Here is a 59,169-nt window from a genome sequence, read left to right as displayed (position 1 = left end):
CCATCCGAGGCCCAAGAGCGTTCTAGGCAGTTCACAGCTTTTTTTTTGTTTTAATGAAAGTAGAAGAAAAGGCTGGTTTAAGTGATCTTGGAAAGCACCTGAGCAAGGACAACACAGCTGCTCGCTCTAAGGGAATGCTCATGGTGACAGTGGCGTGACAAACCTAGCAAGCCGTCACATGGCACTTCCTTGAGCTTGCCGACCCTTCGTGTGGGGGTCTCCCTCTGACGTCATTTTCACCTTGGCTGCCACTCCGGTCCCTCAGGGAGGCTGCTTGCAGGCTTGCAGCACCTGGACACAGCATTCCTCCAGGAGCTCACGAGACCCATCTAGTGGTGTGCACACAAGGCCTGAGCTCGGCACAGGGCCCCCCGCCCCCCCGCCCCCCCACTGGCTGTGCTCAAATCAGAGCTCATGCGCCCCCTCTGCAGCAGCGGTCACTTAGAACTTTGTCACCACCATCAGAGCCAGAAAACGGCCAAGGCCTTGTCTGGAGCAACAGTGGACCAGGGTCAAACTGATCCATTCTGGCCCAAGCTGCCTCCTGACTCTGACCCTCATAACTGAGTAGACAGTAAATGGTGCACTAGGGACTAGGAGAGGCTTCCGGGGACACTTTGGGGCCACCTCCAGGAAGCCCCCTGGGCGGTGCTGTCTGCCTGCTTCCTCTTCCCACACCGGCTGCCGACCTCCAGGCCAGGTGCTTGCTCTTCCCTCCCCTGATGCTCGCCCCCTCCCAGGCTGTGCCTACCCATCTGGCTGGAGCTGGGAGGCAGCAAGGAGTCCACTTGGCCCCCATGAGATTGGGGAGCCCAGGGCCACCAAATCTGTTGAGGCCTGATCCCGTAGGGGAGGCAGAGCTAGGGAAAGGGCGCATCCCAGGTCTGCTGGTCTGTGGAGGGGCCCCAGCACCCTCACCTGCCCAGATGGGCCCCCACAGGGCTAGTACTGCCACTGCGAGGCTGCCGTTAGGGTGGGGAGCTCCCAGCCTGGGCCTGGGGGCTGGAGCCAGCAGGGTGGCTTTTCCATTGACCTGCTGTCTGACCTTGGGCAACTTACCACTGGGTTCCCAGTCTCAGTATTACTTGCAAAACAGGGAACATGGTCTCAGGCTTCCAGAGCTGGTGTCAAGCGTGGTTGAGGACATTCATCTTTCTGTTACTTCAATACCTATGGACTGAGCTGGTGGCAGGCGGGGGATGAGCAGGGCCAGACCGCCTGCCGGGTCTGATGGGTCAGGCAGCCCTGGAGCTAGGACAACACCCGGTGTGAACAGGACTGGAGGCCTGGCTTCCACATGGGGCCTGGCCCCTCAGAAGGGCTCCGGAGAGCACAGCCGTAACTTACAGAAGCCCATTTAGCCCGTTGCCAGCATCTTCCTTCTCTGCCACCAGCACCCACCAACACACTCACTAAAAGACCCAGGGGCCACCTGGGACCCCTTCTCCACCCCGTGCCCAGCTCAGCTCTCAGGGAGGCCCTTCTGGGAACATGGTGGGCTCCCCCACACAGAGGCCAACTGTCAGAAGCAGGCGGGAGCTGGGCAGTGAGCAGGGGCGGACCGCTCCCCTCCTGGTTCCAGCGGGACCTGGTTCTGGCTCTGAGTTGTGCCCACCCTCTTCCTGGGTACCCCCAACCCCGTCAAGTTCCAGGGCCCGTACCCAGCAGTTAATAGCCTGTTCTGTGTTTCCTGTTGTGGGGGAAGGTCTGTCAAGCCCACAGGACCAGAACCTGCCCCCTTCCGGATCCAGCAGAGTCCCTACTTTTCTCCCTGCCCCCTCCAAAGGGGTGCTGGCTGAACTTGGAAGCCTTCACCCTGGGGCTTCACTTCCTACCCTGGGGGCTCAGGCAGGGTATCCCATGCAATAGGAAAGAGGTGCCCCTCTGGACTGTGCCCAGACTGGAGCAGGTGGGCTGAATTCTTACCTGTCTGCCCCCGAGGTGCTGAACCCACAACTGTCCCCTGGAGCCCGCACCCCACCTGTCTCCACTGGCGTCCTCAGGTGGGGCTTGGCTCGGGCTGCTGAAGGAGGCTGGCTCTGCACTCTCAAGCCTCTGGGGTTTCAATGTCAAGGACCCAGAAGGGACTGTTTACCAGAGGAGGGGGTGTGTGGCGGCAAGAGCATTCAAATTCTCCTTCTGTCCTTGGTGACGGGTCAGTCTCCTGGTGTGTTTCCTAACCCCACCGAGCCCCTGCTCCTCAGCTCCCAGATGGAGAGAGAAGCTCCCACTTCAGATTTCCCAAGTTTTGCCAGTGGGAGCCCCTGGAAGCTTTTTGACGCATTCATCATTTTTTTTAAACATTTTATTTATTTAACAGAACACACAAGCAGGGGGAGCAGCAGAGGAAAAGAGAGACGCAGACTCCCCGCAGAGCAGGGAGCCTGAAGTGGGGCTCCATCCCAGGACCCTGGGATCATGACCTGAGCCAAAGGCAGATGCTTACCGAATGAGCCCCCCCAGGCGCCCCTGATGTGTCCATCATTCTTTAATGCTCCAAGGTTTGGCTGCACTCACTCTGCCCTCCACCTGGAATGGGCCATTTCCCCAGAGCACCCGATTCCTTTTGGTGAAGGCAGTATTAAAACCCAAGGTCTGGGTGTTGTGTGTGCTCACTGCTAGGAGGTGTCCCCGCTCTCAAGCCCTCTCAGTGATGGAGCTAAGAAACCAACAGATCACCCTTCCATCTGTATTCATTTCTTTGTACCTGCGGGTATTGAAAATGGTGATTGCTCCAATTCCAGTCCAACACCAACAGGGCTCATTCTGTGCTGCTTCTTTTCACATCTAATGCCCTTCTCTGATAATGGGGAGCCTGCCTCCCTTTCTCTTCAAGATACTGACTTCTTGGATCAGTTTCCAGTATGTATCTAGTCTCCTGGCCATCATCCACTTCTTCCCACTTCACCCATTTTCCAGTGCTCCTTGGCTGGGCCATTGATGCCACCTCTGCCCCCAGTGCAGATGTCTTCCTCCCTCCACCCCCACAACGCCCCTCACTGCCTTCAGGCTCCCCTTGCCCCCACTGGCTACCACCCCCAGCCCTCCAGGCCCCCAGGCTGCTCAGACCTCACCCCCACTGATAGGCAGGGATGCCTTCCTCACTCTGCTTGGGCTGCAGCACCCACTCCCCACCCAGCAGAGGCTTCTCTGGCCTGGCTCCACCTAAAGGCTTTCAGTCTCAGAAGACATCGTTTTTTTTTAGAGTCCAGTTGTTTTTTGTACAAAGGAGTATATGTTCCCTGTAAAATTCTAAGAGCAAAAGCTTGAAGAATCGAGACTGCTAAAGCTACACAGACCTCTGAACTTTTGAGTGAGCAAAGGGAGGGAGTATTAATATATTCAAATAATCTCATCTAAAAGAAACAATGGAAGAAAAAATAAGTGGAGACATGGAAGAAGTCTGCTCTTCTCTGATGTGTCTTGTTTTTTAATTTTAACTTTGAAACCAGGTAAATATTTTACATTATTTCTATTTACTTATCTTTTAAAGATTTTATTTGAGAGAGTGTGTGAGAGAGAGAGAGCATAAGCAGGTAGGAGGGGTAGAGGGAGAAGCACACTCCCGGCTGAGCAGGGAGCTCCATGCTATGCATAACTCCATCCCAGGACCCTGGGATCATGACCTGAGCCAAAGGCAGTCGCTTTACTCACTGAGCCACGCAGGCACCCCTTTACATTATTTTTAAAAAATATTTTATTTATTTATTCACGAGAGACACACAGAGAGCGAGGCAGAGACACAGGCAGAGGGAGAAGCAGGCTCCATGCAGGGAGCCTGACCTGGGACTCGGTCCTGGGTCTCCAGGATCACACCCTGGGCTGAAGGTGGCGCTAAACTGCTGAGCCACCTGGGCTGCCCCACATTATTTTTTTAAAGTTAATAAAGCAGTCCCTAAAAGTGTAAATAAACAAATGAACCCAATTTTATATCAAGTGATTGCATAAACAACACAGCATAACAAATAATTATTTTGAATGATTTCGTTTTTAAAGCAATGAGATTTTCACAGCTGATCCTGAGGGAGACGCTTTCTTTCTTTTTTCTTTTTTTTCTTTTTTTTTTTTTTTTTGGTTTTATTTTGGAGGGAGTGCTTGGGTGGCTCAATATGTTAAGTGGCTGGCCCTTGATTTTGGCATAGGTCATGATCTCAGGGTCCTGGGATGGAGCCCCATGTGGGGCTCCACACTCAGCAGGCAGTCTACTTCCGGATTCTCTCTCTCTGCCTCTTCCTTCTCTTTCCCTCTCAAATAAATAAATCTTTTTTTTTTTTTTTTAAAGAGCCTTTATTTATTCATGAGAGACACAGAGGCAGAGAAATAGGCAGAGGGAGAAACAGGCTCCTTTCAGGAGAGCCTAATGTGGGACTTGATCCCAGAACTCTGGGATCACAGCCTGAGCCAAAGGGAGACGCTCAACCACTGAGCCACCCAGGTATTCCTCAAATAAGTAAATCTTAAAAAAAAAACTTTTAAAGATTTTATTTTTTAAAGTAATCTCTACCCTCAGTGTGGGATTTGAACTTACGACCCCAAGATCAAGAGTTGCGTACTCCACCAACTGAGCTAGCTAGGAGCCCCTTGAATGATTTTAAAATACATCATTTTGACCTTGCACCCTTACTGGGATATCTACTGAGGAAAAAAGAACCATTAAGAAATTAATTAAATTTAAGAAATCTTAAATGTGTTTAATAGTTTATTAAATAATGTGTTTATTGTTAGTACTGATAGTGGTGTAGCTATTTTAACACATATGTTTACATAGCTAATAAATAATAATGTTAATATTATTAGGAGCCAAATATTTTGCATAACAGATGTAAGTTTTAAATTTATATACAATCTTGTAATCTTACTTTTGAATTATAAATATCAGTATGAAGTCATAATTTGTGGTTTTTGCCTGCTTAAGTAGGCTCTACACTGAATATGGGGCTTGAACTCATGACCCTGAGATGAAGAGTGGCATACTTTTTAGACTTCCCAGCCAGGCACCCCCGTAATTCATTTTTTGTTTCAAAAGAAATACATTCTTCTTAGCTCTGTCCACTGCAGAGACCTCCAAGCAAAGACAACTCAGTGAGCAACACTCTTCAAATGACACCCACCACTAAAAGGAACCAGGGCTCTTCGGAGAAAGGCTGACTCTGGGTCTGGGGCAGGAAATATGCAAGAAAAGTCTGACATATCTCATCACGCTAGATAGCAAGGAAGCTATGAAATACTATTGGGGTCTTGTCAAATTGACACAGGAGCCACCTGAAGGGACCGCCACTAGCCAGAGATGGGACGATTTAAGCATCAAAAGTATTAATGACTGCATGGGTTCAAACACACTCAAATACATTTTTTAAAAATCATGAGTTCATAATAAGACTTAAAATTCAGCCACTTTGAGAGGTTGCTTGGGCACAATGCTGGTAATGAAGGTGTCAAGGTATCGTGTCCGTCCCCACCCCCCCACCCCCGCCCCCTGCCCGCCAGGTCTCCTCTACAACTAGGACAAGGATGAGAAGTGCTGGGGGTTTGCGGCTCAGCTGAGCAGTGCTCCGGGGCTGTTGGTCCCCCAGCAATGTGGGGCCCCTCCCTCCTGCCCGCTTCTGAGGTCTAATCATCCCCAACTCTTCCCTTTTCTTCCCCAGGTCTAGGGGAGCTCGCTCTCCCTCTAGTTGTTCTGTGATACCTCCCTGTTCACTGTTCTGCCTTCTTAATTCCTAAAGACCTCGTTTAACATTTCTTTAGATGATATTTTCACCATTGAAGTAGTTGGTATAGTTAGTTTCTGTCTCCTGACTGGGCTCTGGCTAGTATAGGCACCAAATATTTATGTTGAAATTGGTGCTAAAAAAAAAAAGAAAAAAGAAAAAAATCAAGACTTCTTGCCTATCTTGTACTTGATTATATTTCAGGGTAACCAAATAGCTGATAATGAAAAGCTTTTCCTTTTAGAAAAATTTCAGCTAAGACTACAGAACTAATGATCTAATTAGAAAAATCACCATTTCATAATGCCTAGTTAATGAAGGATGTAGGTGAGCATGATCAACAGCTGCTAAAACCATCACATGAAGGTTGATAGGGGACTTTATAACTGGTGCATTTTGCCAACAACTCCTGAACCCATGAGTCAATTGTCACATCATTAAAATCAGAACACTCTGGGGGACGGGGTAACTGGGGGATGGGCATGAAGGAGGACACGTGATGTGATGAGCACTGGGTGTTATATAAGACTGATGCATCACTGACCTCGACCTCTGAAACCAATAAGACATTATTTGTTAATTCATTGAATTTAAATAAAATTTAAAAATAAAGATATATTAATTTAAAAGCAAAAACAAAACAAAAAGCAGAACACGCCTCCTGATGTGATGCACAAGCATCGCCTGTGAAGTGTTCTTTCCAAAATAATAGCTTCTAGGGATCCCTGGGTGGCGCAGCGGTTTAGCGCCTGCCTTCGGCCCAGGGCGCGATCCTGGAGACCCGGGATCGAATCCCACGTCGGGTTCCCAGTGCATGGAGCCTGCTTCTCCATCTGCCTGTGTCTCTGCCTCTCTCTCTCTCTCTCTCTCTCTGTGTGTGACTATCATAAATAAATAAAAGATTAAAAAAAACAAAATAATAGCTTCTAAATGTACCTGCCAGTCTACATGAAAAACGGTCAGCAGAACACATTAGACATCACCACGAGGATGCAATCAGCCAAATCATGCGTGGGCAGTCCGCAAGCAAGTGAACTCATTTCACCAAAAATAAAAGTCATGAGAAATGGTGAGAGGGGACTGTGATAGATGAAAGAGACATAGAGACATCCACAGGAATGAACAATGCAGACAGACCCTGTTTGGACCCTCACACAAACAGGATAGAGAAACATTTTTAAGATTATCAGAGCAATCTGAACACAGACTATAAAATCAGGAAATGTGATTGAGTATGATACGGGCATGATGGTTATGTTAAGAAAAAAATCCTCTGCTAGAGAAACATTTTTGTGTACATATATTATGCATATGATATGTACATTACAATGTGTACAACCAGGAGGATGGAATGAGATCTGGAATTTGCTTTAAGTTCCTCTGACATTGAAAAAGAAAGAAAGAAAAGAAAAACATGGGGACATATGAGTCTGGGCTCCCAAGATGATGTTTATCAAAGCTGGGTTATGGGTTTCATGGGTTTGCTATTCCATTTCATCTACTTTTGAGGATATTTGAAAATTCCTATTATAAAACTTTAAAAAGAAGAGAGCAAAAAATATGTTGGCTTAGCAACAGAAAAATGTATGTTCAGCCAAAAGCATGAACAAGAATGTTCAGAACAGCTCTATTTATTACCATCCCAAACTGGAAACAACCCAAATGTCCATTAATAGTAGAATGGGGGCAGCCTGGGTGGCTCAGCAGTTTCGTGCCGCCTTCAGCCCAGGGCGTGATTCTGGAGACCTTGGATCAAGTCCCACGTCAGGCTCCTTGCATGGAGCCTACTTCTCCCTTTGCCTGTGTCTCTGCCTCTCTGTTTCTCTCTGTGTCTCTCAAGAATAAATAAATAAAATCTTAAAAAAAAAAGTAGAACGGATAAATGGTGGATATTCATATAATAGAATTAAAGCCATGGGTGACTCTCATAGACACAGTACACTATAAGCCACATATAAAATCGTACACATTGTTTCCATGACTATAAAGACAGACAAAAGTAATTTACACTGCTAGAAGTAAGTATATTGTCTTTGGGGATAGAGATTGAAATGGAGCAATGAGGAGCAAGTAGGAAGCCGGGGTGGACATGTTTCATTTCTTCATCTGGATGCTGGATACATGAGTGTTTGCTCACTTTGTGAAAATATATTGAGCTGTATACTTATTGTTTGTGTACTTTACTGTATGCCTATTCTTCAATAAGAATTTTTATTTTATTTTATTTCTTATATATTCATGAGAGACACACACGGAGAGAGAGGCAGACACAGACAGGGAGAAACAGGCTGCATGCAGGGAGTCCGATGCAGGACTCAATCCCAGGACCAGGACTGCGCCCTGAGCCAAAGACAGAAGTTCAACTGCTGAGCTACCCAGGCGTCCCTTCAATAAGAAACTTAAAGTGCAGGTGCCTGGGTGGTGCAGTTGGCTGAGCGTCTGACTCTTGATTTCAGCTTGGGCTGTGGTGCTCGCTTCGGCAGCACATATACTAAAATCAGCTTGGGCTGTGATCTCAGGGTGGTGAGATGGAGCCTCACATTAGGCTCCATGCTTGGAGCAGAGTCTGCTTAAGATTCTCTCTCTCGGGATCCCTGGGTGGCGCAGCGGTTTGGCGCCTGCCTTTGGCCCGGGGCGCGATCCTGGAGACCCAGGATCGAATCCCACGTCGGCCTCCCGGTGCACGGAGCCTGCTTCTCCCTTTGCCTGTGTCTCTGCCTCTCTCTCTCTCTGTGACTATCATAAATAAATAAAAATAAATCTTTAAAAAAAAAAAAAGATTCTCTCTCTCTTCCTCTCCCTCAGCCCCTTCCCCCTCTAAAAAAAACAAATAAATCTTAAAAAGAAAAAGAAAAAAGAAACTTAAAGTCTTCACTTCAGCAGGACATGTGCTAAAACTGGAACAATAGAGAAGATTTAGCATGGCTCCTGCACAAGGATGACACAGTACATTGGTGAGTTGTTCCATATTTTTGTAAACAAAAATGCTCAAATAAAACACTCACAGTAAAAAACAAAACAGAACTTTAAAGATACATAGGCTTGAGAAAGAGGACTGGTGCAGGTTCATTATCACAGATCCAGGAGAAATAGAAATAATCACTAGAGAATGTCCTGAGAAAAAGTACAACAACCAGCTGGATAATTCAGAGGAAATGAATAACTCCCTAGGATAATATAAAATACCAAGATTGACCTTGACACAATTGGAGTTCCTGAATAATTACCAAATAACAGTTTGGAAAGATGATTAAAGATGGTGAAGGCAAAAAAATATAAGTCCCCTTATTATGAAGGAGCAAAACGTATCAGAAACATTGGCTCCTTTTATAAGATTGTAAATCGCTTCATTAAAAAAATGTTAAGCTAAAACAAGTTCCTATTGCTCATTGTATTATTCTATAAGCTGGTTCTAACATTTCAGGGAGTTTGTCTTATGAAATAAATACTAAGTTCATGTTAAGATATGTCAAGCATTGTTTTGAATAATTACATAAGTCACCAAATATCCAGCGTGAGAATGGAGGAAAGTCCATAAACTCTTCTGTTCACTTGAAGTGTAAGGAACTAGTAAGAAGCTCACTTTTCTTCTTTCTATCTTTAAGGGTCTGTCATTTTCCAGGCTTGTAACCTGTGTCTTCCTGCTACAGTTGCTTCAAACAGAGATTTCCAGTGGGGTTCTAGCACTATATGTTGAATTTTTCAAATTTGCCCTACAGGTATGAAATCCTTTTTTTTTTTTTTTTAAGATTTTATTTATTTATTCATGAGAGACACAGAGAGAGAGAGGCAGAGACACAGGCAGAGGGAGAAGCAGGCTCCATGCACCGGGAGCCTGATGTGGGATTCGATCCCGGGTCTCCAGGATCGCGCCCTGGGCCAAAGGCAGGCGCCAAACCGCTGCGCCACCCAGGGATCCCCAACTACCCCTGTTCTTAAGGGGTTGTGTTCTCCAGTACTTTGACTTTTTAAGAGCCGCCTCCCCCCCACCACCCCTTACCCAAATTCGACATCACCACTATTCCTTCTTGCCTCTCAGGTCTCTTCTCTAGAGTCATTTTCCTTCTTTCTGAAGTTCACCTTCTGGAAATTCCTTCTGTCTGTTGGTGATAAACTCCTATATTCTTTTGGTCTGCAAGCCCTCGCCTTGGTATAGGATAGGATGGCCGTCCTTGCTCACCGGGCTGGGGTGAGTCCAAGTTTCCATGGCCATTCTCTGAAGCTCCAACACCTTGGGAAGACAGAGTCAGCCCTGCTCAGGGGCTGCACTAGGGCTAGGCTGGGCCACAGCCCTTTCTGCCACACCTGTCTCCCTTTTCCAGACCTGATGGATCAGATCCTGCCATCTCAAGAGATTCTGCACATTGGGGGGGCCTGGGTGGCTCAGTTGATTAAGTGTCTCACTTCGCCTCAAGTCATGATCTCAGCGTCCTGGGATTGAGCCCCGCGTGGGGGCTCCACATTCAACATGTAGTCTTCTTGAGATTCTTTTTCCCTCTCCTTCTGCCCCTTCTGCTTGTGCTCTCCCTCCCTAAAATAAATGAAATGAATCTTTTATTATTATTATTTTAAAATATTTTATTTATTTATTCATGAGAGACACAGAAAGAGAGGCAGAGACACAGGCAGAGGGAGAAGCAGGCTCCATGCAGGGAGCCTGATGTGGGACTCGATCCCGGGACTCCAGGATCATGCTCTGAGCCAAAGGCAGACGCTTAACTGCTGAGCCACCCAGGTGTCCCTAAAATGAATCTTTTAAAAGAAAGAGAGAGAGGTTCTCATCAAAATCCTTTAGCCTGGCATTCTAGCCTTGTACCTTCCAAACTTCACATACCCCTGCCCAGTGTGGGTGCACCACCTTACCCACCCTTCCTCAGACCCCTGGCCTTTCCTGTCTCTGTCCTTCTGTTCTGAGAGACACTAAGAGAAGTAAAATTTTCACTGTGCCACTACATGCTCTGCCCTAGGGAATGAGGAGGGTTGGGGTGGGGTTTCCCAAAAGTGTTTGGACAGAAAGAACCAAGAAAGCAGAGGCCCTCCCTGCAAAAGCCCCTCTCATATGTATGGCCACAGATGGTTTGGTAAGGCAGACCTTGATTACCAAAATGCTAAATTATGGAATAGGAAAGCACTCAGAGGCTTTGGAGACAAGCCAAGGGAGGGGAGGCAAGGGAAGTCAGCGTCTGAAAGCTTCAGCAATATCTAGACGGGAACACTTGAAAGAGTGGGCTGAGGCTTCTGGGGAAGACATCCCTTTAGAGTTCTGAGGTCTCGTCCCCTCCCCCTTGTTCCATCCGGTCCTGTATGGCCGCCTGACCATACCATTTTCTGAAACTGGGTTTCTAGGGGGACAGGTACTGCTGAATCCCCAGCACCCTGATTGGGGACTTGAAAACTGAAAGATAAGGGCAGCTCCCACCTCTCTCCATTTTGTATCTTTCAGAGGGGAGGGGACTGCTAGTGCCTACGTAAGTGAGTTCCGTGGGGTGCTGCTGCCCTTCTGGGATTATACAGTCAGTCTAAAGGGACGGTTTGGGTGCTACAGAGCTGGGGCAGGTGCTGCCTCGCCAGTTGGACGTGCCAATGGTGTCCTCTGCTGGTTGCTTCTAGAAATCCTGACAGAATGTGGAGCCAGCAGCCTCCTGTGGGCCCTGGGCCCAGGTCCCAGGATTGCAACCATGGCTCAAATCAGGAGGAGGAAAAGGGAGTGCTGTTCGCATTCCAGAATGAATGAGAACAGAGTGACACCTGGGACCATCTCCCTGTTGAACAACTGGTACTGGTTAGGAACAAAGGTTTCTGGTGCTTGGCACCTCACTCTGAGTGACCAAGGTTTACATACCAGACACATTTTAGCAACAGCAGACTCTATCATAACAACTGGAAAAAACTGTTGCCACTATTGGCACTCAAGAGACAGCCTAGGACATCACTAGTGCTTCGTTCCTCTGGGTAACCAGGCAAGGTATGCAAAGTGCCTTAATGCCTTCCGTTGGGATGGTGGCGTCTCTTGCAGTGTGTCATCCATGCATCATACTGGAGCACAGTGTGAGCTACGGCTGCTGTCCTGCCTTTCCACTACCTTGATCATTCGGACCCTGGTTCCTACTAAGTAAACTGCCCAGCTAGGCTTGCATGCTCCTCAGATACGGGGAGGAAGAGATGGTTGGGCTTTGAGTGAAGGCAAAATCTAGGGTTACGCAAGCCTGGTAACTTCCCTGGGGGACATCTGGGCAACTATTAAGGATAAATTGCTGGCAAAGTAATAAGTCCTATACCAGTTTAGCTTCTTTTTTTTTTAAATTATTTATTTACAATAGTCACAGAGAGAGAGAGAGAGAGAGGCAGAGACACAGGCAGAGGGAGAAGCAGGCTCCATGCACCTGGAGCCTGACGTGGGATTCGATCCCGGGTCTCCAGGATCGCGCCCTGAGCCAAAGGTAGGCGCCAAACCGCTGCGCCACCCAGGGATCCCACCAGTTTAGCTTCTTTGTATATTGAAGGCAGCAGACTCTATATTTAAGAATTTTACTAAAACCTTCTAGTAAAGGGGCCAGCAGACAAGAGACCATGCCTGAAGGGCCTTTGCAGCAAGGAGCTCTGGAAGATGGGGAAGCTGTGAACCAAGTGCTGCCACTGAGCCTTGTCTCCTTCAGACCCCATGGAACTAGTCTCTGCTTTGGAAATTTTATTCCGCCAGTACTCAGGGGTTTGCCTTCATGGTCTTCTTCCTGTAGCTAAGAACCCTGCACATACCCCTTGGCACAAAATCTATGCATGCTGGCCAGATTTCCATGGCTGCCATCTGCAACTCTCAGTCTGAGGACTTTGCTTTGTCACCATGGCCTGGTCTACCCATGCATGGGCAGGCTGAAAGCTAACGCCCCCAGGAGCAGCTGTCCAACCATGATGATTAGTGTGTGTTGATGGGAAAATACCCTCGTTGCCTTGTACCTCGGGGCTATTGCTGAAGTGTTAGCCACTGGCTTCCAGAGTCCTCTATGAAGGACATTTAGTATGGTCAGCTGCAGTTTTAGCCTGCTAGAAAAGCCAGCCTGAGTGGAAGTAACGAACACAACAGATGGGATGTCCGACAGAAGGGATACATTTCAGGCATAAAACAGAGAAATCCCAAGACCAGACTAAGAAAGTCTAAGAGGAAGGATTGAAGAAAAAAAATGACTGTACAGGGCAGCCCTGGTGGCTCAGCGGTTTAGCGCCACCTTCAGCCCAGGGCGTGATCCTAGAGACTCAGGATCGAGTCCCACATTGGGCTGAGAGCCTGCTTCTCCCTCTGCCTGTGTCTCTGCCTCTCTCTGTGTGTCTCTCATGAATATATAAATAAATAATCTTTTAAAAAATGACTGTAGAATAAAAGCAAATAAAAGCAAAGAGATATGGAAGGTAGAAGGAGCTAAAATCTGAGTAACAGGGATTCTAGAGAGAAATATAAACACGGAAGGGAAAAATATTTGAAGAAATAATGGAGACAGTTTCCTGGAATAATATAAAATAAAGCATCTTGCATCAAAAAATGCCCAGAGAATGCCAAAAGAAGAAAAAGGAGGATGTGAGGGCAATCTGGCTGTGACATCCATCACCCCATTGATTGCCAGGGTTGATTCAGCTGATCTGGTTGGCTAGGTGTGTGTCCCCTTCCTCCCTACTGCTCCACGTGTCCCTAAACTCAGTTGAAGAGGACAACCTTCCCTGATAGAGGAGGCTTCCTCTTCAGTCAAAGATATATAGTAGCTGTGCTCCCCTGCTAGAACCTCCAAACAAGCCCTTGAGGTCCATTTGTAGGAGAACATAGGGCAGTAAGTCAAGCTCCCAAGACTCTAGACACATCCAAACGAGGCACTGCATGTGGCAGTCTGCCTTTCTTTAAAACAAAACAAAACAAAACAAAACAAAACAAAACCTCACATCTATATACACCATCTAGAACTTTAAGAATATCAGAGATAACACGGAGAGGAAAGAGCATATGACATACAAAGCAACGAGAATCAGACCAACATCAGATTTTTCAATAGCAACATTGAAAGCAAGAAGAAAATGGAGTAATATTTTCAAAGTATTAAAGGAAAAGAATTTAGAATCCTGAAATTTATATCCATCTAAACTGTCATCCAAATATGACATATGGGCCCCACACACCAATTATTACAGTAAGTTAAAGGAGCTAAGTCTTTCAGTTAAAACAAAAAGAGTGATTCTGTTTTTAAGGATCCAGATACATGTTCTAGAGACAGGTAAAGCCTGGGGACATGAACAGATTGAAAGTAACAGGATGGAAGATAACCTCTCAGACAAAAATAAAAATACTAAGCAGAAGAGATCTAAGGGAGTTATACCACCATCAGATAAACTAAGATAAAAAGCATCTGTAGGAAGGGAAAGCGTCACTCCATAAAGAAGGGTTCGATTCACAAAGGGAGGTAGCAATTTTAAATACATTGTACTAAATAACATAAACTCAAAATACATTAAGCAAAAACTGAGAGGCTACAGGGAGAAATCATTAAATCCACCTCAGGGGTCCATTGTTGGTGAATGTCAACTAATGTAGCCACTTTGGAAAACATTTGGCAGCATAACCTAAAATTCTGACTGAGGAATCCCATGCCTAAGAACTGTCCCAGGAAGAAATTTTATACTCAGACATATCTACAAGAATGTTTACAATTGGGATCCCTGGGTGGCGCAGCGGTTTGGCGCCTGCCTTTGGCCCAGGGCGCGATCCTGGAGACCCGGGATCGAATCCCACATCGGGCTTCCGGTGCATGGAGCCTGCTTCTCCCTCTGCCTGTGTCTCTGCCTCTCTCTCTCTCTCTCTCCCTGTGTGACTATCATAAATAAAAAAAATAAATAAAAAAAAAAGAATGTTTACAATTGGGAAAAAAAAAAAGAGCCCAAGGGCCACCAGCAGAAGAGCGAATGGATAAATTGTGATACAGTCCCACGAAATATTATTGACAGTCAAATCAAATGAACAATGGCAATATACAGCAATTAGGAAAATCAAAGTAATGTGATAGTAAATAAAATGTCAGCCTCTAAATAGGATATTCAGCATATTATCCTTTTCACAAGGTTAAAAAAACTTTTAAAAAGCACATGTAGGGACACCGGGGTGGCTCAGTTGGTTAGGCATTTGCCTTGGGCTCAGGTCATGATCCTGGGGTCCTGAGATCGAGTCCCACAGGCTCGGCAGGGAGTGTGCTTCTCCCTCTACCCCCCCCCCCCACTTGTGCTCTCTCTCATATAAATAAAATATTTAAAAAACAACAACAGGGATCCCTGGGTGGCGCAGCGGTTTGGCGCCTGCCTTTGGCCCAGGGCGCGATCCTGGAGACCCGGGATCGAATCCCACGTCAGGCTCCCGGTGCATGGAGCCTGCTTCTCCCTCTGCCTGTGTCTCTGCCTCTCTCTCTCTCTCTGTGACTATCATAAATAAATAAAAATTAAAAAAAAATAAAAATAAAAAAAAAAATAAATAAAAAACAACAACAAAAAACATAGATACAAGAAAACCACAAAGAAAGAAGACAAAAAAAGCATATTTGAAGTTCAAGCTGGTTGCCTCGGGTGGGGGAATGAAAGTGGGATGAGCAGAGTTTAGGGCAGGAGGTGGAAGCAAATGGTTGCTTGGGTCATTGTATAGTCCTAGCCTTTGTTTTGTAGTAGTAGGTTTGAAGGTGCTTACATTATGAAAAATAATCAACTAAATATTTAATATTTTATGGACCAAAAATGGAATCATAATGGAAATTAGAAAACACTCAAAACTAGACTATAATTAAAACAATAGATACTTCATACCTATCAGGATAGCTACTATTAGAAAAAATAACCTAATGTGTTGGTGAAAATGTGGAGAAACTGGAACCTTGTGTGCTGTTAGTGGGAATGTACAATGGTGCCACCACTACGGAAAACAGCATGGTGGTGGTTCTTTAAAAAATTAAAAATAGATTTGCCATATTATCCAGTAATTCCACTTCCAGGTGTATCTCCAAAAGAAATGAAAGCAGGTCTCAAAGAAATATTTATATACCTATGTCATAGCAGCATTATTCACAATAGCTTAAAGGTAGAAGGAATTCAAGAGTCCATCGATGGAATGGATAAGCAAAATGTAGTTTATACATAAAATAGGATATGGTTCAGCCTTAAAAAGGGAGGAAACTCTAACATGAGCTACAATTTGGATGAACCTTGAAGACATTATGCTGAGTGAAACAAGCCAGTCACAAAAGGAGACTGCACAAAAATGTGAATGTATTTAACACTATTCAACTGTATACTAAAAAATGGTTATGGTGGGAAATTTTGTCTTTAACTCAATTAAAAAAAACTGAGAACAAATACATATAGAGCTGCATCAAAGGACACTTTGGCCTTAAAGGATAAGACTGTTCCACAATGGAAAAATAGTACCTTTGTAGGAAAATGATCCAGAAGCCATCTCTTTAACCAAGTGACAAAAATTAGCATCACCAATAATTGGATATTCTCCATCATGTGCTTTATGATATGCACACATCACTTCTAGGCTATTTTTGCTAAAATTGTTTAACCTAAATTTAAGTATGCAAAACAATCACACAAATCCGAATGTAGGACGTTTTCATAAGAAATCAGCCTGAGGGGAATCCCTGGGTGGCTCAGAGGTTTAGCGCCTGCCTTTGGTCCAGGGCGCGATTCTGGAGTCCTGGGATCGAGTCCCGCATCAGGCTCCCAGCATGGAGCCTGCTTCTCCCTCCTCCTGTGTCTCTGCCTCTCTCTCTCTCTGTCTGTCATAAATAAATAAATAAATAAATCTTAAAAAAGAAAAGAAATCAGCCTGAGTTATCAAAAAAAGCTCATTTAATGAAAAAAAAAAAAAAGAAAGAAAAACCATTAAGGCATCTGTTCTAAATTAAGAGGTTAAAGAGACCTAACAACTCCATGTGAAAACCACATGTGTTGTATGTAGAGAGAAATAGAGGTTGGCAAATGTGACAAAGTGGTGGCCCCACCAAAGGGCACATAATTCTTCCCTTTTCTTCAGGCTGGGGTTGGGAAGGAGGTAAAGCTGAAGCATCCAACCTCAATCATTAGAATAAGAGCCAGAGAATAACCCCAAGGGAGGGTGAGGAAAGGGGAAATACGTAAGAGCAGAAATCCATAATACATAAACAAGCTCAGTGAAGAGAAATGACAACAAAGAGCTGGCGCTCTGAAGACTAATAAAGAAATGTTTTTCAAGAGTGATAGGACAAAAAAAGGAAAAAGTGCAATAATATTAGATATAGTAAGAGGACATATTGTAGATACAATCAAGATTACAAACAAGGCAATTCTGCAAATAACTGAGCAATAAACTTGAAACCATAAATGAGGAAATAGGAAAATGCTTTTTTCCTTGGAAGTATCACTGACTCAAGAACAGAAAACCCAAGCAATCAATCTATTATCAACAAAAATCTAGAGTTAAAAATCTTTCCACCTAGGGCACCTGGGTGGTTCAGTTGGTTAAGCGTCTGACTCTCGATTTTGGTTCAGGTCATATTCTCAGGGTCAGGAGATCGAGCCCCGTGTCAGCTCTAAGCAGAGTGTGGAATCTGCTTAGGATTCTCTCGGGGATCCCTGGGTGCTCAGTGGTTTAGCGCCTGCCTTTGGCCCAGGGTGTGATCCTGGAGTCCCCGGATCGAGTCCCACATCGGGCTCTCTGCATGGAGCCTGCTTCTCCCTCTGCCTGTGTCTGTGCCTCTCTTTCTGTGTCTCTCATAAATAAATAAATAAAATCTTAAAAAAAAGCAAAAAACAAACGGATTCTCTCTCTCCCTCTGTCCCTACCCTGCTCATACTCTCTCTCAGGTGGAAAAAAAAAAAGATTAAAAAAAAATCTTCCCACCCACCCTAAAAATACCAGGCATAATGGGTTTTACAAGTTTTACCATGAATTACAGAAATGCAAAATTCCAGTCTGATACAAACACTTGTAATGAAAATAAAGAGAGAGAATACTAACTCATTTTATAAGGTTGGCATAACCTTGATATAAAGACACAAGGGTAGCACAGGAAAGAAAAAACTTAAACCATCTTACTTGAACCTGAATGTCAAAATGCCCCCAAATATCAGACAATCAAATCCAGCAATATGTTGAAAAATATATCATGACTGTTTTTATTCTAGAAAGCAAGGATGTTTTGAGGTGAGAACTGTCAAGGTCTCTTACCACACTTACAGGTTAAAGGAGAAAAAAAAACATGACTAGCTCAGATCGCCATGTGTGCTTCCTGGCACATATATATGGGTGGCTGGATGAGTGAAGTGGGTGGGGAAACTTTCGTGGAAATGATCTGCTCTTAGGTTGGTGCTAACATGATACAGATGCTGAGCCTGAAGGGCCACAAGTCCTAAACCTAACTGCAGGATGTGTCAGTATTGTTAGGTGACCAATCACATGGACTCACCACAACATGGGGAAGAAGGGGCTCTCAGAACACTCAGCTCACTCTGGGAGATCTATTCACTCAACTCATGGTTACGATCTGCCACTAAGTTGGGAGAACAGAAGGGGAATTCAGCTTCAGAGAATAAGTACTATGCAGAACATAAGGACTCTACCTCCAACAGGATCCTGCCTCCACCTACATGGAGCCTGCTTCTCCCTCTGCCTATGTCTCTTATTATGGATTTCTTAGCTCCAACCCACAGGAGCTAAATGGCCAATAAGAGACGGAGAAGTGGAGGGACACCTGGGTGGCTCAGTCGTAATCCAGAGTTTCAGGATCGAGTCCCACATCAGGCTCCCCCTGGGGAGCCTGTTTCTCCCTCTACCTATGTCTCTGCCTCTCTCTGTCTCTCATGAATAAATAAAATATTTATTTATTTATTTATTTATTTATTATTACTTATTTATTTATTAAATTTTTAAAGGATTTTATTTATTTATTCATGAGAGACAGAGAGAGAGAGAGAGAGAGAGAGAGAGAGAGGCAGAGACACAGGCAGAGGGAGAAGCAGGCCCCATGCAGGGAACCCGACGTGGGACTCAATCCCAGGTCTCCAGGATCAGGCCCTGGGCTGAAGGTGGCACTAAACCGCTGAGCCACCGGCGCTGCCCCTAAATAAAATCTTTTTTTTTTTTTTAATTTTTTTTTTTTTTTAATTTACTTATGATAGTCACAGAGAGAGGGAGAGAGAGAGGCAGAGACACAGGCAGAGGGAGAAGCAGGCTCCATGCACCGGGAGCCTGACGTGGGATTCGATCCCGGGTCTCCAGGATCGCGCCCTGGGCCAAAGGCAGGCGCTAAACCGCTGCGCCACCCAGGGATCCCCTAAAATCTTTAAAAGAGAGAGAGAGAGAGAGATGGAGAAGTGGAGATGAAAAGGTTTTAGGGGGAAAACAGGGGCTATTAGGTAAACCACACAATCACTGAGGGCTAAAGAAAAATCTAAGGCCAGGCTTACAGATACAGTGCCAAAAAAAAAAAAAAAAAATCACACAATCACATGACCAAGTGGGTAACAGTCAAAGGAGCACTTAGAGGAAAACTTGTAGCCATAAAAATGTTAGAAAACAAGACTGAAATTAAGCATATGGCTCAATAAGGTAGAAATGAGCAAAGAAGTAGAAGGAAACATCTAATAATGTAGAGAAACATCTTGCAAAATTAGTCAAAGAAAATACACAGAATAAAGGACAAATGTCTGTTGGTTTTATCAAAAGGTTGTCCCTGGGGGATCCCGGGGTGGCTCAGAGGTTTAGTGTCTGCCTTTGGCCCAGGGCGTGATCCTGGAGTCCCGGGATCGAGTCCCACATCGGGCTCCCTGCATGGAGCCTGCTTCTCCCTCTGCCTGTGTGTCTCTGCCTCTCTCTCTCTCTCTGTCTTTCATGAATGAATGAATAAATAAATAAAATCTTAAAAAAAAAAAAAAAAGAAGAAGCTGTCCCCTTATTCTGGTTAAAGAACTGCTCTATTCCATGGGAAGCACATGTTGTATGTACAGATTAGGCTTGGGTCATCTTGCCTCTCACCCATCCTCCCTATTCAAGTCCTGGTCACAGTACTCGCTCAGAAGGGGGTCAGTGACCCAAGATGACCAAATGGTCTTCCGTGATATACACAGACGCTCACAAAGGAACTCTTTGCTTATAAGGACTGAATGTAAACTGGAGCTTCCTGCAGAATACAATGGTAGGGAGAGATTGGTCCACCTACAGAAGCATAGATAATCCAAGGAACAAATGAGAGGAGCCCTGACGAAATCATGCTGGCCCTGGATCAGCATTTCTTACAGCTGTTCTCTTAGACTTATGGTCAATGAGCCCTGGTTTGCTTCTGCTAGGTGGAGTTAGATTTTGACGCTTACAAATTAAGAAAGTCCTGGGACACCTGGGTGGCTCAGTTCAGGGTGTGATCCTGGAGTCCTGGGATCGGGTCCCGCATCGGGCTACCTACATGGAGCCTGCTTCTCCCTCTGCCTATGTCTCTACCTCTCTGTCTCTCATGAATAAATAAAATCTTAAAGAAAAAAAGGCAGTCAAGTATCTACCCCTTAAAAAGGAACCAAACACAGATGTTTTTATAAATAAAGCCTACCAAACTTTAAGCAACAAAAAACTCCTGTTCTACAAATTATTTAAGAACAAAGAAACAGATTAAATGTCTTCAAATCCATTCTACAAGGATAGCATAGGGCTATACCAAATTGGGACAGGGAAATCATTAAAATAAGAAGTAAAATTGGCCCAGAAATAAATATTAAAATCCTAAAGAAATAAACACTCTAAGTGGAGCTTATATGAAATTGCAAGGACAGCTCAGCATGAGAAAGTCTGTTCATGAGAAGCAGCTCAATAATAAAACGAAGTCTTTTGGTTATCTCAATAGACATCAAAATCATTGCTATTAAATAAAGGGGAAAAGCCTTCAGTAAGCTGGGAACAGAGGGAAACATTTTTAGCCTAATGGAGGTTATCTACCAGACACCTAATGCAAGAATTGTGTTACGTGACTTATGGGAACAGTTCCCACTGGGAGAAAAACGAGGGTACCACCTAACATTATACTGGAGGCCCTGACCTCTGTGACCCCTAAAAAGAAACAAGTGTAAAGGATAAAGCTACCACTAGGAGAACATACTTGGACCTCCCAGAAAGTCAAGAGGATCAAATGAAAAACTATGAGAACAAAAGAATTTGATTAGCTCAATTAGGTGAGCAAGGATGGACAGTTTTCCCTAAATGCCAGTGATGGGCAGAAACGTAATTTCAAAAGATCCCACTCATAACAAGTAACTCTAAAATTCCCAGGACTAAACTGAACCAGAAATGTGAAGGACCCACATGAAGACAAACTTATAAAAGTACATACCCCATTTCTGGTAGGAAAATTCAAAACTGTTAAGATAGTATTTTTCTGCATATCAAGCTATGGGATTTAAAACCCTGATGAAAATCTCAAAAGGATTTTTAAATGCAAATTGCCAAGTTCCTTCTAAAGTTATGTAAGAAAAAACAGGAAATTTTCAAGGAAGAGTGGGCCAGGATGAGGGAGATAGATTAAGTAATGCCATAAAATGTGGCATGTGCACATACATCAACAGATGAGAAACTCCAAAAAGAGACCCACATGTATGCAAGAATTCAGTTTATTTTAAAAAGGTATTTTAGGGATCCCTGGGTGGCGCAGCGGTTTGGTGCCTGCCTTTGGCCCAGGGCGCGATCCTGGAGACCTGGGATCGAGTCCCACGTCAGGCTCCCGGTGCATGGAGCCTGCTTCTCCCTCTGCCTGTGTCTCTGCCTCTCTCTCTCTCTCTGTATGACTATCATAAATAATAATAAAAAAAAATTTTAAAAAAAAAATAAAAAGGTATTTTAAATCTGTGAGTAAAGAATGACCCATTCAACAGATGGTATAGAGACAAATGACGACCCCTTTAGGAAAAAAAAAGTTGCCTCCCATAAAAAATAAATTTCAGACAAGTTAGATATACACACACACATACATATCCTTAACTCATCTGAAGTTTATTTTTTGTATATATACACATACATACAAATATATAGACATGTATATATTTAAAGCTCCACTAAGATAAAATAAGGTAAAGTGAGCAAGGAACAGATAAATGAACCAGTAGCTGGAGACGATGTGGAATCAGTGACAGGCCTTTCAGATTGTTTGAGACAGGAGATTCTATAGCACCTCTGCCACTAACATATCCAGTAGAGAGGATGGCAAAAAACAAAACTCACATAAAGTCCTTAAACAAGAGGATAAGCTCCAGGGCACAAGATAAAAGTTTTAAGTCCCACTGGATTACATGGGGGGAAGTTAAAGGACAATCCATGAGCACATTTGTAGGGTGGGTAATGAGGACACATAATGAAGTATGTGGTCCTAACAGGGGAAGGGGGAATTGGTAGACAACATACAAGTTTTGAAGTACAATATCCCAGAGATCTGCTAGGCAGTGCTGAGCATCCACCTGAGGTTTGTAATTATGAATTTAAGGTAAAACTAGTGAGTTAGGTTGGCTGTTTTCTCTAGCATTTACTTGAACACAGGCACAGAAGTGAACAGCTGGGTTAGCCAAGGTTAGATCTTACTAGATGAACCAGCAGGGAGACAAGTGAGTGGAAGGTGTAGGTGGAATCGATGTTGCACAAGGAAGGGAAGTGAAGATAGGAAAATAATGGTAAGAATGTGTGTTGGGGCGGGGGGGGGGGGTAGGTGGTTGTGGTTAAGGATACAGAGGAGGGAGTTGAGCAGGTAAGCACGAAAACCAGGAGGCGGTGATTTTACAGATATTTGAATTCAAGAGGAGTGGCAACTCCTATCAACGTCAGGGGTGCAAGGAGTGATCAATGAGGTAGGCACCAATGAGACTGAATAGGCCCATCCATGGGGTGGAGAAAATGGTGGTGGAAACAGGGGTGGAAGACTCTAAGCCGGGAGTTAAAGTGTTCAACGTCTGAACGGTGATTAGAAGATCAATGTCAACAATGGAGAAGGGGTACATAGCCAGAGGTAAAAGCTTAAAAAAAGAGGGATGACAATTTGCAAGAGAGCTGGGGAGTGATGTCTGAGTAGCCACAGAAAAGCCACTAATCAGAGGACGCACACAGCAGTTAAGGAGGTGGGCACTCCTATAGTCACAGTGACTAGAAAGCCAGGAAAAGCAGCTTACGAGGCACTATGAAATTCATCCTGAGTGTCTCTTAGAGGCAGGGGGCACTAGGTCCTAGAGCTGTGTTCCTCAATGGCTGAGTCAGTACTAATTGTAAGCATGCAATACAGAGGGATTGCTCCCAGTTATTATTAAATACATGCCAGAAGGCACAGCACAGGCCCTGGTGTTTATGAGTGCTCAATGAGAGAAAGAATCTAGGAAAGGTTCCAGCCATTTCCATTTCTTACCCATTTAGGACCTGCACCCGGGGGACCCATCAAGGAGCAGTTTTTAACTTCACCACAAGTCCCTCCTCCCTCCAAAGAGCCACTCAGACACCAGCACAAGTCATTACCCACCAGGGGTTTAATTCTCCTTGAGCAGAAGATCAGTTCAGAGAGGGGCCCTGCCTTGTCCCCCATGCAAGGGGAGGGGGTAGAGAAGAACTGCAGAGCACCCTGAGAATGTCCAAGCGCAGAGGAGCCAAGTACTCGTCCCTGAGCAAGAGGAGAAATGGGTCCAGGAACTCAGGCTGCCTCCTCCTCTTCGCTCTCCTCCTCGCTCTCATAATATTGTCTGCGGTTGGTGTTAACAAAGAGATCAGAATCATCTTCAGAGCTGGATTCTTCTCCTGATGACTGTGGCTCTGCAGGGAGTTCTGGCTGAGTCTGTCTGCATGGGGGAAAAGGGACAGGGTTAACCCAATGCCTTCTGGGAAAAATAGGTCTGCAATCAAGGAGCCCCATAAAAAGGAGGACCATATGGCCAACAAAAGCTCTCTTAAAAACAAAAACAAAAACAAAAAAAACTCTCTAAAGACTATACCTCCCAGCCCATATCAAAAGTTTGCTAGAACTACTGGATTTAACAATAATGATTTTACAACCATGAACTAATGCTCAGTGGACCCACCCCATATACCAAGTATTATGCTAAGCAATTTTATAAACATTAACTCCTTTAATCCTCACAAAGCTCCCACTTTACAGGCAAAGAAATCCAGGCTTAAGAGATCAAGTAACCTGCTTAAAATGATTCATTTACAAGTGGCAATGCCACAATCTTAATCTGGGGCATCTCACTTTCAAGCTGTACTCATATCCACATATTTAGGAGCACTCATCAGGGACTCTACATAGGAAGAAAGAATGTCTCTATTTTCCCCTCAAGGTACCAAAGCCTAAATCCCTATTTTTTATCATAAGGCTTGTTTCTCACCTGTTCCTGTTGTTGTTGTGTTTCTCACCCACTTCTGAAAAGGCCTCAGGCCTGTGCCAAGAGAAGAGCCAGGGTAAGAAAGGACAGAAAAATGGATCAGCAAAAAAGCTGTTTCCAGCTATCCCTGCCTGGGATGCTATGATCCTCCTTCCTACAATTCCATAGCTTAGAAGTCAGTATCCCCAGAAATGAGGCAGCCAATGACCAAAAGAACTACCCTACCAGAGCCCTTCCTTCTGTAGAGAGCGTACATGGTCTTTGCAGAGCACAAAGGAGATCTCAGCCTTCACTTTCTCTCCCTCTTCAATAGGGTCAACAATGAGAAAGTCCCCTGCAGGTAAGAGAGGAGAAAAAACATAATAGATCCAGCTTGTAATGGGGAAAGCCAAGCTCTCAGGAAATAGTTGTCTCCTAGAGGGCTGCCTCTCTCACCTCTCTTGATCCAGATGTTCTTACGGTATTTGGAGGGCATGCTCACCAGGAAGCGCTGCCCCTGGGCTGTCTCCACCTCATGCAGATTGTTCCCTGGGGTCCTGAGTACCTGGTCCAAGAGTGACCAAGAACTCATCAGCCTCATCAGTCAGCTCAAATACCCGGTAAGCTGTGCTACACCCTACCCCCATCACAAGGGCCCACGAGGAGTAGAGGGATGGGGAGGCAGAGCAGCTTGTGCCCAATGCCACTCACCCTCACGATCTGCTGCTGGTCAGAGGGCACCATGTGCTCCCCCAGCACCTCCTTCACCACATGCTTCCTCTTGGTGGCCTGAGACATGCTGGGTCCTGTCCCAGGGGGGTGAGGGACGCAGAGACTGTCAATTCCTGAGTTTCTTGGATGACAAGTTCAGAACCCAGGATTGTTCTGAAAATGGAGAGATCCTTTTTACTAAGGAGTGACTGTGTCCTGGTTAAGAACATGAACTCTAAAACCTAATTACTAGGGGGATCCCTGGGTGGCTTAGCGGTTTAGCCCCTGCCTTTGGCCCAGGGCGTGATCCTGGAGTCCTGGGATCAAGTCCCACGTCAGGCTCCCTGCATGGAGCCTGTTTCTTCCTCTGCCTGTGTCTCTACCTCTGCCTCTCTCTCTCTCTGTCTCTCATGAATAAATATATAAAAATCTTTAAAATAAGTAAGTAAATAAAACCTAATTACTAGATTTCAAATCCTTCCTTGGCTCCTTCCTAGCTGTTCAACTTCACTAGCTTCAGAGAAAAAATAATAGTTAAACCCAATCACTATTAGTAGAATAAAATAATGCAAGCCGAGCACTTAGAACAGTGTATGGCAAACAAAAACAACTCACAAGTACTGGCAAAATCACAGAAACCGAATACCAGGTTCTACAGAAGTTATTGTGGAAACCTCTCAGGAAGGAGTGTGAGATAAACTGTACATTCCTCAACATATTCGTACATCCTCTGTGTAGCACAGCCACGTAACACAGATGCCCAGCTTATCAACACACTACGGTCAAAAACCAGTGAGAAGACAGCGCGATGGTCCACTCCAGGAACGAGTTAACAAAAGTCGGGTAAGCCGGCTCGGTCTGCGGCCACTGCCAGGTTTCTGACGTGGGTACTGAGAAGACGAGGACCGGCACCATGAAGGCTGATGGTTTCCAAAGGAAACTCCGAGGTGTGACCTCTAGCTGCCGTCCCCTGCCCACCCCCTTCCCTATCCTGGAAGAGACGCTCAGAGACCGACACTTACCCTCTGCCCTCGTCTCCCACGGGCGGTGCCTTGTTCTCCAGACTGGACGCTGAGAGCGGCTCGCCCACGACTCAATTCGTAGCTGAGCCAACGAGGGCACAGCAAAAGGGTCCGCCGGCAGACAGACGCACACTCAGGTCGCCCGCGCTTCCGACTCCTCCTAGCCGGGTGACCACTAGCACTCTAGAGTCGGACCCTTCCGAACACCGTACTTCCGGGGCTATCTCGGAAGCTCACCAGCCGCCCTCCGCTCCTGTCCGTCTCTCTAACTCTTCCCACCTCCGGGTCGGCCAAGGTTAAGTTCTTGAGTTCCCGATGCAGCGCAGCGGGGAATGGAATTTTCTCCAAGGCCTCAGGTCCCTGAGACCGGACAGGCTGCCCGAGAGGCGAGACCACATAAGGCAGCTTGGGCTTCCCGCGAGGCAACCCGCAAGCGGTGCCTAGTAAGGGCGCCGTTGAGGTCGGGAGCGCCTCTCTATGGCTCTACGCGGCTAGAAGTGCCCAGAGGAATTTTTTTAAAAGCGGCTCTACAGACGACCCGGAAGCGGAAGTGGAAGAAAGTTCTAGTGAGTTTGAGATATCGGTGGGAGCAGCCGGGTGGCGGTAGGAGCCGTTACGGGAGCCGGAGCTGCTGGTGAGCGTTCGCCGCGGAGCAGGGCCCGAGCTGGACGCGGGAGGGGGTGCGGGGAGGAGGGGAGGAGAGGGGCCTTAGCCGGGTAGCCGGCCAGACGAAGCGCCCTCGGAGCCGGCCCAGCTGCCGTGCGGGGAGAGGGCGGGGCGCGGCGCGGCGGCGCGTGGAGGGGGCGGGGCCGGCGGGCGGGGGGCGGGGAGTGCGGACCCGCGGGGCTGGAGAAGCGGGTGTACGCTTTTGGGTTAGTGCCCTCGCTCTGGGAGCGGTGCGTGCGGGCGAGTGGGACCGAGAGACCCTTCATTTGCTCCCTTCTTAGCCCACCAAGGTCACAGAGGGAGTGACAGCCTCAAGGAGGACCCAGGCTACCGACTGGGAATCTTCCCGCTGCCCCGCGTGCGCCATCTGTGAGGGCGGGCTAGTTTTTCCCCTGGGGCTGGACGAGAACCCGGTTCCCACAGAGAACCATTCTTTTGCCTAGCGGGAAAAAGGCTCTTCTTGGACCTCAGTTCTCTTACCCATGAGCCGAGGAGATCTGAGTGAGCCACCGTAATGGCTGGATTAGCTTTCACTTAATATAAATAACATTGTCACTGGGCCCTTGGGAGTTACTGGTTTGCAGCCCTAACTTAACCTTTTCTTGGGATTCCCAGATTAAGCTGATCAAGATGACAACCTCCCAAAAGCACCGAGACTTCGTGGCGGAGCCCATGGGGGAAAAGCCAGTGGGGAGCCTGGCTGGGATTGGTGAAGTCTTGGGCAAGAAGCTGGAGGAAAGGGGCTTTGACAAGGTGTGGGTGGCAGCATGCACCTGGGGGATGGGGGTGAGGGTGGCCTCACTTTGTGGGTGAGGAAAGTGAGAGTAGATGTTGAGGGTGGCCTGAGGAGATAGCCACAGCTTGCCCACTTCCTAGGCTCATGTGCTTTGGATGCCACAAAAGTGGCTTTGTTCTTTCTTGGTCCCATGGAACACTTAGCAGCATGCCCTTTCCCCGTTTGCAGGCCTATGTGGTCCTTGGCCAGTTTCTGGTGCTAAAGAAAGATGAAGATCTCTTCCGGGAATGGCTGAAGGACACATGTGGTGCCAATGCTAAGCAGTCCCGGGACTGCTTCGGGTGCCTTCGAGAGTGGTGCGATGCCTTCTTGTGAGGCTCTCTGGATAGCCCCCAGTCCCAAGCCCCAGCATGGAGTCTCCCGAGTTTGCAGCCGCGTGGGAACTCCTCCCCTGTCCTCTACAGAGGAAGAGATTGCTATTGTTGTACTCACTTCTGATGTACTTCAAGGTCTTGGGAGTTCTCTTCCTCTCACCATTTCAACTTTTTTGAAACTCTCACTCTTGCATGCATCTCCCCACTCCTTCCCCCTGCCAGTTTCATGTCAACAATTATCAGCTTTACCGAGTGAGTTCCTGGCCCTTCCCTCACCCCCACCCCCACTAGTCTGGTCTGTTTTATGCTATTTGGCTCCTTTTTTGGCAGAACAGTCACTGTCCTTGTAAGGTTTTTTAAATCAATAAAGTCAGTGGCCTTCATGACTGGGCTTCATGTGTTGAAAAGCAGGTGGGCTGGGACTTCCCCAGGGACTGACCGGGTCTGCCACACTCCTTTATCAGTACAGATCGAAACTGGCAGCTTCCTTCCCACTCTGGAGGACAGCCATGTGGGCCTCACACAGGTGCCTTGGAGTGTTCTTAGTAATCTGGCAAAGAGTGTGGGTTGATCCCTTCCTGGGATCTGGGTGGGCTGTGATATTCCAGATACCAACCGAGTCAACAGCTGGGCTAGGCAGCACCTGGTGGAAAAATCAGTGGGAGTCAGGAATACCAGGAAGAGGGCGGATCAAATGTGGGTTAGAGTTCGTCTGCCAATCATCATATACTCTCCTGGCCTCTAAGAGAAGTAGGCAGGGCTCTGGTCATCTGGCTGGTCCTCTTAGGGAGGCAGAAAAAACATAAGACATCACAGTTGTAGGGGCCTGAGTTAGTTGGGTATGTTTTTGTCCTGGTCTTTGTTGAACTCTTAGTACAAACCAGGTCCACAGCTAAGATCTTTTCAAAATTTTTTTCTCCCACAGTAATAAGTAGTTGTTTTCCCTTTTATAGGTGAGGAAACCAGAGGCTCAGAAAGACTGAGTAATATGACCGTGGACTTACTGCTAGGAAGGAGTCAGGTTGGTTCTTAAAATGTAACTCAAAACCCATGTACCTGAGGGCCCTTTGTTCCCTGGTCATGTCACTTGGCCTCTCTGAGCCTCAGTTTTCCCACTTGGAAAATGAGGTTGTAAGGATTGTATGAAATGCTAGCTGTCTAGCACCTAGCCCTGCTTAGATTTCATTCCTTCTTCGGAGCATCATTGAGAACTACTTGCTTACAGAATTTTCCTCAGAGGGCTTACAGTCTGGTGAGGAGAGAATAACAAGTATTAAATGCAAAAATTGGGATACTACGAGAAGGTTCTCATGACCTCAGGGTAGGGAGAAATTAAAGAAAAGTTGATAAACTCACTTCCATTTATAGAAACTTTGTTTGCCTAAAGATACCATGAAGAAGGGTGCCTGGGTGGCTCAGCTGGTTAAGCATCTGCATTTGGCTCAGGTCATGATTGCAGGGTCCTGGGATCGAGCCCCCGCATTGGGCTCCCCACTCAGCAGGGAGCCTACTTGTTCCTCTGCCCCTCCCCCTTCTCATGCTTTCTCACTCTCAAATAAATAAAATTCTTAAATAAAAAATAAAGATACCACAAAGAGAGTAGCGATGTAAACCCAGGGTGGGAAGGAACATTTGCAACACACTTAACACAAGACTGCATCCAGAGAACATGACTATGATAAAGACAAAGCAGATAACACAATAGACAAAAAGGCCTGTAAAGCAGCCATGAGAGGAATGTCCAAATGGTGAATAAGCTTGTGAAAAAGTGCTCAGGCACAGTAGTAGTCGGAAATGCAAATGAGATGCCATTATACACTCACTGGCAAAAATTCTAAAGTCAAACAATATCAAGTGCTGATGGAATGGAGCAAGAGTGGCTGACATCCATCTGGTGGGAGTAGAAATTGATCTGAACCCTTGGGGAAAACAGGCATTTTCTAGTGAAGCTGAAGTGACCCATCCTGTGACCTGGCAATTCTACTCCTGGAGCTGTTTCAAAGGACATTCTGCATACCTGCACCTAAATTTGTGTTCACAACGACTTTGTTTATAACAGCCCCCAACTGGACCGACTCTAATGGCTGTCCATACCAGTGACAACGAACAAATGACAGGTGAATTTCAATGCTGAGCCAACAGAAAAACGTCAAATTGTGTGATTCCATTCACATAAAGTTAAGTGGATTCTTGCTCAGTAATCTCTATATAGATGGTAAAACTAGAAAAAGCAAGAAAATCCTTATTGCAAAAATCAATAGTAGAAAGAAGTATTAGTTACCTTCGTGAGGAATGGGGAGGCTTGGGGTGAGGGTGGCAGTTTCCATGTCTTTACCTGTGTGGTGGTAATACAGGCATTGACTATTTGTTAACTGAACATATGTTCTGTGTGCTTTTCTGTATATTAGCTACATCTCAGAATAGTAGAAGACTAAAAGGAAACCAAAAGTAAAGCCCCAGGAATAGAGCAATTATGTGATTAGTTGGAAATCATGAGGGTTCAGTTCAGATCTGGGCCTGGAAAGTGAGCAGCCACCCTGGAAGGGTGCCAGGTGGCCAGAGTAAGGTTCAGCTTGTGTTACTTAGTGGGAGGGTGCCGGCCTGACTCCCAGACTGAGCTGGGAATTCAGGCTGTCTGTCCCTAGAGTTTCAGGCTATGTTTCTGATACTCTCCCAGATGGGTCCAGGGTCACCTCAGAGTCCCCTCAGCCTTGACCCTTTGTGTTGTGACGCTGTCACACAGGCCTGGTGTACTTAGGCAGGAGCTTGGCAGGGCCATGGTCTTCCCCTACCTCAGTCCTGATACTGCCAGATTGTTGCTGATGCTCTGGGAGGTAATGGAGGCTCCCTCCTCCTCCACAACACTCTTCTGATGGCTCCTGCCCATGCTGGTTATCAGGTTTTGACTCTCATGGTTCTGGCATGAACCACCCAGCAGAAGCCCGTGGGACGTGCTGCCTGTTCTGCTTCCTCCCCGTGGGCTCTTCTCTGCCTCGCCCACAGGCTTTGTCCCTGAAGGGGCTGGAGCCCGCTTTCTCACCTCTCGCTTGGGGCTCTGGCAGTGTCTGTGACACGTTAAGTTGAAACCCCTTATCTTGGCCCCTTAATGCATCCCACACAAGTTCCTGGTTTAGTCTTAGAACAGCAGGAGACAAAGGGCATGTAGAATGTACCTTGTGACAACGTGGCTTCAGAGATCCAGTCCCAACTTAGCCTCTAGGACAAAGGACCAAGACCTAGAATATCGGAGAAAGCAGACCTGAGACCAGCAGAATGTTAGTAGGAGGTTATTTAAATGTCAGCCCATGGGGTGGTACAGTTGGTTAAGTGTCTGACTCTTGGTTTTGGCTCAGGTTGTGATCTCGGGGTCATGAGATCAAGCCCCACGTTGTGCCCCATGTCTCACCCTGCACTTAGCACAGAGTCGGCTTAAGACTCTCTCCCTCTCTCTCTGCCCCCCAACCCCAAATAAATAAATCTAAAAAAAAAAAAAAAAAAAAAAAAAGCCCTCCTTCCCTCTAGTAAAACAGCTGCTGAGCAGTTATGAGGATGAGTGAGTGTGTGGAGGCCCTGGTTCAAGGCCTGGCATGTTATCAGAAGTCCAGTAATTGTCGATTTCCCTTCCCAGTCCCCCTTGGCCCACCAAGACACCACTACTAGACAGATAGTGTGACCTTAGACAAGTGACCTGACCTGATTAACTTCCTTCACCTGAAAAACGAAATTGAGGCTTACTCCCTGAGAGTGCTTGTGATAGACCCATGTGAAAGGTCTTTGGAGGTCATTAGGTGTGGTACAACCTGCGGTACTCTCCTGCACCAGTGAGAAGTAGTGACAGGTAGGGTGGGGGCAAGTGAGCTAGGGACCCATTGGCCCTTGGTGAATCAGAGACCACGCCTTGGCTACTTTTCCAGGGAGCTGTTGGAGATTAAGTGTGGCCATGGCTGAGCTCCAAGTAATGGCAACGCAGGCCTGGGATAGCCCCAGGAGGCTGCGTTTCCCTCCTCTGCCCCATGTATCATAGTGGTCCTGAGCTTCTTACTCTACCCCCTCCCAGGTTCTCTAAGGTTGGGTTTCTGCCTGGCCTTGGCCTCTTCATTAAGCCAAGCTTGAGCCAGCTGTCCCACAAACTGGGGTCTGTCCCTTTAAGGCAGACACCTGAGCCTGCAACTTGTGACTCTTCCTTGGAATCTCAGATTGGTTTTCACAGCTGGGCTGAGGGGGTGGGGAGCAGCTGGTCTCCCAAAGAGGAAATCACTGCCCTTCCTGGTCCTGGGATTCCGAGAGGCCTAGAATTATGCCTGCTTAGAATATTCATCATTGTAATAGCTACCAACGTTTGCCAGATATTGTAAACCATTACCTCTTCCAAGCCCCAAGCGGGATCCTTGGAGGCCTTAAGCACTGACAAGGCCTCAGTGTCCCAGGGCAGAAAAGTCCCACCTCCCCTCAGCAACATGTGATTAAAAGTACAAGCTACAGTGAACCCGAAAACACGAAGTCCACCAAGATTGAGACTCTTCTCGTGTTAGCTACTTCAGTGCTGTGTATTAAACCTGTTTTTCTGAAAAACACATTGTGCCTATTTTGCTGCTACCTCCAGCATGCACAGTTCACCTCTGGGTAGCCCAGTGCTGGAATAACCTTAGCAGGTAAGAGTTGTCACCTCTCTCACCACAGTGAGACCTTGGGAGGCCAAGGGACCTGTCTTAAGTCACCAGTCAGGAAATGGCAGAGCTGCTATGACACACACCCTTCTCTGGCCATCCTCCTACCTTGGGCTCAGTCTGGTTTGAGAGCACAGAGTTGAATTTGCTTGGGCTCAAAAGCCAGTGTCATTTGCTATTTACTAGCTGGTGTCTTTGGGCAATTCAGTTCTCCCCTCTGCCTCCTGTTTCTTCACAAAGTAGAAACATTACTAATTTCCATTTCTGGCCAAGAGGGTCACACAGCACCCCGGCTCAGCACATCAGTCTCCTCTCCTGCTGTTTTTAGAGGACCAGACCTCCTCTAAGCACTTTACCTGTTGAGTCCTCACACGACCCATTTTACAGAGAGGAAAACTGAGGCGGCGAGCGGTTAAGTAATTTCTTCTAGGTTCCACGGCCAGGAAATGGTGGCAATAGTAACAGCTCGCTAATAGTTGTTGGTATTTCATACTCGTCAGGCCTCCTGTGAACTGAGTGGTGGGCACTGGCCAGGGACTCCCTGTCCTTTCCCTCACGGAACCCGGGTCTGTCCCTGGAAGGAAGGCAGGCATGCTGGGCCCTCCCGCTGCCCCCGAGGCGGGAGGAAGTTGGCCTCGCACACCGCCCAGGCTCCGCACACCGCCCAGGCTCCGGGATCCCTCCCGGCTGCTGCCGCGGGGGCGCGGGGCGGGGCGGGCGGGGCCTCGAGCCGGTAAAAGCGGAGCTCGCGCCGGCCCAGCACTGCCGGCCATGGCGCATCCGAGCCTTCCGCGGGCGCTGGGCCTGGGCCTGCTCGCCCTCTGCCTCCTGGCGCTGCTCTGCGACGCCCGCGCCCGCCCCGGGAACCACTTGGTCGGAGGACGCGTGGACCTGTCGCCCAGCGACCCGCAGGTGCAGAAGGCAGCGCAGGCGGCCGTGGCCAGCTACAACATGGGCAGCAACAGCCTCTACTATTTCCGAGACACCAACATCCTCAAGGCGCAGAGCCAGGTGTGCGGGGGGGGGGGGGGTGGGGGGGGGGGGGGGGGGGGGGGGGGGGGACAGGGTCGAGGGGTGGGGGTGGTGGGGCGCTGGCTAGGGCAAGACCAGTGCGGCATTCACACTGTGACCAGGTTACAGGGATGCCACAAGAGTATTCAGGACACTTGAATACAATGTATTTTTTTTTAGTTCAATTAATGCCACAAATTTATGAACAATACATCTATATTTCAATAGGATCTAGCCCTGACTTACACAGTGGCTCGTTAGCCTCAAGGTGCTCCTGCTCTGAGGGGTGGATTGGGGAGAGGGGAGTGAGGGAGATAGGGCAGTGGGCTTCAGGATGCCTGCACCCCTGGGTCTCAGCTTCCTTCGTGGCCCAGGCCTCTGCTTGTCTTCCCAGGAATCCCCACCAGAACTTCCCCATCCAGGGTCTGAATCCCGAGGCCCAGGCCAGTGTGCTGAATGTGGAGAGAGGTGAGAGGTCCGGGTCAAGGGCATCCAGAATCCCTGACCTGCTCCTGTCCTCCATCCCCAGCTGGTGGCTGGCGTCAAGTACTACCTGACTGTTGAGTTGGGGAGTACAGCCTGTCGGAAGAACATGGCCACTGGAGACCGCATAGATGTCACTACCTGCCCCCTGGCCACAGGAGTACAGGAGGAGGTAATAGTCCTGCACCCCACTTTCCAGCAAACAAGACCCTAGGTTGTCCAGCCTGAACTGGTCTGTCTGGCCAGGCTGAACCTGGTGGAACCTGTCCCTGCCTTCTGGATGACTCAATCTCCAGGCCAGGGTGCGGTGCAGAGAGAAAGAGATTGGGGCTTCTCTCACTGGACTGGGCTAGAAAGATCTGGGATCTAGGAGCAGCCCGGGATGGCTCAGTGGTTTTGTGCCGCCTTCACTCCAGGGTGTGATTCTGGAGACCCGAGATCGAATCCCACGTTGGGCTCCCCGCATGGAGCCTGCTTCTCCATTTGCCTGTGTCTCTGCGCCTCTCTCTCTCTCTCTCTCATGAATTAAAAAAAAAAAAAAATCTGAAAAAAAAAAAAAGATCTGGGATGTAGTCCTGGCCATTTGGCTCCTTGTCCTTTTGGGCCAGTAGTGACTGTTTCTCTCACACCCCAGAGGAGAGTGTCACAGGCTGAGGGTGGCAGTTGTGAGGAGTCATGCCTTGGGCCCAGACTTACCCATCCTCTCCTTGCTCTCCCTGCAGAAGCTGCGCTGTGACTTCGAGATCCTGGTGATCCCCTGGGAGAATTCCTCCCAACTTCTAAAGCATAACTGCGTGACCATTTAGTAGACCCCTTTGGATGTGGGAAAAACAGGTGCATCCTGGGAAGGCACTTCAGGCCTATGGGCATATCTGTCACAATAAATTGCTAGCACTGCTTCTCGCATTGGACTCTCCTGAGTGCTTCACTCCTCCCCATGACCCCCCTCTCCTGTCTCCTGTGCCTCCTCTGGCAGCGCCCCCTCCCCATTCGAAAGAGAGTCCATACCACCCCCAGTTGAGCTTCTATTGTCTTAACCCATACAGTGCTGGAGGTTTCAGTTCCCAAATATGGAGTCTTCCAAACACCCTAGCATCATAGACACAGAGGACCTAACCTCCAAGGACTCTGAATATTCTGAGTTAAGGGGTAGGAGACAAAGCCACAGGAGAGGGATGATACCTCAAGACCAAACCGGGGTGGGGGGGGTGGGGGCGGTGGGCAGCCAGGGTGGCTCAGCGGTTTAGCGCAGCCTTCAGCCCAGGGCCTGACCCTGGAGACCCGGTATCGAGTCCCTGCATGAAGCCTGCTTCTCCCTCTGCCTGTGTCTCTGCCTCTCTCTCTGTGTGTGTCTCTCATGAATGAATAAATAAAATCTTAAAAAAAAAAAAAAAAAGAACGGGGGCAGAAGTTGGTGACTACTCTGAGGAAGGCCTGAGCTCTGCTCTCACTCATCTGCTAGGACTCAGGGTCGCACAGGCTGAATTCAGCCATCCAAGCCCCAGGACGCCGAGCTCCCAACCTGAGAGGTTCCTCTACTGTCCAGGGGCCAGCAATGGCAGAGCCCCACAGGCCAAGAGGCCGCGAAGGCTGCGACAGTGGCTTTCAATACAGGCTGCGGGCCATATGCCAGAGGGACTCCCCAGTGCTTTGCCCCAGCCAAGACCCCTGGAAGGGGCTGGACAGGAAGCCCAAAGGGGACCAAGGTCAAATCTGCTCACAGGACGACGAGGGGACAGATGCAATGTGATGTCATTGAAAGAAAATAGAACTGCAACATTTTTTGCACAACTGAATTTATGGCTGCAAATCATTCTCACTACACACACACACACACACACACACACACACACACACACAGAAACCACAGTATACCCTTGGATCCTCCCAAAGTACACATGTCCAGGAAATCACAGGCATACACAGCCTAGCAACCCAGAAACACACACATACACACACACATACAGAAACAACACCCTCCACCCCAACCAACCTGGAGATGTATACAGACCTCCACACACACAGCCCCAGAGACCCACATGCCCCACCCAGAGCTGTGCCTCAGGTGCACAAACACACACCCACACCTGGAAAAGGCAAGTCAGTAATTGGATCCCTTGGGAGCAGTAGGTGTGGGCCCCACCAGGCCCAGGCAGCAGAACTGCTGTGGCTGTGCCTGTGGAGAATGCTCCCTGCCTCTGTCTTCTGCTGCTCCAGGCAAGGCCTCACATCCGCCACCGTGCCTGCCTTCGGTTCCCTGCCCAGCGCTGGGACCTCCTGAGGAACGGCGCCAGATCCCAGGCCCTGCCTTCTGTTCTCAGAGGCCATCCTGGCATAGAGTTGGGGAAGTGGAGAACAGAGGCGACTTGCACGAGGAAGCCTGAGGAGCCAAGGGGCTGAGTCTGACAGAAGCTAGGGATTCAGGGGAAAACATCAGCTCTGCTTTGCCCCTGCCTGTCAGATGTGGCAGCTCAGTCAGCCCAGGGGCCCTGGAATGTGGCCACTGCTTGGAAGCCCCCTCACCCCCACCCCAAGCCACCCAGCAGGAGACTCCAGCGTGGAGCTGGCACTAGGAAGTGACAGGAAATGCTTGTTGAATGAATGTATGAGGTGGTGGGTGAGGCGAGGCTTGCAGATATCTGCCAGGTGGCCTCTCCACCCCCGGAGTCTGTGCCCACATCCCAGAAACCATTTCCTTTGCAGTCTCTCCCCAGGTCCTGAGCCAGGCGGTAATCTCAGCCAGGCCTGAGAGGGAGGTGCTGCTCTTGTCCTGGGGCCTGGAGTCTTCACCACTGTCTGGTACAGCCTGGAGGTAGGGGGATCCTGGCACAACTGTTGCCCCTCAGGCCCCTACTCTGGAGTCCTGCTCCTGACCCCCTCCAGCCTGTACTGTACCCGGGCTTCATTCTGCGAGAGATGAGGTGGCCGCTAAAGATAGTTTAACACTCCACTCCGGTTGGGAAGCCCCCAGGGCCAGGGCTGGGCTCGAGCCTGACTCAGTGCTAGTTCTCTAGCACCCTGCATGGGCTCAGAGCTTCACCTCCAGCCCCAGCCATGGGGACAGGGGCTCTAGGCAGACTAAAAGAAAGGGGGACTCATCTAAACCCCAGACCAGGCAGGGTGGGGACCAATCATTAGGCTCATTCCTTGCTGTCCTCTAATAGAGGCTCATCCATTTCCTCCCAGTGCGCGCGTGCGCGCGCGCGCGCGCGCACACACACACACACACACACACAGTGAAATTTCCAGCCCCACATGCAATCCTACCACTAGCCTTAGACCAGGAGGACTTGAGCAGCCTCCACCCCTACTTCCTCTTACTGAGGTTCTTTAGCCTGATCCCAGGCAGGGCAGGGGATGGTAATGACCTCTGACCTCTGAGTGCATGCCATCCTCATTGAGTTGGCATTCTTGTACTGGGTTCTGAGGATCTTAGTAGGCCCAAGTTCTGGGGCTATGAGCCCCTATTTCTAGAGCCTACTGGTCCTCTAGGCTCTGACAACCAGGGGCTGTTCTAGCTGGTTCTTTTTCTTCTAACTCCTGGGCCAGATGGGCCTTCTTCCCCAAAGCAAGGTGACTGCCCACTCACCCCTCCAGCACTGAGCCTGGCCCCTTTTCGGAGTCACCTCTCTGGCTGCTGCTAATGCACGGCTGAGCTAGAATGCAGGCCCTGGAGGGGACTAAGAAGACCGCCTTTTACACACAACACACTCAATATGTGTACACACACAACACACGTGCACGTGTAGACACGTGTATACACACATTCACACACACCACCAGTGCACACACATCCATGTGCACAGTTCCCCTGCCCTGAGCCTTGGTTTCGCCAGGGAGGACACAGAGCGACTTGGGGTTTTAAAATTCTGTTAGGGCCCAGCCCTGCAGGCCAGAGATCATTCCAGCAGATCAGGGGACTTTCGTCCTGACTTTCACCCCCCTACCACACCCCCCACACCCTGTAGGCAGCTTGCCAGAGGCTGAAATCTGCATCCCAGGACTGTCTCCATCCAGGGGTCACTTCCTGAAGTCTTCTTCTCCAGCCTGGGGGTAGGAAGGGAGGGTGACTGAGCTGGCACTGGCCTCCGCCTTCCCCCACACATGCCCATGTGACTGTTCGGGGCACTCTGGGCACAAGCCTCCCGCGCCTGGCCCTCTGGGGTCCCCCCACTCTGGCCCCTCTCCTCTGGAGCTGCCTGGCTCACCTCAAACGCAGTGTCCACAATCTCATCAAGAACAGATCCCTGGGAGCGGAATTTCTGTTGGTGATGCTCCACCCCCGCCACCAGCTGCAGGAAGTGGAATAGGAGCTCCTGCTGCCTGAGGGGCAGAGTGGGGCAGAGGGGAGCCTGAGCTGACCTCCCTACCAGGGTCTTCTGGGCTCCCAGAGCCCCCCAGACAGCTCTTCTTGCTTGTCTCCCACCAGCCTCCCATTGCAACTTTCCCAAACGGGAATTTTCATGGTGTATCTCTCCTTTTCCACAAACAAAAAGCCCCAATTTGTGCCTGTGCCACACAGGGTTTTTTTTTTTTTTTTTTAAGATTTTATTTGAGAGAGAGTGAGCATGAGCAGGGGGAGGGGCAGAGGGAGAAGCAGACTCCCCACTGAGCAGGGAACCCAATGATGTGAGGCTCCATCCCAGGACCTCAGGATCATGAACTGAGCCAAAGGCAGACGCCTAACTAACTGAGCCACTCAGGTGCCCCACCACACAGGGTTCTAACTGCTGTTTCCCCTCCCAGTTATCCATCACTTAGTAGGGTTATCCAGTTATCCACCCACCCATGTGTTTGCCCTTCTAACTACCCACACCTCTCTATTTCACCCACTCACCCACCTTCATCCTCCTACCTCCCTAAGCCATCTACTCACTCATCAAACCACCACATCCCTCCATTGACCTGCTCTTCCCTGGACCTACCCACCTACTCCCTCATCAGGTTGTGCAGTCATCCACCTAACCATACCTCCCCCCAACTATTCACCCAGCCAACTACCCCTCTCTTAACTCCCTCATCACCTGCCTGTTTTATAAATCCATCCATCAAATGACACTGAAATCAATGAACACTGACAGGAGCTCCAAGGACACAAATTAATGGGAAACAATACTTGTCCTTAAGGAACTCAGTCTATGGCAGGGCCAGGAAAGTGAACCAAGAGTGTTTATGTTTGTGATAAGTATAAACAGAGTTCTGGGGGTCCCTGAGGAGGAGAACCTCATTCAATACTGGGGATCAGAAAAGACTTCCAGAGGAACTGCCATGGACTTGAGTTTGAAAGACATGTGAGGCTTTGCCAAACTTAGGTAAGGTGTCTGGTCTGCTTACTCTAGAGAAACTGAAGTATACTGGAGGCCAGGGCAGGCCTCAGGGAAGGAGGCTGTAGAGAGTGGGTGAATTGGAGATGGAGACACCCAGAAAAGGTCAACACAAAGTGCCAAGACCTTATCAAAGGAGCCAAGAGCCTTGTAGGGTTTCAAAGTCTGATGCAAAGGAAAAGCCTAAACTGCTTTTAACAAAGACCACTTTCTAAATAAATAAAAAGAAAGGAAAGATTAAAACAAACAACAAGGGATCCCTGGGTGGCACAGCGGTTTGGCGCCTGCCTTTGGCCCAGGGTGCGATCCTGGAGACCCGGGATCGAATCCCACATCGGGCTCCCGGTGCATGGAGCCTGCTTCTCCCTCTGCCTATGTCTCTGCCTCTTTCTCTCTCTCTCTCTCTCTCTCTGTATGACTATCATAAATAAATAAATAAATAAAAAATAATAAAAATAAAACAAACAACAACAACCAACCAACAGACAAAACCAGAGGGCACCCTTTGTGGAGGTGGACCAGGTGGAAGAGTCTGGAGGCCAGGAAACCCCCAAGAAAATGTTACAGAAGTGCCAAGGGTTCACTAGGCCAGTGGGCAAGTTGCTGGAACCTGGAAGGGGGCGGGAAGGCCAGGAAGTGAGGCAAGTAGGATTGGAACTCGGGTCTCCCAATTGGTGGTTGCTTGAGCCCAGCATTGGCACCCAGAGAACATTCCAGGCAGAGACAACAGTGTGGACAAACAGTGTGGACAACAGTTCTCCATCAGAGGTGGAGAAGGATGGACTGCCCTTGGGAAACAGTGTGGGGACAGCAGGAAGTAGTAGCCAAGGAAACAAGGGAGGTTGGCAAAGGCTGGGTCACAGAGGGCCTTTGAGGCTTGAGTGAGGATAGCAGGTGAGAAGGAGCTGGAGGCTACCAATAGTCGGGCTGTCCTGTCTGATGGTTTAGAGCCAGTATGAATGAAATGCAGTGGGACCCAGCTTTCAGAGGGAAGTTCTCTGCAGAGCTAGGCCTGAGAGCCAGAAATCATGAGTCTATGCCAAGGTCCTCTCGCCATGAGCACAGCCACGAGTCCCCAGCTGCCCAACTGATTTGACAGGAATGGGTGCTGACCATCTGCCTCCCAGGCCTTTACCCAAGCTATTCCTTGACGTGCCTCCTTCACCTCTCCACCTAGCCAAAGTCCACCACCCTCACGGCCCAGCACAGGTCATTGGCAACAGGGCTCTTGTGGACAGGGGCTAGTCTGTGTCTGGGAGTCCTTGCAGGGCCTGACCCAGAGCAAGGGGCAGGGATGTTTCTCGAGTAAACAGATGAGCAGAATCACTGTACATCCAGGACCTCCCTGCTGCCATCCTTTTGCCCTTAGCCTCCGAGGGGCTCTAATGGCCCTGCAGGCACTGCTGGTGGGATTCTCTTGGTGGCAGAAGATAGCGCAAGGTGAGCAGCAGCCCCTTACGGTCTCCACATTCCACTCATAGGCTCTACATGGGCCTTGGTGTTCCACCCCCCCTTCCAGAAGGGTGGGCAATGTCTCTTGCCCTGCCAGCCCATGGGTCAGACCCCAGACCTCTCCCCTCAGACACCAGGCCTCCCCTCTCTTTGCATCTCCTTACTTCTCAGTCATGGTCCCAAATTTTTTCTCAATGAGCTGCTTCTGTTTTGTGTGTTCACTCACTACCTCTTCAGGTTCTGGGTGTAAAAAAGGAGGAAAGTCAAGAATATGCCTGGATTGAAAGGAGGTGGAAGAACAGAGGTATTCAGAGGGGGTTAAAAGAGTTTTTGTCCACAATGCCCTCGGAGAGGTGGCTTCCCTGGATGTGGAGTGTGCATCAGATTTGTTTGTTCATTTGTCTCTCCCTCTGGTAAAAGTCCCCTACTTTTCCTGAGGAACTACTCCTGTGCCTTTTGGATCCACCTTGTCTCCCACATCTAAGGACATGTGACTCAGGCCTGGCCAATCAGAACAGCCTATTCTTTCCACCAGAGTGATTGGTTCCAAGATAGTCAGGTGACCAAAGTAAAGAAGACTCATTTCTGGGACTTTAAATACTGGAAGAAGAGGAAGTGTCTGCTTGGCATGATAGGGATGGCTAACCTGTGAAGATTTGGGACTAGAGTGGCAGGTGGCCGAGTTCCCCCCACAAGGGAAGGGCCACCATAAACACAAAGCCATGCAGAGGACTACAGAGCAGAGAGATGGAAAGAGACCGAATCCTGGATCCAGCCATTCCTGAAAACCCACACATCCTCAATTTGCTAAGTAATCTGTGCCAATTAATTCCTCTTTTTGCTTAAGCTTTTTTGCCCTATGTGTCTATCCCTGATGGAAGGAGTGACCCAGGGACCCCTTGAGACCCAATGACCCCTTGAGACCCTTGAGACCCTCTAGTGTTGATGAGCCTAAGAGTAGGATCCTTGGAATTCAGATTCTAAGGTTATGAAGATCTTTAAGCAGGAAGCAAATCAACTATCTCAAAATCAATTCACTCAGAAAGTCAGGTTTGTAAAAATGAACATGTGCAGGAAACTTTGATTTTTGACTCTCAATCCACTCTGAGTGACTCTGGACAAGTGTGTGTAACACTGTGACAAAACCCTCAAAGGCAGCTGGAACCATCCCATGTAAAACCAAGTGCCATATCCTTTATAAGTTATTAGAAGAGATGAGTATTCGGTGAATGAATCATCATTTGGTCAATTAGTCATTTCACAAATGGGGCTTTCAAGAATTGACAATCAGTCAAAAGGCAATTTGGACCAAAGTTCTAGGCTCTGAAAGTCTTCCTGAGTCTCAGATTCTCAAATTCTGCCACTGAACCTGGAATTCCGTGTCTGACAGTGGAAGGAGAGCCAGCACCTGATTTGCTGAGTTCTGTCAGTGAGTCATCCAGCAGCTTCTCATGGATCCGGGCAGCCCTCTGGGAAGAAGAGGCCTTTGTCCTGCCAGAGTCCCCTTCCTGTCTGCCCTTTCCTGGAGCCCCCTCTTCCATTCCTCCCAGCCCCTGTGCCCGCCCTTTCATGTTTCCCCCAACTGGTCCACCTGCCCCACGCCCCTCAGTACCTCCTGCTTTACTTTCTCAAGGCCTTTGAGCAGAGCCATCTGGAAGTTATCCACCAGGACAGCAATCACCAGGCTGGGGATGGTGAGAGTGGATAGTGGGGTACTCCCGAGGAGGAGGCTGTAGGAGAGGCCCCGCACCCTTCTCTGGGCTCATTGTGGCATGACCAAGAGGAGAAGACTGGGGAGGGGTGCCTCAAGGTTAGGTGGGGGTGGGGGTGAAGCCAGGGAGCAAAGTAGGGGTGGGGTCCTCACTTGAGGAAGATGAAGTATTGGATGATGATGTAAATCATGAGAATGGGGATGATGTACCAGGCACCTGGGAGAGAGGATGTCGTTTGAGCTGTGAGTTCTTCACCTGCCCTCGTCACACCCCTGCCAGCGCACATCAGATGTCCCACTTTGCAGATGGGGTAACCAATCCACTGGGGTCTGCCCACCCCACCAAGCCCCTGCCCTCCACCCAGCCTGGGGCCTGTCCCACCCTGGGCCCGGCTGTCCAGGTAGATGCTGGACCAGTCATCCAGGGTGAGCAAGGTAAAAAGGGTGAAGATGGTGGTGAAGATGCTCTGGAAGCGCTTCGGGTCAGATAGACGGAACAAAGCCCGGAGCACCACAGAAAAGAGGACTGGCTGTTGAGGGTCAAACCAGGTTCGCAGAGTCCCATTCCTCCCATCACAGCACCTTGGGCTCCCACCCAACCCCCGTCCTCCCCCCCCCCCCCCAACCACAGCACAGGATACAGAGGCAGGTAAACATGAGGATGAGGATGGCGGTGATGGACGGCAAGGACCGTGCCAGGGTCCCAGTCACTTCCTGGAGGCTGGTCAAGATGCTGTGGGCGGAAGTTGAGAGGGAGGCTGAATGAATGAGAGGGGTTGGTGGGGGATCTGTACTGGCAGCTACAGAAGGTCCCTGCTTTGCCAGTGGTTTGGGAGAGTCCAGCACTCTCTGGAAGTGATTGATCCTAGCAGGTGGCAGGAGGCTTATCAGAAGTGGGCTGGAGTCCACAGCGTCCTGGCTCCCGTCTCCCCTGAACAGGTCCCAGTAGGTTCCCTAGAAGCCCAGGCCTGCATACTCTGTCCTGTGGAATCCCCACCCCAGAGTGGGCAGCTGTGCCCCCCTGACCTGAGCCTCCGCAGGACCCGGATGGCCCTCAGGGCCCGCAAGCTCTTGAACACCTTGAAGATCCGGAAGACACTTTGGTGGTAGACGAAAGTGAAGGAGTTGAACTGTAAGAGCAGGAAATCCAGCATAGCCATGATCATGATGAAGAAGTCTGAGGGCACAGTGGGGCTGGGTGTCAGGGTCCTGCACAGGCCCTCACTCACACCTGTGGTCCTCTGACACCACCACTGCCTGCCAGTCCCCTTCTGTCCTCAGCCCCCTATAGCAGTCCAGTGGCTCACTGCCCCCACCCCCAGATACACACACCCAGATTGTTCCAGGAGTCAGAAAAATACTTGAGGCCCAGAGCAATGATCTTGAGTACAGCTTCTACCACGTAGATGCAGAGGAAAATAGAGTCGAAGGCCATGAAGTACCACTCTGTGGAGACAGAAGGGGTTCCCTGGGGGCCATCCCCAGCAACCCTGGCCCTTTTCTCCCCCTTCCCTCTGGACCTCACACACAGTCCCTTTCAGGGAGGACCTGGCTCTGCCCTGAGGACTATACATCTTAATTACTCTGCGCCTCAGTTTTCTTGTCTGCAAAACAATGATAATACTATCACTTGGCCTGACCCCTGAACTCAGGAAACTCCTAGCAGCTTCTGCCTAACAGTCAATCTTACATCTTAGAAATGGGAGAAGAAACCGCAGGAACAGAAAAAGAATTGGTGGAGGAAGACAGCCTTCAGAGTCAGAGTGCCCCAGCCTCTCTGTAATGTTAAAACCGCTCTCTGGGACACTTGGGTGGCTTAGTGGTTAGGCCAGTCTGCCTTTGGCTCAGGGTGTGATCCTGGAGTCCCAGGATTGAGTTCCACATCGGGCTCCCTGCATGGAGCCTGCTTCTCCCTCCGCCTGTGTCTCTGCCTCTCTCTCTCTCTCTCTGTTTCTCCTGAATAAATAAAGTATTAAAAAAAAAAAAACCGCTCTCAGTATTCATCCCAAGCCCTGGGAGAAGGAGCCTGCTTTCCCTTGCTAGGGGAGTCACAGCATTAGAAATTATTCCCGTTGATGGGATCCCTGGGTGGCGCAGCGGTTTGGCGCCTGCCTTTGGCCCAGGGCGCGATCCTGGAGACCCGGGACTGAATCCCACGTCGGCTCCCGGTGCATGGAGCCTGCTTCTCCCTCTGCCTGTGTCTCTGCCCCTCTCTCTCTCTCTCTCTGTGACTATCATAAATAAATAAAAATTAAAAAAAAATATATATATATATAAAAAAGAAATTATTCCCGTTGATCTACTTATTTCTACAAATAAAGATGACCTGGTGAGGCAGCTCCACCTCGGGTAGGCTGTCTAGAACTCACCAAGCAGCAGACCCACTTTGGTCCCATAAGAATACCAGTCTGCCTGATGGTGTTTTCAGGAACATCGGATTCACTGAACAGGGTAAGAGTAAGAATGCACCAATCGCATTCTCTGCTTAGTTTATTTCCGCTGTGGTAGGCCTTTCTTCCACCCTGCTGCCGAGGGCCTCAGAGGCCACCTTGCCTGGTTTTCCACCCTCACCTCCACAGCCTCTTGCTCAGGGTCTCCTGGCTCTTCTAGGCCACCTGGGTTCCCTCCTACTGCCCCGCAAGGCTGCGTGTTTGGGGTTGATGCACCACCTGGTGGGTGTATCACAAACAGCACATCGTTCAATTCAGCGGGCCTGTCTGGCTGGCTAGTTGACCTCAGCAAGATCTGAGTCTCATCTTTAATACTGGGCAATGTTGGGGGCACCTGGGCGGCTCAGTGGTTCAGTATCTGCCTTCAGCTCAGATTATGATCCCGGGATCCTGGGATCAATTCCCGCTTCTCCCTTTACCAGTGTCTCTGCCTCTCTCTGTGTGTCTCTCATGAATAAATAAATAAAATCTTAAAAAAAAAAAATACTGGGCAATGTTGTCTATTTCCCAGGGGTAAGGATCAAATGAGCTAAGTTACATAAATCATCCAGCACTGGATCAGGCCCACAAGAGGCCTGGAACAAGATCTCTGGCCTCCTCCATGTGAAAGGGGCTCCCCAGCTCTTACCACCCCGGACTTCTACTTCAGCGAAGGTCTGGGCCACAAGCATAATAGTGTTGAGGCAGACAGTGAGGAAGATGAAGGCTTCAAAGGCTAGGGACTCAGTCAGGTTCCTAAGCATTCTCCGGAGGCCCCGAATGAGGTAGCTTAATTTTTCCCACAACCTGTAGAAGAGGTCCACGGTGTGCAGCTTCTTGTGGGACCGCTGAGCTCTGCCAGCTATAAGGGGGACAGAGAGTCAAGTCTGTGTGGGAGGGAACATGGGTATACCAGGCATCCTCCCAGATTAAGTTGGGGTTCCTCTTCATGCCTGCCTGTGTGCCTACCATTTACTCACTGAAGTGCCTCTATGCCAGCTCTGTGCTGATCCTGGGGCCACAGACCTGACTGACCCCTTCCATGGTGGATGCCAGCCTGTTTGGGATTTGCGGTCTGCTCAAGCAGATTTCAGGCTCATGCTTCTACAGCTTCAGGCCTTTCTTTACTCATGTAGCAATGTGTACATGGAAAACCCCACTTTCCTCACTACCCTATCCTCTTGGTGAACGCTCCTTCTTCCTCTGAGATTCTGCTGAACATCTCCTCCTTTTGGCTGCCTTCCCTACTTCCATCCAATTAGGCACCTACCCCTCTCTGCTTGTTTGTGAGACTGTTACCCTGTTTACGGAATGTCTTGGGGCCAAGCTTGGAGGGTTGTGCATTCATAGCCAAGGTTCCTCCCTGCCCTGAAACAAAGGCCTCATTCAGACACTGGTTCCCAATCTCTATCAAGATGTTCACAGTTTAGTGGGGGAAATGTGGACAAATAGAACCGACAGTGGAAATTGTCCTGGTATGGAGGGTGGACTAGGATTTGTTGTTTAAGTGACCACCTCCAGTCTTGGAGCCCCTTGAAGGCAGGATTTGTTTTCTCTGCACTTCCAGGGCCCAGGCGCTCATATTAGACAAGAAGAAATATTTGAGAAGTGAGTGTATATATGCACAGCAGTGACTGGATGAACAAACAGCTGGTCGCCGGAAGAGATGCATCATTTAAGGACCAGGAGATTGGATGATGAACAGTCAGGTGACTGAATAGCCAGTGGAATATGCATGCAGGTAAGATTCATGCCTCATGATCTGTAGGAGGTCAGTGCAGGATCCAAGTAAGGACTGGAATCTGGGCCAGGCAGTGGGAGTTGGGGATGGGGAGCAGGCAGGAACTTACTTTTGCGCTTCTGAAATTGTTCATCTTCTTCTGTCCAGCTTTCTGAGGAAGTTTTAGAGGAGGAATCCTGAGGGTGGACTTTGTTGGACACTTGGGATCCTTGTGAGTGCACTGCACTGCGGGAACGAGTCAGGCTGAAGGCTGAGTGCTGTATCTGGAGCTTGCTAGGCTGGAGGGCTACTGAGCGAGAAAGCGAAGAGCCAAGGGAGGCTCTGGCCACAGTCTGAGACTTGTGTGGGCCAAAGCCTTGGGAGCTACCATGAGGGTACTCCCCATAGCGGTAATCACCACGGAGATAATCCTGACGATGCACATTACGGTGGTACTCGCCGTGGTGACCATGGTGATGCTCGCCGTGGTGGCCATGGTGGTGCTTGCCATGGTGGCCATGGTGCTCACTGCGGTGGCTCTGGTGGTACTCATCATAATAGTGAGGTATGTGATCATGGTAGGATCCCTCATAAGTAGGGTGGGATAAGGTCTCTCCATGATAAAGAGGCCCTCTATGGTGGCGGGCTTCATGATGTCGGTGCCTACCATTGTAATAGGCCTCACTGTCATGGTGAGAGTCACCATATGTATAGGAATCTTTATGGTGGTAAGGCTCACCTTGGGAATGGATCCTGCTGTGGTGGGAAACCTCACCATGGTGGTAAAACCCATCATGGTGGCGGGATCCCCTATGGTGGTGGGGACCACCATGGTGATAAGACTCATCATATTGGTAAGACCCACTCTGGTGGTAGGGCTCACTGTGGTGGTAAGACTCACCGTGGTGGTAAGACCCACTGTCATGGGAGGGCTCACTGTGGTGGTGGGGCCCACCATGGTGGTGGGGCCTATCATGATGTCCTCTGCTACCATGGTGGTACTTATCGTCAAAGTGGCCCTCACCATTGGAATGATGGGAGAGAGCAGTGCCATGAGGAGTCAGGGCAAGGGATGTGAAGTGGTGGGTTCCACCATAATGGTGGGCCCCACCATGGTGGTGGGAGTGGTGAGAGTAGGAGGAATGGTGGGAGGAGGCATTGTCATGAAAATCTTGGAATTCACCAGGGTGGTGAGACCCACCATGATGATGAGATATGCCATGATGGTGGGACCCGCCAGGATGATGGGATGTGCCATGATGGTGGGACCTGCCAGAATGATGGGATATGCCATGATGATGGGACATGCTGTGATGGTGGGACTCATTAAGATGGTGGGACTCACCAAGGTGATTGGACTCGCAGTGATGGTGGGACCCACCAAGGTGGTGGGACTCGCCATGATGGGGGGACCCACTGTGATGATGAGACTCATGATGGTGGTGGACTCCACTATGGCCTGATCTGTGATGTGGGGTTGGTGAGCAAGGGTGAGATAACACATCCAAATTATTGGTGTCTGCCTCCTTTTGAGCCATTTCAGCCAACAAGGGTTGATCCATGACTATACTGGAGAATGAGGAGAGGTCAAGATATGGGCCCAAAAGTCTTCTTCCTGAGTTACATACGCTTCCCACCTAAGCTGTGGCACTGGGCTTCTAGAAAATCTTGAGTCTTATCATGGAATTCTCCCTTTATGATGTCACCAGCAGGCCCCTTCCCAGGTTTAATTCCCAGATGCCTCCTTCTGGGGTGTAGTTCAGAATCAAGGATCATTGTATCTAATCTCTTCATTGTAAAGTGAGGAAACTGAAGTCAAGAAAAGAGAAGGGATTATTTCCCAAGGGTCAGCTGGGAAGATGGCAGAGTAAGAGGACCCTAAGCTCACTTCATCACCCTGATACAACTAGATGACACTTGCATCTAGTGTGAATAACCCAGAAAACAATGTGAAAACTGGCAGAATAAACTCACAACTAAAGGTAAAGAAGAGGCCACATCGAAGAAGGTAGGAAGGATGAAGACACGGTTTGGAAGCAAAACAGACCATAGCTGTCCACAGTGGGGAGGAAGCCAGTGGTGTAGAGAAGGGTGAAAAACAGACTTTCACTCCAGGAAGCCCGTGAATAGGGAGGATTAATTCCCATACATTTGCTTTTGAAAGCAAGAGGGGCCAATTTCATGAGTTCTTACAGCCAGCAGGACTTAAAGCCTGGAATTCTAAAAATCAGCAGTCTCTACTCCAGTAGGGCCTAGCTGGGCATTAGGAAGTGGAGTCCTGTACTTAAAGAGACAGCACAGTTGTGCAGATACAGAAGTTTGAAAACTGCCAGGGACAGATGAGAGGAAGAGTGATTTGCTAATCTCAAAGCATGACCCGGAGAGACAGGGATTATGGGGAGACCAGGCTAGGAACAAAGAAGCTAGCAGGTGCTGTTTCCTTCTCTCCCTCCCCGGCATAAACAACAGACACCTGCAGGAACCAGTGCAGCTAATACTCACTACTTACTACTTAACTTGTTTACAACAAGCCCTGCTCCCTCATGCTTTGGTGGATCTGCCTTTCCCAGTCACATTAGCCTCAGTCCTGTTTCTGCATGCCCCCTCTTCCAGGAGAACAAACCCTGTCGACATCTCATCTTCCTACCTACATGTTTTTGTGAGAACTCAGGTCTGGTGGCAGCAAGGGCAAGTCTCATTTTGCAAGTAGACCACTGCACACCTTGTCAAAATGTGCCCCACCACTGCTGGGGACCAAACACTGCCTAAGGTAGGTAAGGAGAGCCTCTGCATAAAACAAGACTGAAGGAAAAAGAGGCCAGGACTCAATGGCAGAGCACACACAACACACATTTACTACCTAAATCTCTGAGCCCTGGGGAGCAGAGGACACTGTACTGGAGGGCACTACAGGACCTTTTCTTCATAAGGCTATTACTGTTAAGAGTAAGAGAAGCAGCTGACTTTCTTGACACAGAGAAACAGACACAGAAAACTAGACAAAATGGAGAGGTAGAGGAATATGTCCCAAATGAAAGAACAGGACCAAACCACAGCAAGAGACCTAAGTGAAATGGATTTAAGCAATATTCCTGTTAGAGAATTTAAAGTAATGATCATAGGGGCATCTTAGTGGCTCAGTTGGTTAGGCATCTGACTTGATTTTGGCTCAGGTCTCAGTCTCAGGGTCATGAGTTTGAGCCCCACTTTGGGCTCCATGCACAGCATGGAGCCTATTTAAATACAAAAACAAAACGCAGATACACACACATGCACATGCACACACAAAATAAGGTAATGATCATAAAGATACTTACTGGACTTGAGGAAAAGAGTGGAAGATATCGGTGAGACCCTTAACACAGACATAAAAAAAAAAAGAACCAATCAGAGATCGAGAACACAATAAACGGAATTAAAAATACATTTGATGGAATAAACGCAGGCTAGGTGAAGCAGAGGAATGAATTATGACCTAGAAGACAAAGTAAAGGAAAGTAACCAAGCTTAGCAAAGGAAAAGAAAGAAAATAATGCAAACTGAGAATAGTCTTAGGGAACTCAGTGACTCTAGCATTTGCTTTATAGTGATTTCATAAGAAGAAGAAGAACAGAGAAAAGCGGGTAGAAAATTTATTTGAAGAGATAATAGCTGAGAATTTTCCTAATCTGGGTAACAAAACAAATATCCAGATCCAGGAAGCACAGAGATTCCGCACCCCCCCGTCCCCCCGCAACACAAATTCAACCAAAGCAGGTCCATACAAGGCACACAGTAATTAAAATGGTAAAAGTAGGATAAAAATAATTAAAACAACAAGTGAAAAGAAAGGGAAACCCCATCAGGCTATCAATGGATGTTTCAGCAGAAACGTTTCAGGCCAGAAGAAAATGGTGTGATATATTTAAAGTGCCGAAAGGGAAAAATCTGCAGCCAAGAATGCTCTATCCAGCAAAGCTGTCAAACAGAATAGAAGGAAAGATAGAGTTTCTCAGACAAAAACTAAAGGAGTTCATGACCATTAAACCAGCCCTAAAAGAAATATTAAAGGGGACTCTTTGAGTGGAAAGGAAAGATCATAGGTGAGAGCAAGAAAAGTAAAAAACACAAAGCAGTAAAAATAAGTATTTCTGTCAAAATCAGTCAAGAGATTCCATTAAAAAAATAAAGAGGGTATGTGTGTGTGGGAAAAATATGACTCCATATACCTAAAATGTGGTGGGTAGAGGAGTAAAGGATGGGTTTATTTTTTTTTAAGATTTTATTTATTCATAGAGACAGAGACACAGACAGAGGGAGAAGCAGGCATCATACAGAGAGCCTGACATGGGACCTGATCCAGGGTCTCCAGGATCATGCCCTGGGCTGCAGGCGGCGCTAAACCACTGCGCCACCAGGGCTGCCCAATAAAGGATGGGTTTAAACTTAAGTGACTATCAACTTAATATGGACTGCTATATACAGAAGATGTTATATACAGAATGGCAACCACAAATCAAAACCCAGTAATAGATAGGCAAAGAGTAAAGGGAAAGGAATCCAAGTATATCATTAAAGAAAGTTAACAAACCATGAAAGAGAGCAAAAGAAAGGATCAGAGAAAACCTATAGAAACGACCATAAAATGAGTAACAAAACAGCAATAAATATGTTCCAATCAGTAATTCCCTTGAATATAAATAGATTAAACACTCCAATTAAAAGACAGGGTATGGATGCCTGGGTGGCTCAGCCATTAAGCATCTGCCTTGGGTTCAGGGCATGATCCCCGGAGTCCTGGGATCGGGTCCTGTGTCAGGTTCCCTGCATGGAGCCGGCTTCTCCCTCTGCCTATGTCTCTGCCTCTCTCTCTGTCTTTCATGAATAAATAAATAACATCTTAAAAAGAAAAAAAGTCTTAGGGTAACAGAGTGGATAAAAAACAAGACCTATCTGTATACTTCCTACAAGAGACTCATTTCAGACCAAAAGACACTTAAAAATTGAAAGTGAGGAGATGGAGGGGCACCTGGCTGGCTCAGCCAGAAGAGCATGCAACTCTTGATCTTAGAGTTGAATTCAAGCCTCATATTGGGTGTAGAGATTATTTAAAAATAAAATCTTTAAGGGTTCCTGGGTGACTCAGTTGGTTAAACATTTGACTCCTGATCTCAGCTCAGGTCTTGGTTTCAGGGTCATGAGTTCAAGCCCCATGCTGGGCTCCATGCTGAGCTTAGAGACTACTTAAAAAAAAGAAATTAAAGGGGCACCTGGGTGGCATAGTGAGTTAAGTCTCCGACCCTTGGTTTCAGCTCAGGTCCTGGTCTCCAGGTCATGGGATTGAGCCCTGAATCAGGGTACATGCTCAGCCTGAAGTCTGCTTGGTCTTCTCTCTCTCCTCTCCCTCTGACCCTTTGACCCACATGTGAGTGTGCCCACTCACACATGCTTGTATGCTCTCTCTCCAAAATCAGTCTTTTTTAAAAAAAGATTTATTTATTTATTAGAGAGAGAGAGAGAGAGCATGAGCTGGGGAGGGGCAGAGGGAGATGGAGAAATAGACTCTCCACTGAGCATGGAGGCAGATGTGGGGCTGGATCCCAGGACCCTAAGGTCACGACCCCAGCTGAAGGCAGACGCTTAACCAACTGAACCACCAGGAGCCCCAAATAAATCTTTTAAAATTATTTATTTATTTTAAAGATTGTTTATTTATTTATTCATGAGAGACACACAGAGAGAGAGGCAAAGACATAGGTAAAGGGAGAAGCAGGCTCTGCGGGGAACCCAATGCGGGACTTGATCCCAGGACCCTGAGAACATGACCTGAGCCGAAGGCAGACTCTCAACCACTAAGCTACCTAGGCGTCCCTAAATCTTTTTTTTTTTTTTTCAGATTCTTTACTCATTCGTGAGAGACACACACACACACACACACACACACAGAGAGAGAGAGAGAGAGAGAGAGAGAGAGAGGCAGAGACACAGGCAGAGGGAGAAGCAGGCTCCATGCAGAAGCCCGACGTGGAACAGGATCCCAGGTCTCCAGGATCACAACGGCGCTGCCTTCAGCCTGGGGTGTGATCCTGGAGTCCCGGGATAGAGTCCCACGTGAGGCTCCCTGTGTGGAGCCTGCTTATCCCTCTGCCTGTGTCTCTGCCTCTCTCTCTCTCTCTGTCTCTCATGAATAAATAAATAAATAATCTTAAAAAAAAAAAAAGAATGATGTCGGCTATAGGATTTTTTAAAAATTAAAATAAATAAAATAAAATCTTAAAAAATAAAAGTGAGGGGGTGGTGAAACATCATGTAAATGGATATCAACAGAAAGCTGGGGTAGCAATACTTATATCAGACAAAATAGACTTTAAGACAAAGACTGTGACAGAGACAAAGAAGGACACTATATAATAATAAAGGGGACAATTCAACATGAGGACATAATAATTGTAAATATTTAAGCACCAACATGGGAGCACCTAAATACATAAAACAGTTAATAACAAACATAAAAGAAATAATAGTAATACAATAATAGTAGGGGACCATAACACCATACTTATATCGATAGACAGATCATTCAAACAAAATCAATAAGGAAAGAATGGCTTTGAATGACACACCAGACCAGATGGGTTTAACAGCCAAATTCAGAACATTTCATCTGAAAACAGCAGAATGCACATTCTTTCCAAATGCACATTCTCCAGAATAGACCACATATTAGGCAACAAAACAACTCTCAATAAATTCAAAAAATTCATATCATACCTTGCATCACTTCTGACTAGAAACTAGAAATCAATGACAAAAAAATCTAGAAAGATTACAAAAACATGGAAGTTAAATAATGTGCTACTAAACAATGTATCAACCAAAAAATCAAAAAGGAAATAAAAAATTACATGAAGGGGAGCCTGATTGGCTCAACTGGAAGAGTATGGGGCTCTTGATCTTGGAGTCATGAGTTCGAACCACACTTTGGGTGTAGAGATTACTAAAAATAAATAAATAAAAATAATAAGAATAAACTTAGAAAAAAAGTTACATGGAAACAAATGAAAATGAAAACAATGGTCCAAAATCTTTGTGATGCAGCAAAAGTAGTTTTAAGAGGGAAGTTTACAACAACATAGGCCTACCTCAAGAAACAAGAAAAGCCTCAAATAAACAGCCTAACCTTATATCTAAAGGAGCTAGGGAAAAAAAAAAAAAAAAAAGAGCAAACAAAATCCAAACCAAGGAAAAGGAAGGAAATAACAAATGATACAGAAACTAAAAACAATAACAAAAAACAATAGAGCAGATCAATGAAACCAGAAACTGATTCTTCGAAGAGATCAACAAAATTGATAAACCTCTAGCTGGATTCATTGAAAAGGAGGGACACCTGGGTGACTCAGTGGTTGAACATCTGCCTTTGGCTCAGGGTGTGATCCTGGTCCTAGGATCGAGTTCTGCATTGGGCTTCCTGCTTCTCCCTCTGGCTATGTCTCTGCCTCTCTCTCTGTGCCTCTCATGAATAAATAAATAAAATATTTTTTTAAAAAAGGAAGAAATAAAAAAAAATAAAAAAAATAAAAATAAAAAAGGAAGAAATAGAAAATTGGAACAGACTGATTACCAGCAATGAAATTAAATCAGTAATCAAAAAACTCCCAACAAACAAAAGTCCACAGCCAGACAGCTTCATAGTGAATTCTACCAAACATTTAAATAAGAGTTAATACCTATTCTTCTCAAATTATTCCAAAAAATAAAAGAGAAAGGAAAATTCCCAAATTCATTCTGTGAGGTATCACCCTGATATCAAAGCCAGATAAAGATAAAAAAAAAAGAAAAAGAAAAGAAAAAGAAAAAGAACCACAGTTCAATATCTCTGGTGAGTATAGATGAAAATATCCTCAACACAATATTAGCAAACCAAATCCAACAATATATTTTAAAAGCCATACACAACAATCAAATGGAATTTATTCCCAGGACACAAGGGTGATTCAATATTGACAAAATAATCAATGTGATATATCACATCAATAGGAAAAAGGATTTAAAACCCTATGATCATTTCAATTGGTGCAGGAAAAGCATTTGACAAAGTACAGCATCCATTCATGATAAAAAAAAAAAAAAAAACTTCTGCAAAGTAGGTCTAGAGGAAACATAAACTTCAACATAGTTAAGGGCTTATGTGAAAAACCCACAGCCAACATCATACTCAATGGTGAAAAACTGAGAGTTTTTCCCCTAAAGTCTGGAACAAAACAAGGATGCCTACTCTCACCACTTTTACTCAATATATTACTGGAAGTCCTAGCCACAGCAATCATACAACAAAAAGAAATAAAAGGCATCCAAGTTGGTAAGGAAGAAGTAAAACTTTCACTATTTGCAGATGATATGATACTACATATAGAAAACCCTGGGATCCCAGAGTGGCGCAGTGGTTTAGCGCCTGCCTTTGGCCCAGGGCGCCATCCTGGAGACCTGGAATCGAATCCCACGTCGGGCTCCCGGTGCATGGAGCCTGCTTCTCCCTCTGCCTGTGTCTCTGCCTCTCAGTCTCTCTCTCTCTCTCTCTCTCTCTCTCTCTCTCTCTGTGTGTGTGTGTGTGTGTGTGACTATCATAAATAAATAAACATTAAAAAAAAGAAAGAAAACCCCAAAGACTCCAGCAAAAAAGCCACTAGAACTGATAAATTAATTCAGTAAAGTCACAGAATACAAATCATGTACAGAAATCTGTTGCGTTCCTACACACAATAATGAAGCAACAAAAAGTAAAATCTGGAAAACAATTGCATTTACTACCATGCTGAAAACAATAAAATATATAGACATAAATTTAACCAAAGAAATGAAAGACCTGTACTCTGAAAACTATAAAATGCTGATAAAAGAAATTCAAGATGATTCAAAGAAATAGATATTCCATGCTCATGGATTGGAAGAACAAATATTGTTAAAAAGTTTATATTACCCACAGCAATCTACAGATTTAATGCAATCTCTATCAAAATATAAGGAGCATTTCTCACAGAACTAGAACAAATGACCCTAAAATTTGTATAGAGCCACAAAAGACCCCAAATAGCCAAAGCAATCTTGAGAAAGAAAAACAAAACTGAAGGTATCACATTCCACATTTCAAGTTATATTACAAAGTGGTAGTAATTAAAACTATTAAAACTATAGTACTGGCATAAAAATGGATACATAGATAAATGGAATAGAATAGAAAAACCAGAAATAAACCCACAATTATATGGTCAATTAATCTTTGACCAGGGAGGAATGAATATACAAAGGGAAAAAGATAGTCTTTTCAATAAATCGTGTTAGGAAAAGTGGACAGCAACATGCAAAAGAACGAAACCACACTGCTTTCTTTCACTATACACAAAAATAAACTCAAAATGAATTAAAGACCTAAATGTGAGACCTGAAACCATAAAATCCTTGAAGAGAGCACAGACAGTAATTTCTCTGGCATCAACCATAGCAAAATATTTCTAGATATGTCTCCTGAAGCGAGGGAAATAAAAGTAATAATAGACTTTGGAGACTACACCAGAAGAAAGAAATTCTGCATAGTCAAGGAAGCAAACAGCAAAGCTAAAAGGCAACCCACTGAAGAGAAGGATTTGCACATGACATCTGATAAAGGGTTAGTACCCAAAATATATAAAGAACTGATAAAACTCACCCCCCCAAAACAAATAATCCAATTAAAAAAATGGGCAGAAGACACGAACAGACATTTCTCTAAAGAAGACATACAAATGGCCAATAGACACAAGAAAAGATGCTCAACGTCACTCATCCATCGTCAGGGAAATGCAAATCAAAATCTTACACTTGTCAGAATGGCTAAAATCAAAAACCTAAGAAATAACAGGCATTGGTGAGGATGTGGAGAAAATAGAGCCCTCTTGCCCTGTTAGTGGGAATGCAAACTGGTGCAGCCACTGTGAAAAACAGTATGGAGGTTCCTCGAAAAAGTAAAAATAGAGGATCCCTGGGTGGCTGGGGATTTCTGGGTGGCTCAGCAGTTTAGCGCCTGCCTTCGGCCTAGGGCATGATCCTGGAGTCCCAGGATCGAGTCCCACATTGGGCTGCCTGCATGGAGCCTGCTTCTCCCTCTGCCTGTGTCTCTACCTCTCTCTCTCTCTCTCTCTCTCTCTCTCTGTGTCTCATAAATAAATAAAGTCTTTAAAAAAAAATAGAACTAGCCTAAGACTCAGTAATTTCACAACTGGATATTTGCCCCCAAATACAAAAACACTAATTCAGAGGAATATATGCCACATTGTTTATTGCAGCATTATTTACAATATTTACAATAGCCAAACTATGGAAGTGGCCCAAGTGTCATTCGATAGATGAATGAATACAGAATATGTGGATATTATAATGGAATAAATATGCAGATAATATAATGGAATATGATATAGTATATATAATAATGGGATATTATTCATTCATAAAAAAGAATGAAATCTTACCATTTGCAACAACATGGATAGAGCTAGAGAGTATAATGCTAAGTGAAATAAGTCCATCAGAGAAAGACAAATACTATATGATCTCACTTATATGTGGAATTTAAGAAACAAAACAAATGAGCAAAGGAAAAAAGAGAGAGACAAGCCAAGAAACGGACTCCCAATTATCGAGAACAAACTGATGGTTGCAGGAGGGGAGGTGGGTAGGGGATGGGTGAAATAGGTAATGGGGATTCAAGAGTACACTAATCATGATGAAAAAAAATCAAAAAAGTTGTGTGGGGGGATGGCCTAAGGTGACCCAGATTGGCAAAACTGGACAAAGAAGCCCAGGGCGACACCATATGCCTCAGCAGTTGCTTTAGCCTTGTTAGTGGAAAGAACTTTAAGAGGCCACGGCAATCCCACCTAGGTACCAGTTGGCTCTGGGGTTCAAACTGCCTAGCTCAGCATAAGTAGGTATGTCACCATGGGCTAGTTGCTTAATATTCCTATGCCTCAGTTTCTGCTGCTGTGAAATGGAGATAGTGACACCTATCTCATAGGATCAAAAAGTGCAGTTATATAAAGCAGAGCAAATGTTCATTGGTATTATTACTCTCTCCATCATTAACAATGGATGGATTGGGTTATTGCTGTGATTTCTCTGCTTTGAGTGCCCTTGGTTCCTGGTCACGCTGCTTTGAAGAATGAAGAGGCAGGACCAGACGAAGAGTGGTAGCAAAGCAAAGCAAAGTTTGTTGAGCGATTTATACTAAAGCCCCTGGAGAGGAATAGGGCCCAAGAGGGTCGCCCCTGGAGTTTCTCAGTTTAGGGGGTTATCTTAAGCAATCAGGATGTGATGAGTCATGTCAATCAGGGCTTTGGTCACTTATGTGTCTACCTATTGGGTTTTTAAAAAAGATTTTATTTATTCATGAGAGACACACAGAGAGAGGCAGAGACACACAGAGAGAAGCAGGCTCCCTGCAGGGAGCCCGAAGTGGGACTAGATTCCAGGACCCCGGGACCACGACCTGAGCCAAAGCCAACCCAGCCACCCAGTGCTCTTCTTTACCTATTAGGTTAATGTCTCTGTGCTGATGGTCTTTTTTTGCTGACATCTGGGGGCTTATGTCCTAACTGCCCCTTGCCCATGACAAATGCTTTGTGGTTAATGGCCTTATTTTAGGACATTTTGCAGAAGTTATTTCTGCAAAATGATTGCAAAGCAGAATGTTAGTGTGGTCTTGTCTAAGGTGCAAAGCAGGATGTCAGTGCTGTTTTATTTTAGCTGTTCTGACTCCATATTTTCTTGTTGGGAACTCTGGCCCTGACTACCTAACTGTACAACTCACTCCTAACATTATTACTAAAAAAAAAAACTATCAGACATTATTTACTGAAGATCTACTTTATGTACTTTTATTTTATTTTATTCTAAAGATTTTACTTATTTATTCATAGAGATACAGAGAGAGAGAGGGAGAGGCAGAGACACAGGCAGGGGGAGAAACAGGCTCCATGCAAGGAGCCCGACATGGGACTCTATCCAGGGTCTCCAGGATCATGCCCTGGGCTGCAGGTGGCGCTAAACCGCTGTGCCACTGGGGCTGCCCTACTTTATGTACTTTTAATTCAATCTTCATAATAAGCCCATGTGATGGATATTATTACATTTAACAGAGGAAGGTGCTGTGGCTCAGAGAATATGTGAGCCCAATAAATCAGAACTTATTTTTTAAAAGATTTTATTTATTTATTCATGAGAGACACAGAGAAAGAAAGAGAGAGAGAGAGAGAGAGAGGTAGAGACACAAGCAGACGGAAAAGCAGGCTCCATGCAGGGAGCCCAAAGTGGGACTCGATCCCAGGACTCCAGGATCAACTGCTGAGCCACTCGGGTGTCCCAATGAATCAGAACTTAAAGTCAGTACTAACTCCAAAGTCTTTTCCTTTAACCACCATGCTGTCTTGTCTTCCTGCTGAAACTCACTGCAAAATGTTTCCTGTACGCTGAATTCATCCTGTCCAATGCAGCTCTTCTGGAAGCTCATAGGTCATTCCTTTGACTACAGCTGCTTGCTGAGTGCTTGGGCACAGCCAAGTACCAACTGGCATTGGCTGCTAGGTTCCCTGTCCTCAAGGAGCTCAGTGTCTGTTGCCAGCTGTAGACAAGAAAAGACCGGAAGGAGTGCTAACTATACCACAACTCCATTCTCCTCTTCTTCCTAGGTAGAGGGCCTCCTAATTAGAGATTACATTTCCCCATGAAATTTGCATTTAGGTGTGGCTAAAGAGAGTACAGACAATGTGAGAACTT

General features: G+C 47.1%; 4 protein-coding genes and 1 non-coding gene across 5 annotated transcripts; 3 read left to right on the top strand and 2 right to left on the bottom strand.

The window, feature by feature from the left end:
• The first annotated feature begins 8,575 nt into the window (after positions 1-8,575).
• LOC121472454 lies at positions 8,576-8,682 on the top strand. The gene has a single exon (XR_005982920.1). It is a non-coding gene; the product is annotated as a U6 spliceosomal RNA (small nuclear RNA).
• A 14,549-nt stretch (positions 8,683-23,231) lies between these two features.
• EIF1AD (eukaryotic translation initiation factor 1A domain containing) lies at positions 23,232-26,316 on the bottom strand. The gene is made up of 6 exons (XM_041722963.1): positions 25,811-26,316; positions 24,789-24,962; positions 24,534-24,642; positions 24,324-24,432; positions 24,102-24,152; positions 23,232-23,555 (listed from the first exon to the last, which is right to left on the bottom strand). The coding sequence occupies exons 2-6, from the start codon at positions 24,873-24,875 to the stop codon at positions 23,411-23,413; spliced, it is 501 nt and encodes a 166-aa protein (XP_041578897.1). The 5' UTR covers positions 24,876-24,962; positions 25,811-26,316; the 3' UTR covers positions 23,232-23,410.
• BANF1 (BAF nuclear assembly factor 1) lies at positions 26,302-27,969 on the top strand. Its single transcript, XM_041722964.1, has 3 exons — positions 26,302-26,444; positions 27,092-27,229; positions 27,441-27,969. Exons 2-3 carry the CDS (start codon positions 27,107-27,109, stop codon positions 27,585-27,587), a joined length of 270 nt encoding a protein of 89 aa, XP_041578898.1. The 5' UTR covers positions 26,302-26,444; positions 27,092-27,106; the 3' UTR covers positions 27,588-27,969.
• A 4,897-nt stretch (positions 27,970-32,866) lies between these two features.
• On the top strand, positions 32,867-34,653 carry CST6 (cystatin E/M). The gene is made up of 3 exons (XM_041773494.1): positions 32,867-33,264; positions 33,794-33,919; positions 34,470-34,653. The coding sequence occupies exons 1-3, from the start codon at positions 33,025-33,027 to the stop codon at positions 34,551-34,553; spliced, it is 450 nt and encodes a 149-aa protein (XP_041629428.1). The 5' UTR covers positions 32,867-33,024; the 3' UTR covers positions 34,554-34,653.
• A 3,114-nt stretch (positions 34,654-37,767) lies between these two features.
• CATSPER1 (cation channel sperm associated 1) lies at positions 37,768-47,377 on the bottom strand. The gene is made up of 13 exons (XM_041722444.1): positions 47,285-47,377; positions 46,514-46,970; positions 45,313-45,525; positions 43,567-43,680; positions 43,261-43,411; positions 42,876-42,967; positions 42,617-42,760; positions 42,388-42,451; positions 42,136-42,208; positions 41,932-41,992; positions 40,688-40,763; positions 37,956-38,070; positions 37,768-37,794 (listed from the first exon to the last, which is right to left on the bottom strand). Exons 1-13 carry the CDS (start codon positions 47,375-47,377, stop codon positions 37,768-37,770), a joined length of 1,680 nt encoding a protein of 559 aa, XP_041578378.1.
• Positions 47,378-59,169: the final 11,792 nt, after the last annotated feature.

The sequence above is a fragment of the Vulpes lagopus genome, chromosome 11 (genome assembly GCF_018345385.1).
Source record: "Vulpes lagopus strain Blue_001 chromosome 11, ASM1834538v1, whole genome shotgun sequence".
Taxonomy (NCBI): Eukaryota; Metazoa; Chordata; class Mammalia; order Carnivora; family Canidae; genus Vulpes; species Vulpes lagopus.
The sequence above is the reverse complement of the archived record's forward strand: the minus strand, read 5'-3'. Positions and strand labels throughout refer to the sequence as shown.

Bases quoted from the DNA above. Each gene is read 5' to 3' on its own strand.
- BANF1 (XM_041722964.1), top strand. From the start codon at position 27,107: ATGACAACCTCCCAAAAGCACCGAGACTTCGTGGCGGAGCCCATGGGG. The intron at 27,230-27,440 runs GTGTGGGTGGCA...CCCCGTTTGCAG, and splicing joins AGGAAAGGGGCTTTGACAAG to GCCTATGTGGTCCTTGGCCA.
- CATSPER1 (XM_041722444.1), bottom strand. From the start codon at position 47,377: ATGGTAGCAGAGGACATCATGATAGGCCCCACCACCATGGTGGGCCCC. The intron at 43,681-45,312 runs GTAAGAGCTGGG...CTGTCTCCACAG, and splicing joins TGAAGTAGAAGTCCGGGGTG to AGTGGTACTTCATGGCCTTC. The intron at 42,761-42,875 runs GTATCCTGTGCT...CTCAACAGCCAG, and splicing joins CCTCATGTTTACCTGCCTCT to TCCTCTTTTCTGTGGTGCTC.
- EIF1AD (XM_041722963.1), bottom strand. From the start codon at position 24,875: ATGTCTCAGGCCACCAAGAGGAAGCATGTGGTGAAGGAGGTGCTGGGG. The intron at 24,643-24,788 runs GTGAGTGGCATT...CTCTTGGACCAG, and splicing joins ACCAGCAGCAGATCGTGAGG to GTACTCAGGACCCCAGGGAA. The intron at 23,556-24,101 runs GTGAGAAACAAG...TCCCCCATGCAG, and splicing joins CACAACAACAACAGGAACAG to ACAGACTCAGCCAGAACTCC.
- CST6 (XM_041773494.1), top strand. From the start codon at position 33,025: ATGGCGCATCCGAGCCTTCCGCGGGCGCTGGGCCTGGGCCTGCTCGCC. The intron at 33,265-33,793 runs GTGTGCGGGGGG...CTCCATCCCCAG, and splicing joins TCCTCAAGGCGCAGAGCCAG to CTGGTGGCTGGCGTCAAGTA. The intron at 33,920-34,469 runs GTAATAGTCCTG...CTCTCCCTGCAG, and splicing joins CCACAGGAGTACAGGAGGAG to AAGCTGCGCTGTGACTTCGA.